Source organism: Numida meleagris, chromosome 1 (assembly GCF_002078875.1).
Source record: "Numida meleagris isolate 19003 breed g44 Domestic line chromosome 1, NumMel1.0, whole genome shotgun sequence".
NCBI lineage: Eukaryota > Metazoa > Chordata > Aves > Galliformes > Numididae > Numida > Numida meleagris.
In genome coordinates this window covers 138848145-138920233 of record NC_034409.1, presented here as the reverse complement: position 1 = coordinate 138920233, position 72089 = coordinate 138848145, and the positions used below count along the sequence as shown (strand labels likewise).

The window sequence follows — 72089 nt, the reverse complement described above, 5'->3', positions numbered from 1 at the left end:
TGCCTTTTGAAAAGTAAATATTCCATATAATAAGTACCATAATCCAAACTACTTTTCCAGAGCACAACGTGAGAAAGGATCAAAGGACAAAAAAGCATGTTGTAGTCACTCAATATTAAGTTTTCTGTGCTGTACCAAATTCCACAGAGATTAGTCTGGTTTTTAAATATAAGATGCAATGTCCTTCAACCATTGTTTCACATAAAGTATTTACCAATATTTTTTTTTTTATACTTGACAGAAATTTGTACTACGGATTGAGTTAAGACTTAGATATTGGCCTTTAGAAGTTTTAGATTCATCAGAGCAAATCACTACAAATTCTCATCATTTAGATATCTGTACAAAACTATGATGGGAGTATATAAATATAATAAATAAAGATATGTATTCATAAAGGCATATATATATTTAATCAGAGATTAACTGTATGAGATCAGAAAAGAAGAAGAAAAAAAAAGAGAAAAATAATTTCCAGTACCAAAAATCACTCTGCATTTATACGGAAAGGCTATTTTAAGGCCTTAAGTGTTTTGTTTTGTTTTTAAAGCTAACTTCATTCCTAAAAGCCTCTGCTCTCTGGAGACCCTTTGAGGTCTCTGAAGACCACAGTTTATCCAGGGCACTCTCTCTGCTCACTCTCCGTAGAAGCATGAGAAGGTTGGTCTCATAAGACAAAAGCAATTTCTTAACAGTACTTCCACAGTAAATCACTCTGCAATTACAAAATGCCTCAATTAAAGTTCATAGTAATTGAATTTAAGTAATTCATGAGGAGTTTTCCCTATCAATGTAGAATATTGAGATTCTGGAAGCCACTTTTTAAAAGAGTGTTTTTCTTAAGGAAAGTTAGGTTTGAATTTCAATAACTTGTCCCATGCTGAAACTTTAACATCAGAGATCCAAACTTATTATCATAAGCAAACTGCACTGTGGTAAAGATCTCAGGCAAAAATTACAGCATTGTATGAGTTAAACCTGCTCTTCAGAGAGTATAGAAAATTTTTCAAGATGCTGATCATATTTTCTACTGCCATCTCTAATTTCTTCTTGCTGAAGGAGTGAATCTCTTGATTACACAGGAAAAGCAAGCAAGCAATTTTGTAATTGTTGCACATGAAACTATACAGAAAAATAAGAAATATCCTCTTTCAGATCGAGGATTACAAGGAATACAAGGATTACAAGTTTCCTCTATAGTAGGCAACCCATTTGAACTCTATATAATTTTGTTAAGATATCATCTTTTCTAAAAAAATAAATTATTAAAAAACCCTCTTCTTATCCAACATTACACCCTACATTACTGTCTGTGGCCACATTAATGATCTAGGACATGAAATGGTGAAGTTTGTCTCTATGGTAGTACTACGAACTCTTTTTATCATTTTATTTTCCTGGACTTCTAGAGGAAAAAAGATATTATTCATTCAGATGAACACTAGAGTGGCACTACACATATTCAAAATACAAAACATTTTCTGCTCAGAGGGATTTGCATCCCTAAAGTACTCCTCTGAAGGGTCCTACTTAGTTTTGATTTTCTCTTAAATAAAATATCATCAGGTGGTACAGTCAGGTTTGCAATGGAACAATAAAGCATTCCATGTTCCATGACTGGCTCCTTATTTAAACACTTTATTATTCTGACCATAGAGGAGTAACTATGAATTCAAACACACATGCAGCAGCACAAGCAGCAAACTTTCTCTGCTCATATTTCTCTGCAAGTGTTCTGTTTCCAATCACTAAATGGTACTCCAGGGTTGGACGTTGCTGTGTTAGGTATAACGTGGATTTCAGCTGGAGATGAATTGATCTGCACTGATTTCTTCTCCAACAGTGCCAGCCTCACATAAAATTAGTTCACAGGAGAAACATTTTACTTAGAATCCTGGATACTTTTTTTGGCTTATAAACAAATTAAGATCTATACTGCTTTGAGAGTATATTTTTTTATGCTATCAGTTCAATTCCTTTTGCTTTCCTTGGCATCAATCTTTGTCTTGCATAAATAAGCTTCAGAACTGAGAACTATCTGAAATTTAAAGAATTGTGAGATATTTAGAAAGAGAATCAAAATATCAGGAGCCTGCCTGGTACTGAATTCTATATTACAGAGATTAATACTGTGCAGCAGAGCAAGCAACTCAACACAGAAGACAGAGAAATGTCCCACCATTCAGTCAGGCTTCTGAGAGAAGCTAACACATTGAGAAGACTGTATGAGGAACAACATCCTGTCTCTTGCAAGGAAGGCATACCATCCCATCTCTGACATTGTTTCAAAATCCCAAGAGAAAGCAAAGTACAAGGGACTTCTCCTGGGACATCCAAATAAGGGTTGGTATGCCAGGCTCAACACATACAATCTGCACTAAACTAGGCATTGTACTTCAGAGATGCAAAGCATCCTTGTTCCTTCCCTTTTAAACTTTATTTATTCTCCAGGATAATTTTTTTTTACCTATTTTAGAAACCATTAAGTAGGCTTCCAAAAAAAATTCTCTCATATTTTTCAACTGATAATAGATTTTACAAATCTACTGTTTTCCACACCCTGTGACTTAAATAGTTGCTTTAGCGCATCTCATCTCTAGCAGTATTTCTGGTAATTGTACTTCATATTTCATGGAAGACCAAGCAGAATTATTTTTGTAACAGATTGACAAGTGCACAATCTATCTCAGCTGTCCTTTTACACAAAATGCTCTGGAGCATGTATTTGCAGTACATACTCTATAAGTTTCAAAATCATACACCTGTAGCTGAAAATAAATAAGTTTTTACTGTGTTATTTACCTGACAATTCCAATAATTGTATTATATTCATTTATACTGAGTTCCCATTAAAAAAAAACAAACTCAATCTTTTATCCCAGAGGACCAAGACCAAAGCATCTTTCTTTATCTGAGCATACTGACAAACAGTTTTAGTGATGGCTCATTATATGGAAGAATTCCCATGATTTTCCTTTTTGAATGAGATTTCAAATAAATGTATCGGTATCTTGTCTTGTGTATGTCTATTGACAGTTTGCTCTTTTACTTACTCTCAGGCTATTTCAGAAACGATGCCTTTATTTTGTAATATGTTTTTTTATTAAGAGATTCTTATTTGTTAGAACTCCCCGATTGCTTGCAGTCAAGCTAGGTATACCTTCTTGGCCGTGGTTCACCGTTCTACAATCTTCGTTGCCACGGCTCTGTTTCAGAAAAACAATGTGTTTGAGACTTCCCTCATACACTGACCTACCTCTGGTCTCTGTTATGTTAACTTCTCTCCCAGAAGAGAAAAAATTCTACTGCACAGATTTTTTATCTTTTATTTCTATAGCCTAGGCTTACACTGACCAGGTTTCCAAAGTTCCTTATTCTTTCCTATAGTCTGAACTCTTTTCCTGTATTGTAAAACATCACCATAGTTAATAGTTGTGACATCAAATTTTCTCACAATGCATTTTGGTGAGACAGGCCAGTTGCAAAGCATAACTGAAAAGACAGTCTGAAAAAGCAGGATCTCCTTAAGAAAGGATTTACCATGCAGATAAGTATGCTTTGCTTTTCTAGTGACCTGTGCAAAAACCCTGCTAGCAATCAAGCTTAGTGAGAGACTTTGAATCAACCAGCTTTACCAAAATTGTTTGCAATTCTAAGTAGTGAAAAATGTTCCCTACTCATATTGTTGTTTAGCTATTTGGGGCAACTGTACGTGCAAAGTATATATACTCACCACAGTGACTAACAGGTATGAATACTTGGTTCCTTTTGAATGAACTTTTGATCTGCTTTCTTTACCTCTGTCTTCAGATGATTGGAGTTCTCTACTAATGTGATAGACTTGAGCCCTTTTAGTTCTCTTCTGGAGTATAACAAGAATTTCCTTATCTTTAGTAAATTACTTCAATTCCCTTTCATGTCTTTTCTTGAGACTGAAATCTTAACATCTTTTTAAATCTGTCACATATAACTTCTGAATCAACATGCTATTTTGTAATCATACTGTTTCAAACAGTTCATTTTCCTGATTGCTATTTACTCATAGTTAATTCACGCACTAAGTCAGTTTAGCTCACAACCAAACCAAGGTACCAAGTACCTTCTCCTACCTTACAGTTAAAGAGTTCAGGCTTAAAATAAGCAGATTTATTTGTTTGTTTACTGTTCTGTTGGTACGATTTTTGTCACTTAATTTTTGTTGAAAATATCTTTTTTTTTTAAGTGTATGCCCCAATTCTTCTAGCTTCACAGCCAGCTTTCTATCTGAGATGACACAGAGTAATTTTGATCCAGAAGTATTTAATAACCTGAAGACCCTGTAGTCTGCATGCAGAAAATTAATGACTTTTATCATTCTAGTTGTGCTACAGAGATTCATTCAGCTTCTTAGATTATGCACTTATTTCCCTTTCTTCTTTATCATTGAGGCTTTTAATATACAGGTTTATTTCTCAGTTCACCCATGTTCTGGCCAGTTGGCACTGTGTAGCGGCTCTGTACTCTGTACATCACTGAATGGCTCACATCAGTCAACCTGGAGCTATTTATTCCCCTCACTTCTTATAAGGTATATTAAGGGCTAGTTTAGACATGCACTGTTTCTTAAACACTGAACTATAGTGAAAATACAAATATGAAATTTGTATAACATTCTTTTTGTAAACAGTTTGATTTTAGAAATGGAGGAATTATTTCAGCAGATCTCAAAAGCCACTGACGTAATCAAGTCTGATTTGTCTGCTGCTACTATTATCCATATAAAATTCTCCTCTGATACTTCAATAGAAATACGGGGGAGATTCATATAGGATTCATTTCAGAATTTTTAAATTAATAAATATCTGCTTCTTACTGAACAAGGAAAATTCACAGTTATCAATTCCATGCTTAGGACAACACATACATAAGAAAACCTCCATACATCACCTATTCTTTTTCCATGTTTTGTTTTAATCCATCAGACAGCTAAACACCACATAGCAATTAGCTCACTGCCTATCCCAACCCAGTGGGATGGGGGAGACAATCGTAAAAATACTGTAAAACTCGTGGGTTGAAATAAAGGAAAGAATAAGTAAAACAAGTGATGCACTGTGCAATTGCTCTCTACTAGCTGGCCAATGCCCAGCCAGTTCCTGAGCAGTAGCAACACTGCACTCCAACCAAATGCCCCAGTTTTACTGTTGTATGTGACACCATATGTTATGGAATATCCTTTTGGCCAAGCTGGGCCAAAACACAGTACCATATCAGCCACTATGAAGAAAAACAACTCTATCCCTGTCATTTTCTATTTTCATTCTGAATTTGTCAGCAATACTAGAGCCAAATATATTCTCCCAAATTGCTTTAATTTTGGGTTATCTAAACATTAAGAAAAGTTTTACAAGAGCAGAATAACAGAATCACGGAATGGATAAGGCTAGAAGGAACCTCTCAAGATCATCTAGTCCAACCCCACTGCTCAAGCAAGGTGTGATCTCACTAGTGCTAGCAACACTATTCCTCATGCAGTCCAGGAGGCTACTGGCGAGCTTTGTGACAAGGGCACGTATCTGGCTCACATTCAAATTGGTGAATTTTACAGCCTTTTGAGGTCCCTCTGCATGGCAGCACAACTCCCAAGCAGCCACCACTCCCAGTTCTGTATCATCTGCAAACATAAGGAAAGTGTCAGTCTAACAAAAGAGTAGGTTGGGCTAAAAGGAGTTGGAGAAAATAAAGTGCTTTGGCAATAAGGCAGAGGAGACCTGGCCTTGAATCATGGTAGCTGCCTGGCACAGAATGGGGGGCTGTGTTTTATATCTTTTGTTGCTTTGAGCTTTTCCAGGGCAAAGGAAAAGAATACTCTGGGACGAAATAGCTCTCTTCATATTTTCACCAGTCTATGCGTCCTCACATTCTTAAGGATGTGAATGTTCTCCTTCAAATATATTCAGGGTCCTCTATGAATCTAATTCTTTCTACGACACTTTATTCAGCTGCTTTCATTAAAGACTCCATTAATAATCCTTCCAAAAAAATCAGATCTCTACATCATTCTCTGTTGATTTTCTTCCTGTTGAGCGTGCTGTCTTTCTTGGAATCCATCAAAAACTAAAATTGAAACATCTTCCTGCCAGGTGCAACAGCATGTGTGCATCATAATAGGTTAATGATTTCTTTATAGCTAGCTGAGCAACAGGTCAGTTGTTAACAGATTCTGTGTTGTTTTTTTTTTCTCATAGACAGAGGATAATTTGACATACAGATAGAGATAAGAATAGCATGTGTGATTTGCTTCCCAGTTCATTTGTTTCTAAAATGTCTGCATTATTGTCTATATTTAGTATTTTTCTATTCATTATTTTTGCCACAGGATGTTTTGCATTGATGATAAATACATGATAAGGATACTACCCAAAGCCTTAGGTTAAGCAAAACAGAAGCAGCTCAGCATCTTCTTATTATTCTGAATGGCAATGAAATGAATATCTAGTAATAGCAGACAAGGTCACCGCAGGAGATTTTTGCATTGGGCATTTGTGTGAAAGAAACATTATTTAGAGAGTAGCATTACTGAGAGAGTTGCTTGACATGCCTGTAGCTGGGCATCAGAAACATAAGGAATGCAGAGGGTCTGTCTGACTTCGTAGCCCATGCAGAGAACAACTCCTTTAAACATGTTTTGTAGCATCTGGCATATATTGAAGCAAATTCTTTGCTAAGGAAATAGAGTAATATTCTATTGATAGCACTCAGCAGTTTTCTTAAAGAAAGAATTTGACCTATAGTGTTTTCTAACATTGCCTTTAGGCTGACATTTTTGGTCCCTGTTAGGAGATATGAATGCTAGGGCTCTCTGCATCTCCAAAGCCTGTGGGACAGCTTTGATAAAAAATCTTACTTTAAATGTTAGAAAAGTTAAATTTCTCCATATTTTAAAATGTAATTTCCTATGTGAATATGTCGCATCTTTGCACAGTTTTAGAAAACAAAATGACTGAAGAATAATAATGACAAGTGGGATCCAAAATAACAGGCCATATCATAATTGCTTTTTTTTTAGATTTTTTAATCCTACCACTATAAAGAAACGTTTCTTACATGTTTTAGACACCAAACATTCATAAGTTTGGCTATCTTAGCTACCACATTCTTTCCTCATCTTAAATGATGTGAGAAGGTACACATTTGAAACCTAGGAAGGAGTAACTGATTTGCTTTATTGACAGAACCTCCAAAAACAAGCTTTCCTTTTGTAGGAAATGCAGTTCTTTCAACCAGTTTACTGACATCAGTGAAGTCATCTGACTGATCAGAGTTTGGAAGAGAGGCAGATATCAAACAAACCAATTGTTTTGTTGATTTTGTTCCTCTTTTAGAAAGGAAATATCAGTCTCTTCCAGAATATGATGCAACGGAGACAGAGCTTTCATTGCAACACTATTCTTGCCCACTGGTAAAAGTGTCTGACCAACTACTACAGTATTTTAATCACAGAGTCCTTATCATGTTTCTTAGCAGTAAAAGTCTGCCAGAAGCACACACAGTGAATGAAAATCAAACCTGTAGAAAGAGCTAAGTTCAAGCTTACACAGCATTCAAATTCCATTTAGGAAAAAAGATCATACAAAAAGCATTTGAATTTATGTGTAGGTGGACTAGTTTACTGCACACACTGCTCCACAGCATTCAGTTTCTCTTTCTTCTGCACTCCTGAAAAACATTGCAACAGAGCATTTCTTTCATCCCAGATTTATTGGGAGCTAACAAATCTCTTGAGTCTTTTACTCACAGCAAGACTCTCCAAGGTACTGGTATCTTCCTCCTTCTGGTATTAGCCTCCTTCTATCTGTACTTCCTACTAAATTTTACCTAAGACACTTCCTTAGGGCCAGTCACTCATCTTCCTCCCACAGAATGGTGAGGCTTGCTTCTTATTTTGCATCTTTTCCTCATAAGTCATGAAAGCTCCCAATGTTCCTGTAGGCAGATGAGATACTTTCTGTCCACAAAAAGTTAACAGTAGTAACAGTGCAGAAATGGTGTCTTAGCAAGTTGTCACACCATCTTTATTGCCTTCCTCTGCTTAAAGTAGAGTAAGGGATTCTGAAACCTGTCCCTTGGAATTGAATGTATAGATTCATTCTCACTTCATCACAGTGGCTGTTAAATGTTGTCAGGTAATTTGCAGTGATTAATTGGGAAATGACTGTAGACTCAGAACACTGAGGTTAAAGAATTTGACGATGACATATTAAAGTAAAGCTAAGTAATTATGCCCACAAACGCAACATTTAATATGAAAAGCATGTTTGAAAGCTTTGAATTCACACAGCTACAAGAAAGAGATGCCTGCTCTTACCTGCCACTTTCCAGTTTGTCTTCATCCTAGACTTTACACTGTATGATTACAAGTCTCAATATCTTCACTCCACAGAAACAAACTTGATCCATTTGTATTCTTTATTTCAAATTGCTTTTCCCTGGTAATTTATTCCATATGCTTGTTAGTAAGTATGTGAAGCACAGAAGTCCATATTGTGTTCCCCTCTATAAAGCATGTAACTCCAGAAAGAGCTGAAAATAGTGAATTACACAACCAAATTCCCCTGTGAAAAAGTAGCATGCCAAGATGATGCATGCTAGACAATGCAGTTAAGCTCTCCAAAGTGGTACAGTAAGTAATGGTTTCAAATAAAGAGTGTCATTTTCTTTTCCCTTTAGGATCAGGCTATTTTTCAGATCTCATGGACTCTTCTTAATAACTATAATAAAAAGAATCCAATATGCTAGGGTTCAAATGTATTATGTATAGATCATGTCATGTTTTTATAGCTGGATTTGATTGCCTGTTTATGCTTCTCTGCAGTCTGCATTCAAAGTTCAGGCACTGTTTCGCTTTGAGTGTTTCCTATAGGAAAGGGCATCACAAGCAGTGCAGCTGTAATCTTCACAGTGTTAGCATCTGTTTTAGGGGGCAGCCAAATTCCTCACGCAGCCTGTCAGCACAACCGGTTTTCTGCCCCCACAGTTTCCCTTTCTTTCCATTGTGAGTTACTGGAGGTATTTAATCTTTTTTTTTCTATTCTTATTTTTTGCAAGAATGTCCTTCAACCTGTAACTAATCATAAGGTTTTTCAGACTTCAGAAAGTTTATTTATGTCAAGCCTATGGAAAACTGAAACAAAACCAGTTGTAATAAAATGCATGTTAGAAACAGAAGATAAAGTTAAAGATGATATTTTAACAAGAAGACCTTTTATAGGGCTTAAGGAAAAGCATTACAAAGAAAGTGCAGGGAATAAGAAAAGAGAGAATAAGATCTGGAGAATGATGTTGTGAAAGCTAAACAAGAAAAGGGACGTGGAGAAGCTAATAAACAATAGCAAAGGGAAGAGGGAAAAGGAGTATGCACAAAAGGAAAAGAGAAAAAGCAGGAAAGAACACAGGAAAGAAACCAGTAGCAATTCCCCCCAAAAAGATAGGTAAGATATGGTGAGAAAAGGGTAAATGAAATGGTCATTCTAATGGCAATTCACTTCATACTTTTGGTCCCATAAGGTGCTTTAGGGGCAGAGATGTGCTGCTCCATCCGCAGTCAGGAAGGCAGCGGGTGCAGGCTGGGGGCTGAGCCATGGTGATTGGCCCTTGCCTCCCACATAGGCTGGGGACCAAGGAGCCCCCAATCCACCCATCCCTCTCCATGCTGACCATCATGCATGAACTGATGAATACAGATGTTACTGTTGTGAGGGTCTGTGAAGACAGCCACTTTGGTAGGTTTTCTGCAGAATTTGTCACCCAGCATGGTTAGAGGATTTTGGTGTGTCTCCCCATTGCTCCAGCCTATCTAATCACTGCAAAGCAAGGAGAGAAGAAATGTGACTCCTGTGGCAATATATCCCTGGAGAAAAGCCAGAGCCCTGTACCACTTATGTATTAATTTAATATGTACGGGGTCTTTAGGTCTAGTGTTGACCTTCCTATGTTTAGATTAATTTTGCCTACACCAAATATATAAGCAAATCTTTGTATCTCACTTAATTCTGCAGTAGGAAAACTGAACCCAAAGTTTAAACCTTGTGAATGAGTGGGCAGATGGACTAGCTTATTATATAGCGGTCACTCTAAAACTCCATTATTTTCTGAGGTCTAATATTTCACTAACATTTCTGATTTTGGGGGGAAGCATTTGGAAGAGGTACTTCTCTATTAGAAAATCTCATTTATTTCAACAGATGGAAGCAGTTATTTCCTTAGTAAGACAATAAAAACTTAATTTTTGCTTTAACAACATAAGCACTGCATATAAAGCTTTTTCACTACTCTATTAGTGAAGGTAAACATCTTGCAGGAGAAAAGTGAGAACTTACTAGACTAATCATTTTCCCTCCAGAGAAAAAGGTGCTCCATTTGCACTGTAGTATTCACATCTTTCTGATTTTAAAAAAAATTAACGATGCATACAACAGTATCAGCATCATTGCTACATACTCCAATTATGCTAGAATTCTATCAGTATCAAACCAACTGCCTTTTGTGTGAACAGGAACAGAAACAAAATTTTAAAAAAATCAAATTTTCATATTGAAAATGTTATAAAAGACCATTTCACACCAAATTAAGACATTACTTGCACAAATTTAGATATTTTTTGCAAGCCATACAATGATTGGATTTTATTAGATGGTGATTTTAACATTATGCAAGGAGGGAGCATTCTTATGCTAACAGACTAGTCTAAGCCATTCACAAAAGAAAGCTCCTTGAATAGTGAAAAGTTTCATTACTAATGGATTGAAGAGGAGGAAAATACACAGTTTAAACCGAGTTTTGCTTTTCTAAAGTTTTATGAGGTTCTATCTTGATTTTACCTTCTTCTAAAGTAATGTTTTCTTTAGACTACAAGATACTAAATGTCAGTTTATGCAACAAGGCAACTCATAAGTATGACTATCGAGTATAAATATTTGGAGAAATAATAATGACTTGAGTCATGAGACAGCATGAAACCAACTTTTATTGTGAAAGGGTCTCATTTTAACATGATGGTTGTTTTTGACATGCATTTGTGATTCATATTTTGCCCTTATGGAAAGGAAGGATTTTTATATCAACAGGACTATAAATAATTGTACAGACTTAGAACAGTGAAACAGAACTCTACAGAAAGTACTTTGATATAAAACCTGGGTTCAGCGCAAGAACACAACACAACGTTCTGTTTGTTATATTAGTAGTATTTTTTACTAGGACTTGAATATAGAAGTTCCAATATATGAGATAAATAAAAATTGAAACAGTGAAGTTTTTTTTATTATTATTTACAGTTAACAAAATAATAATGCTACCAAGAAAACTGTAGAAAAATATGGAAAGGATAAGTTAAATGAAGGTTCATCCTAATAACAGTTTATCCCTTAGTCCAACAAAAGACCACTGCATCATTTCCTTCCCACATAAGGTCTAATCTGAGGGTTTAAATGAGTTGTTTGTGGTTCTTAGACACAGCGTTGTGCTTCTGTACACAGTAAATTTCAAGCCTTGCTGATAATTGGGGAACTAAAGGATTCCTGATGCAGGGCCAGATCAACTTTATATTCCTGGTTCATGGAAGAATTCCAAATGACTCAAACAAGCCCTGGATCAGATCCATATTAAGAATCCTTAATATGGTCAGGCCACAGCCTTGCTCCATTGACTTCACTTCAATCACTCGTGACTCACAGAGCTGCAAATTAAAAAAAAATGAGTAACTTTCAACTGCAAATAACTGAAATAAAAATAAGACTAAAGAATATATTATGTAGTATAACTTTATCCTTATATTATCTTCATTTTCCATCAGAAATAAATGTGATTGCTCAGCTGTAGCAAAGTCAATGATACATGTTAACTATCAACTTGGCTCATCCAGAATGACTTCATAATAAAGTCATCAAATTAAATTCTGGGCCCAATACTCTCCCAATTGAAATGAGTGACAAGAGTCTATCTGAAACCAACTACATGTTGCAGGTTGACAACATACGTCTTTCACAAAAGAAATACCTTACAAAGCATCAGAGTTACGGGTGCCTAATCTTTTACAGTACATTTTTAAAATGTTGAAAGTTGGAAAGGGGATGAAGTAACAATAACAATTGCTCTACAGATGACACAAACAATTTCTTGTTTAACTGATTTTCAGACAAAAACAAGCTGAAAGGTGTAGTAAGACACATCAGAAAAAATGAAATAAAATAAAACAATGAAGGATAAAAATATGGCATCAACATACCATATATAATACACATTGCACATTTATACAGTCAAGTCCAGCTCACTTTCCTGATGCAAGAAGTCCCATGGAAGTTAATAGCATTAATCACGCAAAGATGAGAGCAATTTCATGCTGCACATATACAGGTATAAAAGCTTAGAACTGATTTGACATTTATCCCTGGCAAGCCGGAAGGGGAAGGAAGGATATTTCTTATCAGACGAGGGCAAGGCACTAATTCCTGAAGAGAAAACCTAAGAAATCCACCAGGAATTGAATTTTTATTTGGGCCTATTAACACCAGAGTTGCTGTAATTCATAACCATCATAGCAGAAAGCATACAATCATGGAATTGTAGGGACCTCCGGAGATCATCTAGTCCAACACCCCCTGCTAAAACAGGTTCCCTACGGTATGTCACACAGAAAAGCATCCAGGTGGGTTTTGAATATTTCTGGAGGAGGAGAATCCACAATCTCTCTGGGCAGCCTGTTCCAGTGCTATGTCACCCTCAAGGTCCTTCTTCATAGAGCTCCCTTCCAGCAGGTCAGCCCATAACCTGTACTGATGCATGTATAGTTATTCCTCCCCAGGTTTAGGCCTCTATATTTGCCCTTGCTGAATCTCATAAGGTTCCTCTCAGCCCAACCGTCCAGCCTGTCCAGGTCTCGTTGAATGGCAGCACAGCCTTCTGCCGTGTCAGCCACTCCGCCCAGCTTCATATCATCAGCAAACTTGCAGAGGGTGGACTCTATCCCTTCATCCAGGTCACTGATGAAAATGTTGATCAAGATCAGATCCAGCACTCATCCCTGGGGAACACTGCTAGTTACAGGCCTCCAGCTGGACCCTGTGCCTCTGATCATAACACTCTAAACTCTGCCATTCAAACAGTTCTCAATCCACATCACTGTCCAATCAATCCCACACTTCCTAAGCTTACCTATGAGGATGTTATGGGAGATGTCAAAAGCCTTCCTGAAGTCAAGGTACACAACATCCACTGCTCTCCCCCCATCTACTCAGCTGGTCATGACCTCATAGAAGGCTACCAGGTTGGTTAAGCAAATTATTTTCCTTTCATGAGTCCACGCTGATTACGCCTGAAAACCTCCTTTCCTTCCACTTGCTTGGAGATGACAGAATAAGCTGCTCCAGCACAAAATTGTTTAAAGAGACAATAATTGAATTGTTTGCCCATTTTTTATTTCATTTCGACTGAAAAGAGTATTTATAATCTTTTTTAATATATAGAAGGTAACACATGAAATTATTGGTTTATTTATTCATATGTGTGTTTATGCATACACACTCATCAGGATATTTAAATCATCTTAAATAAGTACGTAAATGAATAAGCTCAAAGTGAAGCATCTAGAGCACAGATTCTCCAACTGCAGTATGTGTATTTTGTAGATTTGTGAACCTTGGATGCACAGTTATACTACAGCTGCTCTGAAAGTAACGCCTCCTCTTTTATTAGGTTGGTCCACAATGTCAGGGGCAGATGTAGGCAGCATGGCAGTAGAGGTTGAACCTTCCCACCAATATTCCATTACGTATTGTTGCCGTGCGATTAATAGCAGCAGAGGGGCAGTCTCACAAGACGGTGTCTGGAATGGAAGTGAGTATGAAGCAAAGATATGGAATTTAATTCCTCCATATTCACTGATGCTTGCTGAACATTTATGGAGACATATGTACGGATGTTAGTACAATGAGACAATGGGTGGTGCATTTCAGGAGTGGCAACAGAAATGTGAAAGACAAGAAATGTTCCAGATGGTCACACCACAAAATGAAGAGCATCTCCATCAGCTCATCCGCATGGATTTGCTAATTGTGGTGACTATGTTGAGAAAAATAGCATTCTGTAGCTGAGAATTTGCTCTATCAACTAGTATTATTGTGCTCTTTGTATCTGTTGTAGTTTCCATGGAAATAAAAAGGAGCAAAATACATATGTCTTCTGCTCCTGTATAACTGAAAGCCACTGCTGCTGCTGCTGCTACCATTTCTACATTATGACATCTGGAAATTCCTGACTTAAATTACAAACTGCGCTGAATTCAAGCCAGCCTAGAAATTTCCCTTAAGCAGTACTGTGAACATGGCATTTGCATGTTTACAGTAGGACAAGAAAATGAAATACACTTAAAAAAAATAAAAATTAAAAGGAAACAAAAACAACAACAACAAAAAAAAAAGATGAAAACCTGAAGGGTTTGGGCTTGGGGTTTGGGTTTGGTTTTTTGGAGGGGAGGCATGGCTGGATTGAAGATGAAACCTTGGCTCTGTTCAGCTAACAACAAAATTCATAGTGTATTAAAGATGCCAGAACACAACCATATAAGGAGTGTTCCTGTTTGTACACAGACAGTGTTCAAAAGAAAGTCAAAGTAACCAAATGCCAAATAGACTTAGAATAGAAGCTACTTTAAAGATATTTTTGCTCACTGTTTGGGAACTGCAGTACAGTCAGCTGGAAAGAGGAAAGAACAAATAGGCCATCCATGGACAAAATGAACCTAGAACTAAACTATTTTATTCTAGATGAGAAGCATAACTTACTCTGTATTTTCCATTAGTAACCCTTGCCTCTTTGATCTTTCAAAAAAAAAGAAAACCAGGCAGCATACACTGGTAAGACAAATATTGTTTGACTGTTATAAACAAAGCTTATTGCCAAGACAACTTTCCATTGTAGTAAAGATTCTCTTTTCATCACTACTTTTGGAAATGTTAGGTAAATATTTAAAATCAGTACTGAACTATGCACCCACTGTTTCTTTTCTAAGCAATACGGAACAAAAGAGTACTACAGATTAAGCTTCCAAACCCCGAGATATGGACACTGAGGAAAATGACGGTAACTTGATGGAATAATGGCATCAGCACTGTATACTTACCTTCTTGATTCAGTCATTGAGAATTTCTACGTAGTCATTCGTACTACTGCCCCGAGCTCACATCCAGTGGGGAGAATGCCACCTCCAGTCTCAGAAATTTTTGGCAACAAAACCTTGCATTTTTTTTAAAGAAAGTCCTGATTTATTGTCACATCCTGAGTTTCAGACTTAGCTACCTGGATTGGGATGAGAACTGGCTCATAAGTTTCTGCTTTACAAAAAAGCAATAGATGAAAGTAGAGCGTTGCTGAACATACAAATATGCCCAGAGCGGATTTTGATTATCCTTTCTAAGGAATTCTTTTTCCTGGAAAATGAGCATTCTTTTGAAGTCATGCTGAACTTGCAAAAAAAAAAAAAAATGCTACAAGCTGGAAAGCTGGGAAGCCAACAGCAGCACAACCACCCAACTAATTAAATGTTGTAATTTTTCTACAACAAAAGTCTAATATACAAGGGCTGCTCTGAAAGTAATGTATCACAGTTCAGACCAGTTTCCATGACAAGGGGGCGAAGGGATCCATAGATCCACACACTGGGGAGGAGAATGGGGTGGAAAAGGAAAAAGGCAGGGAGACAGGCCTGGATGAGGAAAACAGCGGCAATGAGTCAAAGGAAAAAAACTCAGTTTACTAAATGTAGTAGTGGAATGTGAGATAAGACAATATAATACAGTATAATTGAAATTGAAGCTAATAAGTCAAATAAAATGAGAAAGAGAGAGAGTTTCTGAAACCAAAGTCCTTACTCTGAATGCTGTAGGCAAAGCAGCCAGGGAGCAAAAAGAGAGCAAGTCTCATGACTCCCAGTCCATTTTATCTTTCCCTCCAAACAGAAAACGGAAACAGAAAAATGAAGTCTTCTGGGAGTTCTTCTGAGACCGGGAGACCAGAAACTCATGAAAAATATCAACAATCCACGGAACTGCAGTCTTAACTCTTTAAATCCCAGTGCGCTGCATGAGGTTATGATATGGAATATTGATGAAAAACCATGAAACCATGACATAATGTCTCCTATTTTATTAGACCAGCCCACAACATCAGAGGTGGATGTTAGCGGTATGGCAGTAGAGGTTGAACCTTCCCACCAATATTCTGTTACGTGTTGTTGCCGTGCGACAGTTGACAGCAGAGAGGCAGACTGACAGACTGGCATCTGACACTGAAGTGCATATGAAGCAAATTGATGTAATTAAATTCCTCTAAGAAGAAAAAATTACACTCATGGACATTCCTTGATGCTTGCTGAACATTTATGGCAACCAATGAACAGTGGTTCATTTCAGCAGTTGCAAGCGATGTGAAAGACAAGCCATGTTCCAGATGGCCATGTACAGCAGTCACATCACAAAATGAAAAATATCTCAATCAGTTCATCCACAGAAACTGGCAGATTATGACAATGGAACTGTGTACAGAGCTGAATAACATCTCTAATCTGTTGGAAATTATGCTGGTAATATTGGAATATTGCAAAGTTTGTGTTGGGTGGATTCCACAAATGCTCACACAGGAACAGAAATAACAAGTTTGTCAAAACCTGTTGAACCAGGACAAAGCTGAAGGTGACCGTTTCCTGGATCACATGATTACTCATGCCACCATTATGAGTTGGAGTCAGAACGGCAACCCGTGGAGTGGCAACATGTGAATTCTCTATCAAAGAAAATGTTGAAGATGCAGCCCACCATACATAAAGAGATGTGCACTGTTTTTGAGATAGAAAAGTCTTGAACTTCCAGAGCCAGAGAAGATAACCTTTCTCCTGAAACATGATAATGCCAAGCCTCATGCCAGTTGGAAGATCATGGAGCACATTGCTAATCTTGGCTGGACTGTCCTCTCTCATTCACCGTACACTCTGGATTTGGCACCTTTTGATTTCCATCTGTTCAGGCCAATGAAAGATGACTCCAAGGGCAATACTCTCCTAGAAATAATGCCATCATAGCAGCTGTGAAACAATGGGTCATTTTGCTGATGCAGACTTTTATGACCATGCAGGCTCTTGTTCATCACTGGTGAAAATACATAGCTAATGGTGGTGATTAAGGTGAAAAGTAATGTTTTGTAGCTAAGAATTTGCTCTACCAAATAGTATTATCATGCTATTTGTATCTGTTGTAGTTTCCATGGAAATAAATAGGAGGCATTACTTTTGGTGCAAGCTACATAGACTTGATGGGAAGGTGTAAGTACACAACTAGGAACAAGAAGTTTATTGGCTATTATGGCTATGTTTAATTAAGAAAGCATATGCTGACCACCAACCATTCCATGGGGGAAGCTTCATGGGAATTTTTTTTTTCTCAAATACACCCATTACAATTTCTGCTGTCCTAATTATTATGATTTAGTAGAAATCTGTCAAACTGTTCAGCAAAACACAAAACATAGATGGAACATACACTCTGCCTTAAAAACTCTGAGATGTAAATGAGACAAGTAATGCAGTCCAGACACATAATGTACTAGATCACCACGAAAAGGCATTGAGGTCAAAAATTACAGTGGCTTTTGTTTGTTTATAAAACAGCTTACATGGAGCTGATTAGCACCAAAAGACTGTTACCTGCTCACTTATATGATATGTACTTCTCATACACAATACACTAAGAAGGTATGAAATGCTTCAAATATATGTATGGTAAGAAAAAAATATTTCATTCTTTTTAACTGTATGATCACCATAGGGATCCATTTCCCAAATTTAAGCCTTCACACCTACACTGTTTTTAAACTAGATTTTACAAATATAGCAAGCACAAACTTTAGCAGGGAAAATGAAAATACAGCAAGTGTACACTATGCACACACACACACACACACACACACTAATTATTGGGGTTTTTTTGTCTTTTTTTTCTCCCATGACTATTTCTTGTATTGATTTTTTTTAGCCAGTTTCAGCTCAAAGTAAATATCTACACATTTTTTATCAGTTCTGCATACGTTACACAGTATGAAAATATGCTTTTAGTAGATACATCGAATATCTAACTAACAGCTGAAATCAAGCCCATGGGATCTGCAGACATGCAATTTCAGTTAACACAAACACAGCAAAAAATGGTGGGATAAGCATGTGTAATTGTAACAGCAAAGCTCAAGGACGCTAACCTCCCTTACATGATAACGCAAGTTTGAGATTTGCTTTGATCCATAAGAGATGAGTTGTAAAAAGCACTTCTGTTCCTTTGCTTAGGAATGAAGGATTCCTTTTGCTGCATTATGCATAACATCATTACAGACAAGGTACAAGTCAAGAGCAAGTGGTTCAGATATCTTACCAGCATACTAAAATAGCAGTGGGACTATAAAATGATTTAGATACTATATTACACAGCTCTTCTTTAAATACCACTTATGCCATCACATTTGCCAGGAATCTTTCTTTTTTAAGTGTTCTAAATGTAAAGTTTCTGGTATCTGTTCCCTGAAGGCAACTTCAACTAGAAGAGGCAGGTTGGTACAGCAGATGACTATCGATTCCTTACAAACTACGTCTGATGTACTTTGTAGTGATAGAAAGCCCCTTATCAGCTTGGATTCCAACCTAAAGGCGACTGCTGTCCAGATCTTACAATGAAAGATAACGCAGTGTAATTAAAGCTCATGACCTACAGATAGAGAGTGTCAAACGTTGCTAGCTGTAGTCAAGGCTGGAAATTTTGGCTATGAATTTATTGTGAAGCTATTTCTAATCTACAAAAGGAGAGATCTGCTTAGGTCTTTCTGTTACGTATTTACAGACTCACTGTCTTTCTCTCCCTTTTTCTTTTCCTTTCTAACTTACACTGGCAAGCATCATTTAAAACACCTTATTAACACAGTATATATATAACAGTTGTGCTTTTTGTGTCCATTTGCAAACTTTCCCAAATTTATTTTAGACGTTTGAATAATGACGGTTCAAAAAATCAGTAAAGATTTTTACTCAATTTCAGCAATAAAATTTTAATTTCACATTCCACTCAGCCTGCCAAAGCCACACACAATTTTTTTTATGTATAAATGAAGTGGATGAAGAAGCAAATTAATCTGTGTTTCAGAATTTTCTCAAACTTTGGGACACAGCTGCAGGTGTATGTGTGGTAACATCTCAATTCAGATCAGGAGGCATTTTTGAAGCAAATCTCCCAGTAGTTCCCATCTCCTGCACTTTAGTTCACATCATGTTTGGAATGTGCAAAATGAATTCCTTTCAGACAAAGATAAACCTGGAGATGAAGTCTCAGAGGGCAACTAATGCACTTTGATTGCTATTGGACACAGGAGCAGGCTACAGTTAGACAACAGTAAAATGCTCTGAAATGCATATAAAGCATGTGAATGTCAGTGTGGATGTGATCCTTAGCACCAGATGCTTTCTTCTACACATATGTCCTTATTGGGCCTTTTCCTAATATAGACATTCCCTAAACTGTCAAAACATTTCCTGGCACACTTTTGGACCATTCCATCTAGCACTCTTTCAAAAAATTTCCCAAATGAGCTTGGGAGTTCAAATACTCCTGGGATGATTTCCAAAAGGCGCTTTTTCATGCAGCCACCTAATTTTGGAGAATGTGGGAATTTATTAGAAAAAACACAGTCTATTCCCTGCTCCAGAAGCCAGAGCCTGGAAAAATTTTCAGGCACTTTTAGTACATGGATATAGTGGTCCTACACATACAAGGCAGCTGGTGATCCCCTGTGAGAGAACAAAGAGTGAAGAGACTTTCCTCTGTATGTTCTTTCTCAGCTCTTCCAGGCAAGGGTGAAGGCAGCTGCTGAAATAAACAAACAAAAAAAATTGTCTAGAATCCGTAGGCCACATGGACAATATGACCACCTGAATCAAGCATAGAGAGGAAAAGAGCCAAGCTGACAGAGTGAGAAAAGCAGAAAGTTAGTGGAGGGAAAAAAAAAAAAGCCTAATAACAATGCAGGAGAGAAAAATAAGTACCATCTGTTAAGGACAAAAACAGGACCATTTAAGGGAGGCAGACATGGGTACCATACAAGAAGAAGACTGGAACTGTCTTGAAAAGTAAACTAGGATTGATTTAGAAAGTATTTAAAAAGAGTAAGTCCTACAATCAGTCCTACAAGTAGTTAAGTGTGATAAAGGCTGAGGTGGAATGAGACAGAAAGAACTGAGAATACATAGTGGTACGGGAAGGAAGACCAGGACTTCAGTGAGTGAAAGTGCTAAAAGAACAGATAGTCTGAAGTGCAAATAATGTAACAGAAAGGCAGCTGAGAAACTATAGGATAGCACAGTAGAAATCATAGGTATAGCACCTTGTGTTATAGTCAGCTCTTTTTCCTGTTACTGTTAAACTATTTTATGTCTGCACAAAGGCTAACAACCTTATAACTGTTAGTTATTCTATTGTTTGCTGTGACAGAGGTCAGTTCAATCCATCCAAATATTTTGACTTTACAAAATGGCGCGTGATAGCGTACAGACAAAAACACAACTAAGATGGCATATTCAAGACCTTGTGGATTTTCAAATCAGACTTCAGCCATGCCTTCAAATTCCTGTACGGACTTATCATAAAGTCTATGTGTTAGAAACAATACAAGGTTTTCAGCAAATATCAATTTAATCTTAATGGTTCTTCCACTACAATCATAAAATTGAAAGCTTCCAATTTGCATAGGACTTCTCTGAAAGGTCAGAGTTACATGGCTCTGTTTTATATCCACTGAAAACCTCCCAAGCTGGCACAGCTCATCTATACTATACCTATTCATCTATACCTATGCTTCAAGACTGTCTCCACATTGCCAACATCTGCTTCTGTTATGACTCTGCTGTTACCATTATGTACCACATCCATACCACTCTGTCCTTTGCAATGCCCCAATTAGCACTTCCTCAGCCTTCAGCTCAAACATGCATGTCTGGCCTATCTTAGCTTTGTCTCACAGCCTCACATCACCCACAACAGCCTCCTGCCATCCACTCTATTATCAGCAAATGCTCTCTCTGTATCTGGGCTGAGGTACATAGAATCATCGAATAGTATAATCATTTGAGTTGGAAGGGACCTTTAAAAAAGGTCATCTGGTCCAACTCCCCTGCAGTGAATAGAGGCATCTACAGCTAGATCAGGTTGCTTGCCTGAATGTCTCCAAGGATGGGGCATCCACCACCTCTCTGGGCAAACTGTTCCAGTGCTTAACCATCCTTATCATAATTTTCTTTTCATATATGCAATCTAAACCTCCCATCTTTCAGTTTAAAATCTTTTCCTCCTGTCCTATCACAACAGACTCTGCTAAAAGGTCTGTCCTCTTCTTTCTCATAGCCCCTCCTTTAGATATCGAAAAGCCACTCTCAGTTCTTCCTGGAGCCTTCTCTTCTCCAGGCTGAACAACCCCAACCCTCTCAGCCTGTCTTCATAGGGCAGGTGTTCCATCCCTTGGATCACTTTTGTGGCTCTCCTCAGGATGCACTCCAACAGGTCCATGACTCTCCCATACTGAGGACTCCACATTCAGACACAGTACTCCAGGTGAGGTCTCACCAGCACAGAGTAGAGGGACAGGATCACTTCCATCGCCCTGCTGGCCAGGATTCTTTTGATACAGCCCAGGATACGGTTGGTTTCCTGGTTTTCCATTGCTGGCTCATGTCCAGCTAGCCATCCACCAGTACCCCAAGTCCTTTTTGGCAGAGCTATGCTCTATCCTAACATCCTCCAGCTAGTATTCATAGTGGGGATTGCCATAACCCAGGCACACTTGGGCCCACTGCTCATGGGCATCAGGCATGTTGGCTGCATCAGCAAATATGCTGAGGGTGCACTCAACCCCACAGCTGATGTCACTGATGAAGATATTAATGAGCATCAGTCCCAGTACAGACCCCTGAGGGACATCACTCATCACTGACCTCCACCCAGACCATTGATCACTACTCTCTGAGTATGGTCTTGCAACCAGTTCCTCATCCATGGAATAGTCCAGCCATCATATCAACATATTTCAATTAGGAGAGAAGGATGTTTGGGGGGTCATGTCAAAGGCCTTACTGAAGTCCAGATAAATGACACCAGTGGCTATTCCCTTGTCCACTGATGCAGTTGCACCATAATAGAAGGTCAGTAGGTTGGTCAGGCAGGATGGTGAAGCCATTCCGGTTATCCCATATCACTTCCCTCTCTTCCACATGCCTTAGCACAGCTTCCAGGAGGATCTGTTTCATGATCTTCCTCAGCACAGAGGTGTGGCTAACATGTCAGTTGTTCCCTGGATCATTCTTTCTATCATTCTTAAAAATATGTGCAACGTTGCCTTTTTCCAGTCACCAGGGACTTCACCTGACCACTATGACTTTTCAAATACTATCAAGAGTATCTTGGTGACTACATCAGCCAACTCCCTCAGGATTCTGGGATGCATGTCACTGGGACCTATAGACTTATGCATGTACAGGTTCCTCATGTGGTGGTGAGCCTGATACTCACTTACAGTGGAAGGGATGTTGCTCCCTCAGTCTCCACCTTCTGATCCATCTGCTCAAGGGTGTGTGAAGAGCATTTACCAGTGAAGACTGAGGACGTAGTCTTGATAGCGGGGAAAGGCTTTTCTGGTTTTAGTTTTGTTTGTTCCTCTCATGTAAACTGGCTGTTATCATCCATAGATGGGCATTCCACATCCAGAGACTCTTGTATCTGCTGTACAGAGGCACTTGGAGGGGGTGGAATAGGCAAGGAGGGATTTCATTTGTAGCCCCAAGTGTGGACTTGCCTTCATCCATTCCTTTCTTTTGAATTCTTGCTTTCAGCCTGGCAGTGAAAGGATACAAGCAGTCTAAGATCTTGTGCTTTCTATTGCGGTTGATACCATCTGAGACAGAGCAGAGTACTCTTCCTCTGATCTTTCTCTTTTTTTGGACCCCCTGACACTTTTTAACCTACCTATTTCATAGTGGAGCCTCGCCACCTGAGCAAATCATCCACCTGCTTGCACCTCATGCAGCTGTTCTGCTGCTGCCATAAGATGCTAGTGAAAGGCTCTGGCACTCTCTGCAGCCAGAAGCCTGGACAACAGCATGTTTGCCTGGGAGTTCAGTCTGTCTTTGAGGTTACACAGTATATCTGCTTATTTTGACAAATATTGGAGATGAACAGAAACAAGAATGGGGTAGAGCTGGAGCATATACGATAAATCATGAGTCTGTGAGACTGTTGTTTAGTTTTGTAGCTTTAAATATTTGGCAGGGTTCTTGGAGTACAGCATGAGTTTTGGTATGCTGTCTGAATTACATAAAGTTTGGCAGATTGACTTAGGGGGACACTTTCAGCAGCACCTGAGGGACCTGGGAGCACACGTTCCACTGACTTAATTAACAAAACACATTAAGAAAATCATAAAGGGGTTCCTTTTCAAACATTTAAACCCAGGTTGGAACATTGTTGGTTTTCATTTCATTATATAGCTGACATTTGCTCATCCTGACAAAAATAATGACAACACTTAGCTATCTGCTAGCTGTTTTTATAACTCTCTTAAATATGTTCAAGTCCCATATTTTTCCTTTATCTGTACTACCAGTGTTATAAAAAATAGCTTGTCATAGAGACAGCTTATTTTTTTGGCACAAAATACTTGATTTAATAGTAGTAGTAATTTAATAATTAGTATTTTATTTTCTGTATGTCCTGACTGCTTCTTGATCTTTGTGTTTTGACACTGTTGAAAGGAAACCCTCGTACTGAGACTTTGGGGACCTATATATATATACAGTGAGAAGAATTTGTCCCATAAGCAGGTCTTTTCTATTCAGTGCCTCATCTTTCATGAAGGAATTCATTAACTTTCAAAAAAGAATTGGAAAACAAACTGGCTTCTCCAGAGAAGTAAACAATACAATTACAAGAACTCTATTTCAAGCTAGACATAAAAAGCAATTACCTAGAACAAAAAAAGTTACACTCAGATGACAGGAAACAATAGCTTCCATATTGTATGTAAATTCAGTACAGTTCAGGACACGAAGCTGAAATCTAATATGAAAGTTGTCATACCTGATTTCAAGGTCAGCATTATCTATTTAGACTACATAAATAGTGAAACAAAATTACTTAAAACTATGAAAATCAATTTTATGGAGTAATAAAATGGGAGACGATGAAAACCCGTCTTCAAACATGTTGGATGGATACCTATGGTGAAGCACAGGTCTCCTTGGTATCCTCCTATAGTCATGAGACATGGAGAGGTTTCTTCAGAAGGTGTAAGTCCAACCAAAGCTATGTCCTGCTGCAGAAATTGGGAGCATTTCTTACTTCCTAGAAGGCCCAGATCTGTCTATCTTGGGCAAAAGTAATGGTGCATAATGATCTCACTTTCCTGCCTCTCGTTTTCCTGTGGGAAGGTTGCTGCAGTACCTGGGCGAGGAGAGAACATGCTTCACTCTAGCCAGACCTTGGACAGCCCCAGGACTATCTTCCAGCACACTGTTGTTGGGTGGTCTTGACAAAGCATGAAGTTCTTTAATAGGGGCTCAGCCTCACTGCTGGCAGTGCAGAGCAGGCCTCATGGAGACCCCCATTCAGCTCTCTGCTGAGAGCAGCAGAGACGTGAATTAATGTGAGAGCTGAAAGGTTAGCAATGCTAGAACAGTGTGGCACACAGCTCCTCTGCCTTCTTCCACATCCCCTGGTCAGGCCTGAAGCAAGCATGGAAAGGAGAACCAAAATCAAGAGGAGAAGAACTGTCAACAGACAGCACTGACACTGGGCCTGCTGCACATTTACAGCTACACACACACCAGTGTTTTGTTTGCTGTTTTAGCCAAGCTTAGATAGGACATAAGATCATTCTGGACATGCTGTTTCCATTCCACAGCTCTGAGGACGCACCATGATCTGAGTTTCCCTACAGAATTGTGCTACGGGATATTAGGGAGGAACTTCAGCACACAGTACAGTGCAGAGCACATGCAGCTATATTATATCTCCTTTAGAGATAAAGAGGTAAACTTCTGTTTCTCAAAGAGTAAACACATCACTCAGGAGAAACTTCCTTAAAAACACCTCAAGATTATTCTCCATCCAGACTGCAGGATTCCAAGAGGGATGAAAAGAATACTTAGCTGCATCTAGACCTGTCTGAAACTCAGCAGTTTCCATCCCTAGATTTGTAGGAAATATTCCTTGGTTTCAGTTTCTAGGGAGTTTTATCTCATGAAACTCAGTTCCAGGCTCAAAGCAACAAAATAACACCAAGTGTAAGACAGTAAGAAAAGAAGCTGAACTTAAGCACGTCAGATACATAAAACCATAGATCATTTGAGATTCACAAAATTATCCATAGGTTTACTTGAAAGGCTCACAACTTTAGTTAATCTTCTGGTAAACCTGACCGAGCTTTCAGAATGTGTGGGTGCAGGCTTTATAATGCAAGTTTTCATAGCTCAAGTCATCACCTGCACTCTGTACTCTATACATGCATTACAAAACAAGTTCTATGCTCTTTTATACCAAGATAAATCAGATACAGTCCCCTGGAGTTGAGTTACATCTCTGAAAAAAGACCCTGCTCAGAGCATTTAAATGTCTTCTTTAAAGAGTATCTTGAACTTGCAAAGAAATTCAAGCTTACATTATAGATCGTAATTCTCAGGAGTAGAGTAGAGTGTGCATTTGGACTGGCTTTTTAATATAAATATGCCAACTGTAGGAAAAGGAAATAGAAAGTTTGAAAACTAAAACCAGCATCATAGATTCAATTTGGCTGCAAACACTGTTAGATTTAAAATAAACTTTCTAAAAACATGATGATTTCAGTTAAGTCCTTACTTTAACTTTCATATATTTTTTCTAGAGAAAACGATTTCATTTTCAAGCTGAAAATGCTTTTGCAGCCGCTTTTATGCTTGCAGCTTTGTGTAATCTGGAGTTCCTCTTACTGAAGATGGATGTTCTCCTGAGAATGGTCTCTCTGTTCTACACAACATTCACTTGACATTTGCTGAGGGCAAGAAATAAGGGAAAGGACATAATATGGTTAAAAGTCAAAAGCTATAAATACTTTCAACCTTCGAAATATTCAGCATCTTAATGTCTCTACATATAAAGCTCAAGTAAAAAACACTTCAGATTCATTTTTCATGTTGTTTCTAGTTTGTGCTCAAAAGTAATGTGGTATTCAGAGTTTAATTCAGTTATCACTTAATGCATTCATGAATAGAAATCAACACCGAAAAGTGAAATCAGATTAATGCCCACACAGTAGTGTTATAATTCTTGGAGCATCTAAAATGCTTTTTCACTTTGCTTCAAAATACTGTCATAAATCTTTTATTTTTCTCCCAAAATGAGTTAGTTGCTACCCACTCACCAACACCCAGATCTATAAACATAGTTAAACATCCAGCTCTTAATTAGGCTTATAATTCCTGCTAAAATCAAAAGAATGTAAGCAACTGTATTTGTTTGGTACTTTCATATGTAAAGCCTCAGTTACTGCACAGATAAGAGAAGTAATGTGCATGAAGTTGCTAGAGTCAGGCATGGGTGAAGAATCAAGGCGAAGTGTTAGGAAGTCATGGGGCACTGAAGTATTGGCTTACATTATCACTGTGTACATTAGAATAACACTCACACACACATGCAATATACAAAAAGTGAATAGTGATCAACATCATCTACATAACCTAGCTCTCAATTACCTATTTATTCTGGATACAGTGAAAGAATCATAGGGAAAATGGTTAATGACAGATGCTTTAAGGCATAGCTGACTACACAGTGCAAAACAATCAGGGAAATTCTCTTGGGCCTTAAGAGAAGAAAAAAATAGAATTCTTCTAAATTAGGTAAAGGTGCAAGTCATCCAGAAGGTGGGTGTGAAGAGGGAGAGGCTCATGCTTAAATCTCTGCCTAAGAACCCAGCTGTCTAGTGCCAGCATGCTGCAAACGTATTTAGGTGCCTACCACCCTTTTGAAGAAATTCAGTTTACTGTTTAATCATATCTTAGGTAATTTGGGGGGTCATGAGTAGCTTTCAAATTCAGCTCATATTCTCTCTGTTCTCCTGAAAGAAAAAAAATCTCCTTTTCTCCCATACGTTGTCAAAATTAATTCATGAATTCTGGTACGATACTATGAAAAATGATAGTCATTATTTCAGGGGTAAATAGAAGCATTATATTCTTTGTGGTGTTAAGTAAGTTGTGTAACTTTGTTGGATTTATGCCAGAGCTAAGCTCCAGTGGTATATGAAGGAGCCCTGTTAGTTCTTGTAATGATAAATCAGCCTAAATGAAGGAAGCATTCCTGTTTCTGGCAGGTACATTCCAACACTGGCTACAACAAAATGGATTCAGCTACCTCTGTGCAGCCTCACCTCTGATAGTATCTGAAAAAATACTTTTTTTGTCAGCTACTGTACATGTCTTTTCTCTCAAGGATTCTTGGGATGTCTGGTCGTGAAGTGACAGTCCATAGCTATTTAATCCCTCCATTTTCCTGTTTAAGATTATACATGCCATTTTAAATACCAGTGATAAAATCTTTCTGTTAAGCTGTGGCTGTTAAAGAGTTGAGCGAACGCCACAGTTTGTCTGGAGTCTTTGGCAGCAACACTGCACTTGGAAAGAGTTTTTAAACAGATATTTTGGACATCATTTTTATTATGAAGAGGAAAAAGGCAAGTGTCTCTCACTGAAAGCTGTGCTAAAAGAAAAGTAAATTAGGATGGAGAAGGGGAAAGGAAATACTCATCCAAAGGATAGCTGAGAAGTGTAGATACAGAAAGTTGAATCCCGGAACAGCTGTTCTAGCAAGCAGAAAATTCCTGTTTTTTTTCTGATTGTAACTCAGTTCCAGTTGCTCTTACGTGTGGAGAGCCCTACTTGAGCTGGTCTGTCGGTGTTGTAATTTCAATAGCATATGTCTGTGCTCACAGCAGGTCAAATTGACATAATGTTAAAACACCGGTCACTCATCTGTACTGACTCCCAGCGCTACTGACACTTGCTGAGCTGACCTGGTGCTTGCATACCAGCAACTGACATATAAGTCTCCAATATAAAAGGCTTCTGTATGGAAAGAAAAGAAGAAGAAAAAAAGGTAATTAGTTACCACAGCAGAGCAGTAGGAGGAATAGAATTCATTGTTTCTATGAGACCACAAAAGTGCCTGTAAGGCTTTTTGTTTGTTTGTTTTTAATGTATCTATATTGAAGCAATTTTTTCTCAGTCTGGGTATGTGCAGCCTAAACCATTTTCTCCATATAATAATTCCACTCTGCTGAGAGGCAGAATCACCTGGGGAGGGCTAAAGAACTGTAGAAAAACTAAGTCATTTTCTATGTCCGTAGAAGCATGAGAGTGCCCCCTTTTCATCAGACTTTATTTGTTTGTTTGCTTTTAATTTCGAAGGCTTTTTAGTAGATTTGGTCAGAAAAGTTAAAAGAGCAAAGTTTTTGATAATTGCAATATTTTGCAATCAAATTTATGACATTTATAAATATAGATGAATGGATTAAAATTCCTAGACAATGGAATATTGTTATTGGCCAACATCCTAGGCTGCATACCTGGTATGCTGAGGTATAATCAAGCTTAGGGTAGGGTTTTATGTGTGAAAGAAATGCTTGACTGGATTTAAATGGTTTTGATTGGAGCCGATATGATGCATAGTTGGACATAATGTTCATAATTGCCTATTTTTCTTGGCAAACAACAAGGTGCTTGATGACTGCTTTCTGAAATGTTCACATCTATTTCTTTGCAAAATGTACCATAATTTAATGGTAATTCTAAACAAGTTTGTGTTGTAGTCCACTGGCATTGAGAGAATACATTTCTTATTGACTTAATTTCCTCATTATATCAGAATTGCAGTATCTCCTTTGTCAAGGTTGAATCTCAGTCAGGTTTTAATGACAGTTCCCACAGACACCTTTGTGCTTTCTCCTCTTTCTCTCTTCTTTTTCCTACATACATCCTTATAAACGTAACAAAAATTCAGTCAAACTTGTAAGCAATCTCATATGCGTTCCTCAGATAGACTAATTTTATCCCTTTTTGTTAGTATTTGACACAATCCAGAAGTGTTCTGGGATAGGTATCACAGAATAACGATTCTAGTCACCTTGATACAGACATGCACAGGTACTTTTTTACTCCTCAAGGAACAGCTCTGCCTCAGAAAGGTATATGTACACTGCCTTCCTTGCATCTTTCTAGGCTTAACTCATCAACATTTTCCAGACTGGAATAAACAGGAAGGACAGCCCCAGACCTTCTCAAACAGAGCTTGATAAGCATTGCCATGACTGTCTAGATAGACTGATAGGCCCTTTCTAAATTCTGGGGCATCCAGCCTGTTCTGTTTCAATTTGGTTTTCTTGCAGAATGGTCTGAGATTTTTATTGTTTATCCACTGTTGCCTCCTGGGCTTTACCTTAGCATGTCCTGATAATGCGACAAAAAACTGGCACCTGTGAGGTTGTGCAATGACTGTAGACATTACAAGCTCAGGTGCTTTCTCCCTCTCTCACTCCTCTCCGCTGGCATCTTTCAGCACTGTTTATTCCATCCCTTTTTTAGGTGCCCACTCTTCCACCTTCATCAGATCTTTAACACGTCCCAGCCTACTTTCTAAATTCCTTTCACCAGCTTCTTCTCTCAGAACTGAAACAGCTCAGCAATTGACCCAGCCAAATCAGTATAATTCACATATTTTTCCCTGGCTTTGGACAATTTGCAGGAGTTTCCAAATTAGATAAACATTTCATATTCTTATATAGAATTCTGTGAGGCTTGTGTACATAGTCATCTCAGTTGAACTTTGTTATAGAGACCTAATTGACATATAGTGTAGAAAGTTTTAAACACAGAAAGGAAGGATCTTTCTCCAAAGTGGCTTGAAGATGCCACTCAAGATTTGATGGGATTTGAGCACTGAAAAAACAGATGTTACACAACATTCATTTCTCATAACTGGTAGGCAGACATTCAGCTCCCTTCCCTATCATCATAACTTAGAATCTGCTAATTCTGGGCCAGTGCATCAGAGGGAAATTGCAATTTTTTCATGTTTGATACAAGAGAAAAGCTATGTGGGGAGCTGATGTGTGAGGTGCCCCTTGAGGTGAAGTAAAGACCATGCCCATCTGACAAACCAAATATCCCAAAGTCTGTGCTCTAATGGAGGGGAAGAAAGCAGACCCTGAATGTAGAGCATAAAAAGACTCAGCTTGAGAGGATAGGGGCAGAAACATTAGGCTCCTGGAAAGATGGTGACAAGAAATGAGTGTTTATCCTGGACCATTTTTCACTCATGAAGAGCCCTGAGGAGTGGCTGGCTGGGATGTGTGAGCCAGAGACTGAGTGTCCCTCTGTATTTCCCCACAAACAAAATCATTTCCACAGAGCCTGGAAGGAGGAGATGCCAAAAGGGAATCCTGACTTGTCTTTTTCATCTGCACAATATTCCTCTTTTCTTTCATTATAATCAGGCCATCTGTAGGGCCAGGACAGAGACGTCCCTCTTGCACAGGGGGGAAATGCTTCTGCACAGTGGTGTCTCAGACACCATCCACAGCACTCAGAGCAGGCTTCTAGCTTTGACAGACTTCGCTGCATTTGTGTTAGTTCCTCTAGGAGAGCTGGAAAAGAAAATGAAGGCTCCTTCAAGCCATTTCATAATGTCATGTCTAATCGCACATCCAGAGAAACTTCATAAGGTGTACTTACTTATGGTAAAGCTGAAATTCAGAGCATCATCTAATATTCAGTAAATTTACCATTTAAAAGACATGGGCTTCACAGTCTTTTCACTGCAGCCTGGGATTTGGGTGATCTAATACAGCTCTGCTCCAGAAGGGCCTACAAGCAATAAACAGACATTCCCCTGCTCATTTGTCAGATTTTTAGCGTGTGATGAATTAAAGCACTGAGAAAATATGCCAGAATCTGCTAGTTCTCTGTATGTGTTGGAATGCTCAGCATTTTCTGATGATTTTAAACCTACTTTTTTACAGAGGAGAAAGAGGCCTTGCAGATACATGTGTTTCAGTTTGGTGAAGTCGGCTGCAAATCGGATGGCTCAAAGCTAAATAAGAATGCCTATATGAGTTTAGCACTGATTCAAGTGAATTAATCTTATGAAAAGGTATAGGTTTGCATAAAGATGTTGTTTCACCTTTTCTGTTCCGACAGCTGTGCTCTGTTCTACTTTATGTGAAAAAAGCAAAGGAGGAGAAGGGGAGAAATGTCTTTCAGATAATCTTATTGGAAAGAAAGAAAACAAATATGTGCCCTGCCTACTCCAGCTGCTCTCCACCCCAGGAGTAACAGTTTGAAGTAAGCTTATGTATAAACAATAAACAAGATATTCTTGGAGCGTTTGCTTTGAGCTAGGACTCTGTGTAAGGTATGGGGTTTGGATGTGCTGTCAAAGCAGTTATGTTTTAAAATTAGGCTTTGCATTTCAAGTTCATTAAGATAGCCTTAAGCAAAAGCATTTTATTCAACCTCTCTTGTAAGTATGGTATGAAGTGTGAATTTGATGATTAAAAATAACTTGAGTGAGGAATGTCTAAAAATGGAGGAATTAACCACAGTAATATTTATGCAGCCTAGAGATGGATTTCAAGACACCTCTTTAACTCCTTTCTTCCTGCAGTAATCTCTCTCTCCTGTTTGCATACTCTGCTCAAGAGCTTAAAACTAATGCTTCAAAATGGGAAAAGGATAAAATGTGAGCTCTAAGGCTGGCATACATCTCTGGAGGATCTTTTGGCAATTTGTCATGCCATTTTTTTCTGCATGGAGAAGATAAATCTACCATCTTGTACAGAATTTGAGAAATGGATTTGAGAAGATTTTATTTTCTCCTCCTTTTCCCAAGTCAGATTAAAATCAATCACTTGGACAAGATGCAAATTACTAATATTGGGTCAAGCTTGTCAGAAATACTATCCTTGCAGTACATATGGGTGAGAAAATAGTAAATTGTACTCTTCTTCAGAGCAATTGGTATAATTAGGTGAGTTTTTCATGAATAGTTATGAACAAGTATCATCTGCATGCAATTCAACAGAAACCCTAGGAAAAAAAAAAAAAAGAACCTAAGTCTTAAACCAACAAAAGCAGAACAAATACCTCAGCAAATATCTTGGAACATTAATAACTTGACAGCATCTACTCATTCACAACAAAGCCAAAGGAAGTTCAATGTTTTCTGCTGCTGCACTAAATAAAAGTTGATGGTAAGTCTCAATACATAAGAACAAATGACTGCCCTTTAGAAACTACTGTGGTACTGAAATGTTTAAAAAAAAAAAAGTTATTTTCAAAGCACATTGCATAGTGCTTTCTTTTAAGGGAACACGATCCCTGGTGCCTTTAATAAAAAGCGAGGTAACAATTCCTCTTTAATTCCATATGATTTCAGCCTAGAAATGACAGCTCTACTTCATTCATCTGCCATTACTTCTAACCACAAACACATTAAGTTATGTAAAAGGGGCAAATCAAGTTGACAAATCATTTTAAAACATTTCTGGAAGGTGAGAGAAAATAAATGCAGTGAGAAATGCTCACCTTTGAAGTATTTGCCTCTTCTTTTTATATCTTAATTTTAAAGGCTGTACTCCAATACTGATTTTCATGAAATGATACTCACTACTTGGGTGACCTTATTGTAAACAGCATAGCTACCAATATAAGAACAACTGTTCCAAATGGCAGAATCAAGCTCCATCATTTCCAGAGTTGTCTTTAATATCTCTTTCAGACAATTAAGTAATTTCAGATAACAGGCACTTTGGTATGTTGCCTGTGTTATTTGCTCTCTTAATTAAAGAGCAGAATATATTGGCATTCTAGAGTCAAAGAAACACTTCTTAAATGAATCATTCTATTCAATAAAATGTCCCCTTGTGAACACTGTTTTCCTTGATAAGTGCATGAACAAATAAAAGAATGGAAAAGAGTAATTGTTTGGTTGAGATGTAAGGGCACACAAAGTGGTTAAAACTAAATAACCTGGTCAGCAGCCCAACTAATCTACTGCAGTTTGTTTTCACAGCTTTGCTCTGAACATCAGTGCTGATGGCTTGACACTCCCTGCAGAGCCTGGGAGCGAATGGTAAGTCAAGATACCAGCCACACAATGCTTCACCTGTGATGCCAGAGATTTGGAGGAGGGAGAATAACAGTTTGTAAATACACTCATCAACTTTGCTGGCTTTTTCTTTTTCTTTCTTACTTTTTTTTCCCCACAAACTTCCTGTCAAAGCTGTGAAGTACATTGTGAGATCATTTAATGAAGTGAGTTGAAACACATCTTTTTCTTTTTTTTTATTTCCAATTTTCAATCAAATGTGAATTTTTCTTTTTCTTTTTTTTTTTTTATTTCAAGCCTGTAATGATAATGTGAGAGATGAATGGAATTCAGTTCCACTTAAGGAGACTACACACTGTCGAAGATCCCTAAAGGGTCTGTGTTACCCCTTACAAAACCTTATGCAACTCTGCCACACCAGCCAGCATCTGTCTGATAGAGGCAGCAAGATCCAGGAAAGCCAGCATGATCACAAATCAGCTTCAGCAAGGCTGAGCTCCCATTCTGAGCCACATGATATATGTATGAATGAACTCTGCAGAACCAAACCACAGAGCTGATCCTTCCTTTGTCCTTTCTTTGCTGCTTGAGGAGTTAAAAGCAGCCAAATTGTCTGAGTGAGATTTCACAACCTATTCAAAGCAAAAGATTATTTGATAAGACCTTCCTACCTAATTATGCTTTGAGGCTCGACTCTGCTTGGTGCTGTTTCTTGCTAAGGTCCATCGTCTTCCACTGAAAACACTGCTGCATACACAACTAGGACCCTTCACTGCTAGTGAGGTCAAATGGGAAAGCAGCAGTCCTGTCCTCAGCACATGTACAGCTGGTTTAGACAGCTTCCTGCTCAGCATCTGAGCAGTTATGAGTTATACAGACAGGTACAACTGCACACATTCTTGTCTATAATATCCTAAGAACAGCTATAAAAGGGCAATCAAATAATGCAATTATTGCATGATCATAATTCAGCAGTGACCAACAGCAGGTAACTAGAGAACAAGTCTATAATATAGTAACAGGTACCTTATTTATTTTCTCACCCTCCATGAACTGGCAACACAAAGCCTTCTTGAGCCAGTTAGTTGAGTGCAATGGAGAATTTTTCCGTTGTATCTAAACACTTTTTTGAATGCAGGCAAACTTTCAGTATCTCCAGCAGTTTAAGACACAGACTCCCGCAGCTTGTCTGCCATGGAGGCAGTCTCTCCCACTGATTATTTTGAACTCAGTTTTATCTGATTTCCTTCAATTCTTATCTTGGGAAAAAATAGCAAATACTTGCTTTCAAAATTTGTTTTTCTAGCCCACACATCTTTTTCAGAAGCCATTCATATCTGACTTTATTTTTCAGTTTGAAGAGTCCTCCTAATTGATTTTGTTTCGTGTTGAACATATTCCACATCTTTGGCCACCGCCATCATCCTTCCCTGTACCATTTTCAGCTTTACTGTATTTTTTCTGACTTCCCATTCAACTCACCCATTCACTCAGTTGTGTGAAGTTCTTCTAAAAGGACACTATTTTTCTTACCATGTTTAATAACTTATGACACTTGGCAAAGTGTATTTCTGTTAGTGACTTTATGGCCAGATAATTTATGGCTATGTTGAAAAGTACACACTTTCACGTGTAGACCCCTAAGGGTATTCCCTTGATACATCCTCCCAGTGATTTTAACTCCCTACACTTTACTTTTCTCTTTTCAAATTGGAGTATGGGTATTCACTTCATGTCTCCAAATCATACAAGATGTTATTTTAGATGCCAGAGAAGCGATCACTACAATGACCAGCTGTACAGCATCTAATGCTACTGTTGGATCTTAACCAAATGACAACTGAAAATTCTAAGAGACATCTGATCATCTGAGTAATAAGCATTGCTGTGGTTGCTTATGTATTTTTGTTGCCATACTTTTAAATCTGTAACACATACAGTGAATAAAAAAACAACATTTTTATCGATAAACACAAGTTGATGTACCATAACAATGGTCTATTCATGACTCTAGCACAGATTTGTGATGTGTAGCAAATGCTGCTGATAACTCTCTTGGCTTCAGGTCCCAATCATCTTCTCAAAATTTGTGATCCTTTTTAAATTTGAAGTCTTCAAGGCACAAGATGTGTTTGATTATGGGTATCTATGACAAACCATACAGTGATTCTTGAGCTGGTGGCAATTCTTGGATGGAGCTTCAAGTTACTATTACAATAGCAAACATAAATAATTATATATATCAGAAATGTAGGTCTGTGGATGCCTTAACATTTTTTATTACACACTTTCATGATACTTTCTGTTACCAAAATGGAGCTTGATATCTCTCACAGATGTAGATCTAAACAGACAATATTTATTGGTTGTTTTTGTGGCATTTTTCTGGTTGGGTTTTTGGGTGTTTTTTTTTGTTGTTGTTGTTGGTTTGATTTTTGGGGAGAAGGAGGGCTGGGAGGAATCAGTTCAGTTAGAAAAGAGTCCTGTGGGAAATGTGTATTTATGAACCCTTCTTATTTCCCTTGGGAAATCCTTTAGCTCAAGAACTAAGTCAGAATGATTAGTAAGGAGAATAAAGATACTACTACAGTTTCCTAATTCTTTTAAAATGCAAAGGAGCGTTTTCCCCTACATAGCCATGCCCTTGCACCAATCCAATCCCTCCAGATCTGTCTCAGTTCACGTATCTGGATGCAAAATGAAGAACTGGACAAAATAAAGCAGAGAAAGAAATTGCTTTAGATGTCCATTCACTCACCAAAAATATCTGGATCCACTTAGTTATTTAATGACAGTGAAGTAAGACCTTTATCAAAGAAAGTATCCAACAATTTGAGACCCAAACTTAATGCTATTGATTAGACTTTATAAAAGACTCACCTATACTACTGATAAGCATAGATTTACTCTTTTGAAATCATTCCCTGATCATTCCACAGGAGAGAAATTCTCCTTCATTATCTGTGACTCAATGGTTCCAATTTGAAAAGCTACAAAAGGAAAAGGGTAGTAAAAACAAACCAGAGATGTTTCTCATTAGATTTTGGAAATAAGCACTTCAGCATTATAAAAAATAGGGGGATTTTTGACAACGTGATCACATCTCATTCAATCAGATTCAGATCCATATTTTTAAATACAGTAAATGCACAACATTCATTTTTTTAGCACAAAATAGACTCTAGTTCTATGAAGCTGGAAATGACAACACTAATAAAGACTTTTGTTTTATTGGTCGGTAGAAGTTGAGCATTCACATTTTTCTATCATGAGAATTTCTATACGACCTCCATAATTTCCTAATACACTGCAGTGAATTATCTGGTTCCCAGATAAGTTTCGTGACAGTTTAATAAGAGAGAAGAAGAAGCCATTTCTTTCTACAGTATTTCAGGAATAAGTCCGCTCTTGCAATGCCTAGAGCAGGGGTGTAAAAAAGAATAATCTGTGTAAAAGGAGATCAGACACCCAGTGCTCATCCTGAAAATATTCCCTTTGTATTGAAGGCATGTAAATGCTGATTTAATGAACTCTGGGCAAAGGTGTTAGTTTGAATGAAGTGTTACAGCACAGAGGCTGCAAATAGTATGCCATTAGCTGCACTTTCATTAGAGAAGCTGTTTGAAAAGTAAATAAAAGACTTTATTCTAATGTGAGAGATTCAACATATGCGATCAAAAAGATATGAATTTGACCCTACATACCGAAAGTGAGACTTCAGTGACAGGAATATTCACTACTTCAAGATTTCTGGTGAGTCCTGCCTCCATCTTGTACGGAAGTAATTACAAAATTCAAATATTTGTAAATGACATACACCAAACTGTAGTCTTCAGTGTAATTTTTAGAGAAAATGAAATATCTCAATACTAAAGTGCTCCTAGCCTGCTGTTCAGAGAAAATGGGTTAAGAAGTTCCTACAGTGTCAGATGATTCCTGCTTTGTTGAACAATATTGAAATCAGCTTGATTTCCCATTGATGTTTTGTTTTTCTAATTCTGCTTAAAAGAGTTAGTGCTGACTATGCAAATGCTGTGCTTATGGCTACAAGGAATGAATTTCCTGAATTGTAAAAATACTGTCTTCACACAGAGATCAGTTTGTTTTGATTTTCTTTGTTATTTTGTGAGGCTTTATTTTCTGAATTTTGACTAGAAAATGAGGTTATGGATAAGAGATACTGGGGTCTCATGAGTGTAATTCTGGCAGCCAGTAACTGAGCTTAAATAACCAGGCATTGAAATGTATATGGTTCAGCCATGACACTGTCACTATTCAGACAATTTAAATGCTGTTTGAATCTACTTTGCTGTTTTCATCATGTCTTGTGGAAGAAATTAGGGAACAAAGAGCCTTCCCATTTCAAACTCTTCTGGTTTAATATAGCTTTCCAGCAAAATAAGCTTCTGGTTTCAAAGAAGTTGTGGGGAGCAAGGAGGAAAGCTGATAAAATTGGACCTTAGCCATGTTTTGCTTTTCTGAGACAGGAAGAGTGATAGTGACACAGGACTGACCTAGGATTTCTCTGTAGAGTATCTCATCACAAATCTCCTATCAATTTTGAAAATAAAAGTTCTCAACACATAAGAAAAACTGTTTTAGTATCAAGGAAACAAGATATATAAGCTAACTGAAGCAAATACACACACACACATACACACACACACACACACCCTTTTTTGAGATTCAGACTTTGCCTCATACATAACTGAGAAATGTTTTTAGCTGTCTGAATCTTTAAAGAGGCAGTGAAAGAGAGAAGTTCCCCTTCCAGCTCTAAAAGTTAATGTAGTGTAAGGACAATTTCTATCTGACAAAGGAAAAATCATTGGTTTCATACTTAAAATTACAACATTAAATGGCACTTAACTGAGTACACTAGCCTAAGATCAGTCTCTAAGTGTCAACCACTGTATAGATTGTTGCAGAAAAGCAATGTTTCAGTCTTTCAATTAAGTGTGCTGTATAATTTTACGGCTTTGGTCTGCATGCATCGTTCATGCTCAACTGTGTTAAACAACGACAGGAGCAGCCTGAGATGAAGGAGAGACTGCAGGGAGGATCCAGTCTGACAATGAGGCCGACATAGAAGAGTCTTAAAGACTGACAGACACTCATGAATTTTAATTATCCTTTCCCATGTGCTCCTTGTTGCAACCTCCTCTCATCTCCACACCTCTCCATTTCTCCGCCCTAATGTTCGTAGCATGCCTCTTCCCCCTCTGCTCTCCACATCCTGAAATGCCCTTGCCTTTCTCTCCATGCTTTTACTTTGTCCTGTTTGACTGATCTCCACCTACTCAAACCCTATCAAACAAAAATAAAAATGTTTGGAACTTGCAGGGTGTTTCCTGACAGGCTATTGCTCATTCCTCTCCTGTGACTCAACCCTTCACAGCCTGACTGTGCTCCTGTGTGGTAAGCCCTTCATTTGCATGTATACACCCTCACCCTACATTGCTATTCCATTGTATATTCAGCTGGTAACCTCTTCAAGGTGAAGGTTGCTTGCTTCCCTCTGTATGCAATCAGATATTTCCATGTGTTGGTGTTCATTTAATATCAATATAACTTGCATGCTTTTTCAGAATTGTTGAGCATAGTTAGCCATAGTAGAACATTGTGAACTTTCCAGTATTTTTAGCAAACCTTCTTAGCTGCAAGTACATACCTCTAATGAACAACAGAAGATTGGAACATTCTCATGCCATTTGTACAGTACTACATCTGAAAAACAACTGTATCAAAATTATAGCGGATGTTTCCTAACATCACTCACTTCCATGCGTTCCAACCAGTAATAAATCTGGAAATATGCCAGAATAAAGAAAGAAAAAGGAAAAAAGAACCCCCTATTTGTGGGTGGCCATAGGCAGGATTTAGAAAAGTAACAGAATAGTCTGGCTCTTTGTCTCCTATTTCAGATATTTTTCATCAGTTCAGCTTGTCTCTAGTATATTCATGATGCTAAGAAGTGAGAAGGAAGTAGGAGGATGGAAAGAGAGAGAAAAAGAAATACAGAAATGAGAGAAAGAAAGAGAAAGAAAGAAAGGGAAAGGAAAAGGAAAGAAAGAAGGAAAGAGGGAGGGAAGGAACAGTCTCTATAAAATATACTGGGGACAGTCACAGTGATAGTGCAGGTTTGTGGGCTGTTACCGAACTCCGGCAAACCCGCTCGTATTACCCTTGCACGCTGAGAGCCAAAACCTGGTCCCAACCAATCACTGCACATACGCATCAATATGATGAGCAGCAAAATGGTGTTTATTGGTAAAAGTTACAGAACTATATAGTATTTCTTATCTTTTACTAGACTGTTCCAGAAGCTCTCGCGGGCTACTGGCCAATCATATTGAATATCGCACTTTGTCCACTCACTTCCGAAAAACCCATATACGGGGAGGTCATACACTTTGTTATCAAAACAAAGAGGTGCCACCTCCCCTTCTTACGACACGAGTTCAAGTAAGTAGGTCAACCAATAAGAAAATGCCATGGGGAAGGGCCTTCCGCATTACATCCCGAACGCTCCGTTTTTCGCCTAATACAACAGTGGGCAAGACTGCTGATACCCTAGGAACACTAACATACATACCAGATTCACTCAGATACCACTGAGCATTAGGTGCAATAAATACACTGCCAAGTATAATGACTTTTTTTCTTCCAGATATGGAAGGAAAAGTCTTTCAGAGCACATTATTGCACTCTAAAGTGGTCTCCTTTATGATAGTCATTACCTAAATATTTCACACAAGAGATTTATTCTAATATGAAGCTCTGAAACTTCCATAAAATTAATTAAATTTTACTTAAGGTTTTTGAATCTGATTAATTAAAAATATGCTTGAATTGCAACAATTTTGTGCTCTCTAATTATTCGACTACAGGCTTTTAATTCTTTCATTTTATTGCTCCCTCTGTATTATGTGTACATATTGTACCAATATGAATAAAGAAAAAAATACCAACTATAGCAGATCAAACTATTAGCAAAATTTCACATATGCAATCTCATATGAAAACATTTCAGATGCTACATACAATATTTTAAGATCCTCCCAGGTGACAGTCACTACATTATGTAATGTTCTAATCTTACTGGTGCTTCTTTCTTTCCTCCTTTCAGGTTCTGTGAACTTTCTCACATGTTGAAAGCTAACTTCACACACACGGGCTTTCAGAATCAGGTGCTGAGGTTTAATTGCACGAAAAAAATGCATATGAGCTAGGCACCCACCTATGGTCTATTCTAGGCACCTAACTTCACAGTCATGTACAGTGCAGCACTGGAGCTTATGAATACGATCAGAGTTTCAGATCTCCTAGTTCAAAAGGCTGAGAACTTGCCTCCCTAAACTCTCAGTTGAAAAAAAAAGTAGTCACAGGATTTAATCTAAGCATCGTGTACATAGGAAGCATATCCAAAGGGGAATATAACAAATTAGCTTGATTCTCCTCTGACATGTTTATTAGGTGGAAGTATGTTCTGTAATTAATAGCAAACAGCAGTTATTAAAAGCCACATGTTGAGGGGGAAAAGAATCCCAATCATCTTCCATCGTCTTAATAAAAAATTTTGACCTTGATTTTTTGTACCAGACCCTTTATTATCTGTGAATTTTTGTACAATGGCATTCTTGAAACATCCAACTAGAAGTACTCTCTATGAATATTGCACAAAGTTCTAACCTATTTTTTTTAAAAATACTAATGTGGCCTTGTACCCTACACTGCATAGAAATGCTGTAAATTATCACATAATCCAAAAGCAAGGACTGTAATTTTATTTTGAGTTTGTTTTTTTTAAAAGGAAACAGACAATATAAATCCTGGACTTTATTGGGTCAGAGAGACTAAATTCTTTACTGGAATACAGACTGTCTGTAATAGCAATTTCTGTCAAAATAATTTCTAGAAAAGGCATTTCCTAGCTTGGATTTAATTGCCAGAGGTGGAAACTGTAAATTTAAAGGTGAAGATAAAAACCACTCAAAAAGAGAAGCAGAAATCTCACTGAGGAGAAACAAAACAAAACAGTGACAAGAACAAAAAGCCTCAAAATAAAAACAACCCAAGAACAAAACCAGATCACTCTGGGAGCATGCAATTAACACTTAAAAGCACTGTTTTTTCTACAGTTATTTGTTTAGGGAAATAACAGTAAGGCACTGTGTTTTTCAGGGAAGAGCAAACAGCCGCAACTAATGGTTCCCATGGAGGACTCCTGTAGGCTGTAAAAGTCTGTGAATAGCTGAGTTCTTGTCCATATGTGCAATTTTGTTCAATTAATCCTTATAATTATGAGAAGAGATGATCCCCTAAGAATTACCTATACATTCAAGGCACGGGATAATTGAAAGATTAAGACCAAGATTGACATTATGACAGTGACAAAGAAGGATGAAAAGGCTACTTCAGCTAGGTAGTCATTTGCACACTGCTCAGAATAGCTTTTCATGAGAAGACTATCGCAAGAGAAAGCCGTGTAATAGTCCGCGCTCCTGACACCGGTGAACTGTGAGATACTGTGACTTAGCAGTAAAATGCTTGTTGTTCAGCAGTGAAAAGACAAGCTGAATGGCTGTTCTAAATGATGAACAGATCATATCAGTCAACCATGCTGCCACTGCTACCGAGTTTGGGGAAATAATTTGGATGGAGTTAAAAGAGCTGTGTTTGAAGGAGCTGTGACAATGAAAGCAATTAAACTTGGCGCGACTTTTATTACAATCTGCGCAGAGGTAAACAAAAATTGCTACTTCTGACATAGAAAGTCCTAAGCTGCAAAGCACTGGAAATAAGGGAACTACGTAAAATATCCCTCTAAGATCAGTAGGTAAGATAAGTCGCTGGTTTGATCTAGCTCACTCTTTCTTATAAAGCACATCTTTTAACAATGATGAGACGGAAGCAGGAAGCAGCACTAGTCACTGAAAACTTGTGCCCAGCAAAACTGATTTTTTACTTACCGCATCCAACTGTGCATGTCAAACTCTAAATGTATTTCATTTGGGAAAGCACTGGAGCTGTTATGCTCTGTCTGAGCCAAATTTTGCCCTTGGCTTCAGGCACACAGCTCCCATTGACTCCAGTGGAAGTTATTCAGAAGAAGATAGATTGTGTAAATTAGGCATGCTCTTGAGATAGTGAAGAAAAGGAGATTCACTACTGAACCACAGAGTGGGAGTTCACCAAGGGCCAGCGAAGTCAAACTCCAGTCACTCCTTCTCAAATCATCACAGCAATGGCTTGCCAGATCCATAAAATAGTTTATATATGCTGCTTGAAAAATAAAAGGATTTTATCAGCCTTTTAGACAGAACTTCCTTTCATTCACGACCTCAGAATCAGCCCATCCTCAGAGGATGTATTGGCGCTGTACTATAATTGGTGAAAGGAGCTGATTTTTTTCCTCAGAACTACATTCCCCTAGATCTGTCTGAGATCCCTTCCTTACCTACACTGCTATAACCCACATCATCCTGCCACCAGCTACCTCCCTGCTTTTTTTCCCTGTTCAGACACAGGTTATTACCTTTGACTGTGCTTGTTGTTTGACTATTTTTGATTGCTTTCACTACAAGAATCACAGGATTTATCTCTAATTTGTTCATGGGTTTAGAGTGTTATATTTTGTAATGCAAAGTTTAACGGATGCTTTAGCTTGGAACACTTAGTTTAACCTCAGTTAAAACATGAAGCCTCTAAACATTACAGATGTAAACCCAACTTACTGCAGTTCATCCACATCTATCTTCTTAAGAAAAAAGAAATATCATCTTTTCTGAAAAATTCCAAAAGTTCTGGAATCTGTACTAAGCCTGTATAGAAAGGAATACCAGAAACTGATCAATAACACCAATTCCGGTTTATTTTTTTTTACATATTTTTAGTATCTAGTTTAAAAATTATGGTTGGGTCCTACATACAAATATACTTACCAAAAAAAAAAAAAAAAAAAGCAAGTCAGATTCTGCTTTGCTGAATACGTTTATAAATGTTATCTCACCAGAAGAACATAATGCGCAAGTACTTGCACAAAAGAAAACAAAAGAACATATATATATCAAACTATACTAATGTAAACCCAGAATGGCTTATCAAAAAGATAAAACACAATAAAACATAGGTTAGTGGGATGGAATAATTGAATGGCTAAATGACTGACGTATTTAAGTTTTGTATGGTATTGGATAGAACTGTATTTTTCCCAGTTTTTTATAACAGCATCAGTTCGCTTTGGGGTTCCTGCCTCCAACCTAAAGCAGAGCCTCTGCCATTTTCAAGCAGGAGACTGGGAGAGAGTGAAAGATCAATGTTCTGTTGTCTCACAGTGACTGTTCTGGTCTCCAGAAGAACTTCAGTCTGTTTCTTGCTGCTGTCTAGAAGCACTGGATTTATCTCTTCAACTCACATACACTCAGTGACTTCATAACATTGGTCCCTGGCCTGTTACAGAAAAGGCTTTAAATATATAATCCTAGACAACATAAAACTTTCAGTAAGCAGACTGGAGGGAATCAACCTTCTTTTGTTTTTTTCTCTGTTTGAGAAAAGCAGCCCTTAGTGAAGTATTCCAGGATCCAGTCATTTGCTTTATCTAAGACAACCGTTGAAATAACTGGAAACATATTTATGCTCTGTAAAGTCATTTCCTGCCCTGCTAGTGAAGTGTGGATACACCATCCTTTTAACCACTTCTCTTTGGATTGCTATTAACAAGATATTTTAAAATATTTTACCTTTAATTATAAATTTCCTGTGAATTGTCTGTTGCTTTCATCTGTGCACAGAGAATCTGCTACTGATTAGTTTTTTAAGTGACTCCAGAGATGTTTTTGTCACTGGATTTGTGAATGAAACTGCTGAAAGGCAGATCTGTGTGACACTGATATTAGTCCTTTGTTCAAATGAAATGAAGACACAGTCACTTTTTTATGTCCTTCATTCTGAAAATCCGCTACCTAAAATCAGATATCTCAAAAACAAATTTAATGACATCTTACAAAGCCTCCCTATCAACACTGAAGGTTGAAAGGAGACAAGAGTTGCCTGCCAGCCCTGTTTGATGAAGTATTTTCTTGAATTATCAGCTATCAAGGATATCCTCAGTATTCCAAACCCTCCCAACTGGCTTGTCACCTTTTGAAATCTCTCAATCCATCTCTCCAAAAACTAAACAAAAAAAAAATCCTCCCTTGATCTTTGCAAATAAGCAAGGTAGGTTGGTGTAAGGATTTTAGCTCTTCTAGATTCCATAAAAAAAACAGCAAGTATATTAAACACACAGAGCTCAGCAGAAGGAGTGAGAGATTTCTGTAATCCAAGCCATTAAACCCCCCTACCCTTCTCACATTACATTCCACATATATGACAAAAAGTGGATCTGAGAAATCATTTCCGATTCTCTTTCCTCTTTCCAATTCTCTTTGAGCATAAGCTGTTTAGGACTTTAAAAATGAATGGTAAATATATTCAAAAAATGTTTTATTTCACTTGTTTGATCTATATAAAGTATAAATGACAGAATAATAAGGTCTGTTTTTACCTATTTCTGAAATGTACACAAACTCAGTTCTAAGTTAACAGAAGTGCATGAGGTATTTTTACATCATGAATCTTCTCAGACAACAAATTTTCTTTGCAGATTCTTCAAAAAATATGTTACATACAGCAAGCATGCTGAGGAAGGGTAAATTCTTCAGCTGGTATAAATCAACCAAGTTCTGTGGATCTGAGTACAAGATACCAGATAATAGATCACAGCTACCATTTGTCAGATGACAGTTATACCAGACCCTAAGGGTCTGACTAGTTAGATAGAGCAATTAACCCCAACATGATAAAGTTTCTTTTATCAATTTTATAAACAATGGAAAAGAACAGTCTTGTAAAGCCTAATACAGATGAATAATAGGATCAGAGAGTAAATACATCTAATAAAAAAGATATCTTTATTAGAGATCTTCAGTCCTAAAATAAGGTAATGAGCTAAAAAATATCCCCCCCTTTTTGAATGTTACTGTTCTTGTTATTTTTTTCAGAATATCTATTTAGTGTTTTTCTTCAAAATGTACTTCTTTCCTTTTGGATATGGCCAGACCTTTTCTGCTGCTAAGTACCAGAACCCTGTTGAAGTTCACCTGATTGATTGTGGCTTGATTCCCCACTGCTGACTACAGTGGGAGCAGATCTCTAATGGGGTAGGGTAATAGAGTTCCAGGGAGGAAATGTTAGTGGCAGCCCGGTTAATAAAGAGAATTTACACTAAAGTTTTTGAGGAAATGCTCTTGTGTTTTGTTTGCTTGTTTGTTTTTTATATCAGTAAAGGGCAACATTCAGAAAGCCAATCTGTACAGCAGTGTGAACACCAGCCTGATTGTAGAAATTTACTTCTCTCCAGCCTTTTCCATCTCAGTTACTGATTTCTTTTTCCTGCTTCCATTGTGCATACTATATGATTTGTAAGATTCAGTTACATTGAAGTCAAACCCTGAGAAATGCCATTCAGTTGAAATAACTGGATTTTGTAGCCAGTCAGTACTCTCTGTCTCGGAGAAACTTGGTCTCTCTGAAAGAAACTTCTTAGACCTCCTCTCATGGTAGGTGTATTTGAATTGTTAATATCCATCACAGAACTTGACAGAATTTCTGTAAGACTCTTTCAGATATGAAAGAAATATACAGCCCAAGTTCGTTTTTTACCAGTTTATATAACTTTGAGAAGAGATTATTAATTTTTCAATCAAGTAAGAATAACTGTGATGGAAATACATTGATCAGTTTAGTGAATAATTGTAAAATAAGAATCACTGAAGAAACAAGTGTTATTGATTTAGTTAAGCAACATTTGAAGTATTTTATGCTTTGACTTAGAATTAAACTGCGTCCCATAAAAAAAATGTGACCTACCAAAAAGCCTATAAGGAGACTTAAATACCTAGAGACATCTGTCTGTACACAGATAGATAACTATGTATTATAGTCCAATATAGCATATATCTTAGCCTAACAAAGGAAATAGAACACATTGCATAAAAACTATCAATAGAGCATACTCAGTACATGTTTTTGTTTTTCTATGATTCATAGGAGAAATAAGCACATATGCCTACCATTTTATTTACAACATATACTGGAGAATAGCCAAAATGAGCCAGCTTGCTACTTCAAGTGGGAGGAAGTCTGGGACCAGTGAGGCCCAGACAATTAGCAGGTCCAGTTCATCTGTGACTAGTTAACACGTAATAGAAACCACCTGGCTTCTGTTAAAAGGCAGGACAGAACCAGAAAAGATGCTCTTGAAAAGCAGTGAAAAAAAAAGTTGCTGGTTGAGGGGATTAAACCTAGCAGCTAATGTTCCTGTGAAAGAGCTGGAGAAGTTGAAAAGAGTGCGTATAAGCAGGTGGTGTGTTTTTTAGGGCATATGTTTTGAATACCTCCCCAGGCAGCAATGTTAGCTATATTAGCCATCACATCTCCTAAGGATGTTATAATTTAGGTGTCCCTAGCTTGCTGTGTCAAAAATGCTTTCATAGAGCAGAACCTTTCACCTTCTTTTAGAGCAAGAGCTGCTATTTGAAGGAAAGAATTAAAATAAATAAATTCCAGCAATTCAGGAACCACGGTACGCATTAGGTTTTATGGCACTACCATCAAATTTTAAAAGACCAAGTATCTGCACAGGCTTGTATGCAGTGCCAACAAATTCCCTTGCCAGCTGACATGTCCAGCATGCTGCCAGAACATTGGCACCTTCCTTTCCTGTGAGTCACTCCTCCAGGTCACCATGAGCTCCACACTTTCTAAGATGCTGGAGCTGCTTACAACTTTTTTGCCAGAGCAGCAGGACATGGAATTCTTCCATGGAATCCCTTAGTTCCTTTTCATTTTATGCTCTCTTCCCTGCCTCCTGGAGATTTCCACTATTTCTAGCACTCATCTTTGTTCTGAACTCAATCTTTACTGCGGAAGATGGGTACTTTCCAGCTGAAGTGCTAACTGCACATGCGCTAGGGATGTTAATACCTAGGGCTTGTTGGCTTGGGGTTGCCTGGCCATAGAAGCTACTTTTCTACCGTCTGCTGCTTTCTAGTCCAGCTTCCTTAGAAGACTCATATTATTATCACCACAGGACTCCTAGTTAGCATGAATCAAGTTGTGTGCTACAGTCAGCAAATATCATGCTAACTTTTCGTCCTGTTCCAGGAAAAATTAGGCCCCTGTGGCCTCAGGGCTCTATATAGCTAAATTTGGCAACAGTGTCCAAACTGCCCTTTCTGTTTATCTCTTGTTCTCATTAAAGATATCCAAAACTATTATCTGATTACATTAACTTCTGTAATATTAAAGATAAAGGAAGAGTCTATAAAATGACTGACTGATTACTCATTTACGGTATGGGTCTGTACACACTTACCTGTGGCAGCAGGTAAGGCATTTCCACCACCTACACTGCATGACAATTCTAAGTTTGGTTGCAGTCTCAGAGGAGGCAGGTGGAAAAAGGAAGGTGAGAAAACACTTTTAAAAAATATTTCTAGAGGAACTATTGATGTTTTACAGGTGCTCAAAGAAGAGAAGAACCCTCAAAGATCATCCTTCTTTATTAAATTTCAGCTGCAATCTCTATAAGGAAAACTGACATTGCTTTCACCTGCAGGCAAGGCTGCTGTGAGCCTTCACACAGGTACCTTTTTGATGTGGTAGGCTGAAATCCAAATAGCTTCAGTGAAAAGAGAGAGATGTGATGAAAACTTGGGTGGGAAGAGGAGTTGACTCCACTACACATTTTCAGAGTCCCTGAGGAAGATCATGGATAGGATTTTTCCTTGTGTTCTTTCACTCAGGCTTAAGTCTCCCCTTAATCTGAGCAGACAGGGTAAGATTACAAAAATAAGATTTAATCCAATATCAAATCAGGTTAGTCTAGTGTTTCTGATGCAGTAGAGGTAAGAGGATGCATGAACTTAAGGGAATGGCTTACCAGTAATACGAGTTACGAGTGTTTCCCGAATTTCAAGTAGGATATAACAATACTAATGAAATGACTGAGACATTTCACACGTATTCTAGTCTAATGTCTTTGTTTGCTCCTTTTGCGAAAACAAGCATTTTCATCTGAGCTGTATGTATGTAAATCCATTTATCTTTTAAGTGTTTGGTTCCATATACACTGGAGTGTTGAAGAAAAAAATATTAATGAAACTGAATGATGGACCCTCCAGTCCAATGCCAACAAATATGTAGTATCATATTTTCTTACATTAATTCCACCAAAACAACACATGAATGTTTCCATATGGTTTCCGAATAAACCTCCTATATCCTGTATACCATAAATTGTTCCCTCCGGAGATATATGTTAAAGGAGGTTAGTCGTCAATTCTGGCTCTATGGGAGCGCCAGGTCTGATTTCCCGCTTGGTTGCATAGGTCTTTGTGCTCAGGCAACTCCACTGAAGTTAGCATCTCCCAGAAACATAAGTCATGGGATTGGTATGAGAATAAAGGATCGAATCTGCCATCTTTCACCACTGACCTTTAGCCGTATCCAGATTTTTCTCTCTCTGATGTGTTCAAATTACAAGAATTAGGTAAGCATGCTCTGGTAATGGCCAGACGTCTTGTAGATGGTGCATCTTGCACAATGGCATGGGATCCCAAGGCTGCAGCTCAAATTCCCTCATAGTCTGTATCTGCACTGGGCCAGTTGAATGCACACCCCTACTTCTGGCTGTAATTTCAGGCTTTTCTTATATATTCTGTGGGAATATTTGTGAAGTTTGTTTATGAATGATGAATATTCCACTAGAGTTTGTTAATGCTTTAGCACAGAACTGATGCGTGTGAACAATAAACTCTTACAATTCTGGCTTGTGTACCATAAAACATTGTCTCACATCCAGTCTCCCCACAGACATCAATTTCTGCTTTAAAGAGTCTAACTACAACTCCCTGAGTATAGTATAAAAGGCATAACCCTTATAAATGCAGTGAATTCTCAGGCCCACAGAATGACTAGAGTAACTGAGTAAAGTGTCAGCTCTTTGCAGGCACACTATTTGTTAAAACTCATTATAGCAATGGATCACTTTGAAGACATTCCTATAACTCAGGGGAAAGTTTTGCAATAGAACTAAAACTCCCTTTGTGGCTCTAATGTGTAAGAGATAAGATTCAGAAACCTTACATGTAATCTGATTATTTTTTCTCAACCAAACATGAGCATCTGTGTAGGTCTGCATGCAGGATTAATATGTTTTCCTGACTTTCAAAATTTTTTTCTGGAATCACCAGAAATACTTCAGGAAGGGGAAACTAATTTGGCTTGATTTCAGACTGGAGGGGTTTTTTCCTCCCAGAAGAACAAGATTTAAAATACGTGCTGAGGAAATGGTTCTTTGCAAATCTGAACATGAACACAAACTGTGGCTTTGTATTTCCTGATCAGGATGGAAACAGAAACATGGACTCTTCAGATCTAAACCCTAAAATTAACTCAGAGAGCACTATTCAAAAACACTTCCTTAAGTCAGCAGGGGAGGACAGCAGTGAAAGACTTGATGAGAGTTTGGTGAATAAAGAGGAAATAAGGGAGGGACATAAGGAAATGACAGCGAACCCTCAGCCCCTTAGAAACTCTTTTTGAATTCTCCTTCATATGCATACATTGGAGTTATTAGCATGACCAATTTGCAAAGAAGGATTTAGCTAGCTGAAATGTCGACATGCCTTTTGCACAACACTTCAGACTCCCTAGGTTCATGCATTGGAGAAAGAGCCATAAGAATGTTCAGGTTTTGGTGTGAAGAATTATTGGAGAGGAAATAGTGATAACAGTACTACCTCAGTCTGCTCTTCAAAAGACACCTGCCACTACAGGATTCTATTTGAGACACTGTTAGACTTATTTCAACACAGACAAGAGGATCTCTCTTTTTGCAAATTATTTATTAATATTTTTATTACTTAAACTGTCCGGAGTTAAACCTACTGTGAATTAATTGTAAGGTCAAAGGGCAAGTTGTTTCTATTGATGAAGAGACTGGATTATTACACTGAGAAACGGCAAGCACATCCTGTTATTGCTACTACCAGTAATAACATTACACGGAAAGAACTAGACAGACTAGCTGCTTGGTTCTCAAAAGATTTTATTTTTAGCCTAATGACCAAAATGTCTGTGTTTTCACAGGAAACCAGAATGATTGATACAAGAGGGTGGAAATAAAATTCTTCATCTAATTTTCAGTTCCACATTAAAGACTTGATCCCCTGAGTGTCAGAGAAATGTTTAGTGAACCCTAGAAAGATGACTTTATTTTTACCAGCTCCCACCCCCAGCCCCCTAACGCTCTGGTCATGAAAGCTCCTGCATACAAATCAATTCCTCGTGCAAGTTTAGAGCATTTTCAGAACCACTCTTAGCTGTGCCAGTGAATAATGATGCTACAGGAGAACAGCTCTCATAGCCAGAATAGCCTGTCCTTCCCCCAAGGCATTTCAAGTTGGCCCTGTGGGAATGGAGGCAAAAAGCGGATTGATGTCTTGCTGTTCCCCCGTGGAGTTTTTTCCTGTTGCTGTAAATTACTTTAAGCTCTCTTTGCTACAGCACTGTAGAAGGTACTTATTTGGGGTTAAGAACATGGATCAAAATGTAATTGTTCTGGACCAAATCATCAATACTCACTTTCCATGGACCTCAGTAAGGCTTCCAGATATATCAGGGCCAGCTTCCAAGTACTAACAGTTCTAACTTCTCAATTATTTTTGCCCCAGACAGACTAACATCTGAAAACATGTTGTACTAAGAACAACGGTTAAAATTCTGCCTGCGCTGGCATCAACCATAGTATTGCTATTAACATAGTACCAGGAAAGCTTGTATTTCACTGAGTGCAGTTAAAATAAAATATCTCATTTTGTTTATTGAAATTAACATTAAGTTTCAGTTCTGAATGTTCAGAGAATGTTCATTGTTGTTAATTAAGTTGCTTATTAGCATTTCAGAAGTGCCCTAAGGTTTCCGGTTAGGAGCAGTGCCAATTTCTCTATGTCATATGAAGTGGAAAGAGTTGTTTTGAAAGAGTTTACATACTTGCATCTACACCCCCAGCCTCCTTAAGATCATAAATCAGAGTGCAGGATCAAGACTGCACTCTGGGAGGAGTTGCTCATTTCAAGCATATTTCTAGTGAATGAACTGGAATGTCCTGGTTTGTAGACACAGAACTGATTGCAGGGGATTTCTGAATTCCTTTAGCAACGTCCTACATAACTTGATGGTTACTTAATTTAAAGCTGACCTACAGTTTTCAATTAAGCTAGAAATTGTTACTATTTTAATATTTTTAAGTGCAAAATAGTGCAACTTGCTCATTAGTTACAGTTGTGACTGTTTCTTTTGCATCTTCACTTAGAAGGGGAATGCAATTCACACTGAGTGAAAAGCCTCCATTTGCTCTACAGGAGTCACTTTATTACAGAAGTACTAATAACAAGCGAGGAGATATTTAGCTCAGCCTGAAATACTTCATCTGACTAGAATTTTGGGTGTGCAAAAGGGACAGATACAGATCCTTAGTGAAGCTGGCAGAAGTGCAGAGGAAGTATACAGAGTATGGGACCTGGGGAAAAGCAGCTTAGTATCTTTTTCCTTGGGTAGTGGTTTTACAGTGACTACCCACAGCCTTGTCCTTTTGGTAGCTGAAATAGATTAAACATGTATATATATGAACTTTTACAGAAAAGATGGGAGAAATCTTCACTGAGGCAGTTGTTTTTTTGCTCTGCAGTTCTTGGAGTTCACATGAGGCAGGCATAAATGATGAGGATGACACATGTTCCACTATGCTGGGACAGACTATCTTAAGATGTCATGGCAAATCTCCCGAAACTCCCAAATGACCAGATTACTGGGCTTCTTTCCAGCCCTTACCAAATGCCAGCTGAAGCAGGGTTGCTTCCCAGAAGGACTGCTGACTACATTGGATTTGGCCCTTCTGTTTGTTCATCAGTGATCCAGAAAGACCTATGAAAGGAAGGAGACAAAACTGTAAGAGATTTGTTCTTTAATAACAACTTGGAGCTTGCTGAAGTCCTTGGGCAACCTCATTCACACTAAAGAAGGGGAGATTTTAAGCCTTTCTTCAGAGCTCAAGAAGGGACGGCCAACAAGCTTTTTCTTCCTGTCCGAAGACTTAAAGGATGGAAACAAAATGGCCAGCTCTCCAGTCTTGATCCCATTTTAACATAGAGGGATGGGATCATCCAGTCTTAGGAATCTTCTAGGTGTTTTTGAGAAAGTAGATTAAATAAATGAAGCTAGAAGAGCATTGCAATTCTATGTACTATTTTCTTTAGCAATGGAATGACTATTTGTGGTTAGCTTATAAATCTCAAATTCTCTCATTTCATTTAAAATATTGAAAATACAGGGACACGGTAATAACATATATATGTACTTCAGATACTGGAATGTATAATGTTTAATATTTAATGATTATTAAGTAAAACCATTTGAAAAGCATTTTGTGGAACTAAAGACAAGACTGACCAAAGTATGCAGGTACATTATTGCCGCAGAGAACCTGAAAACAGCCAAACAAAGATGGAATTCTGAGATACGTGGAAGCACTGCCACTTATTTAAAGCCATTATTGTTCTTATAAACTCTGACTATTTTTAAAAAGAACAAAGGAAGAAGATAAGAGGACATAAGCAAAGGGAAATAAGATCAGATTATTTGCTTTCTTATAGCCATATTTCTTTGCTTTGACATAAGAAGGGTCCTTCCAAATTGTGTCATTTGATGTTTCACAGTGATGTTTCAAGACAACTGAATGACCAGATCATGGGCTGTGAAAGAGAGATGTGAGGGACTTTGGGCACAACATCACCAGGTGCCAGCAGTACAACATCCTGCAAAGGACATGGAACTTCAATCAGATAGCTCTTGGGGTATTTTCCACTGTTTCTCTGAGTTATGTGGTGTCTATCTTGCAGACAATTCTCAGTTACCAGAATATTTTTGTAGATAGCTTGTAAAGTCAGGAGAATTTTCCACCTCAGTCTCTGATTTTTTACCTTGCTAAGACAGGTCATTGCATCCTAAGAAGTACTTCCATGGGATATGTGGGTTTTTCCCTGATTTAAACACAGAACAAATACTGATCAAATATAGGTGTCAATGCCAAAAATATCAAAAGTTCTAATTCCAGAGACAGACCACAGTTCTATCTTTAATGAGGCCTATTTCTTGTATTCTTATATCTAACACAAAGGTCTTGTTTTACCAGGGACTTAAAACAGTGCCTGTATACATTGTTATGCCAATATCATCTCCTGGAATTCAACTGTTTTACACTTGACTTTTTTCTAGGCCCAGGGAACTGCATGGAGATGTCATTGGAACAGAAGCAACAACAAGGTATGAAGAGGGGGCACAATCAAGGGAAATCAAAAAGTAGAGTAATGAAAGATGAGCTGCACAGGGCCTTGAAAACACATCTGCAGAGATGTGAGAAGCCACATGAGAAGATAAAGTGAACAATGTGGGGTAAAAAGATAATAGTTATTAAAGAAGGTGAGATAAAAAAGTGGATAATTTTGAAAATTATTTAAATATCCTAAGGGCAAGGCTGGAGGAAGGGGGGAGAGAAACCCCTAGGAAAAAAAAAAAAAAAGAAGTAGAAAAAAAAGAAAAGAGGAGGAGGAGGTAAATAGCAGCTGTGGAAAGGTTTGAGGGTACTGATGATTAGGCAGACGAAGCCTGCTTTTTCATTTTGTGCCAGTCTCTATAAATCCTCCCTATTACCCTCAACCCAGAGGTGTGGAAGTTTGAGTATAAATTCAGAAGTTTGCATACTTTTCCAGATCTTACCTAAATCATATATACCTCCTTTTATATATATAGCATAACTTAGCCAGAAATAACTTAAGAACTCATTTTTTCTCATGCTACTTAGTGCAGCTGGCTGGATTATTCATCCTCAATAATACTCACAGCAAATACAGGCTTTTTTTTTCTGTTTGAGAAACATTTACGAATAGGCTTTGAGACTGATCTCCAAAATGTGAAATGCCTCTTGATCCTCTTGATTCTTCTGAACACTTCTTTTTAATGTGGTACTGTCTGAAATTAGCATTTTGCACAAGTTAGGTGAGTAGACTCTAACTGTTCTCAGCATCATCAAATGTGAGTCACTTCTGACTATGAGCAAGCATGGAGAAATACGTAGATACAGTCGCTGCCTTTCAGCTGCTCTCTTCCTCTTTTCTTTCACTGTCCGTACAGTAAATACTGCTACAGTGTAAATGACACCTGCCTGAGTCTGCAGAAAGCCTGAAGCAATGGTTCTGAGATGGCACTCTTCAAGAGGAGTTCACTCAGTTGTTTTTAACACCAACAATAAGTTTCTTTCTACACTGTTCAAAGCATGTTTTGGGAGGAAAGGAAGTATCTGAACATGCGGATCCACACAGACTTCTCTGAGTGCTTGTTCAGTGTGGTATGCTTTTAATAACACATGGAAGGGGTGAAGAGTGCACTTGTTCTCCTTTTCTTGAAGGGAGGGTTCAGCTTTCAAAGGTTTGGGAAATGCCAACTTGGAGGTTCAGATCCTGTGCAGTTTAACTGTTCACTGCCTGCTATTTGGAGCATGTTATTGGTTAGCTAAGTCACGGGATATTCCTCCAGTTCGCTAATTGAGTTAGTGTATCCTTTTAAACAGAGGAATAATGAATGCTCTTGTTTGTTAAGGAATAGCCTCGTTCGCATGCAAATATGGGTATTCACACAAATCAGCCATTCCTCCAACCTCCTCAGCAACAAAAACCTTTCTGTCTGAAACCGCAGGAGCAGCAGATAACAAGGGGCCTTGATATGGATAGATCAAACAGCCATTTCAAATTCCTGCGAATGCTCATGAATGCTGTTGTGCAATATTCAACCAGTACTGGCTTCTTCTGCATTATGGAAAATAAAGGAAAAAGTTAAAATACCATGCAATGAAATGAAACATATGAAACAGTCGTTCTATCCAAAGCAATTCATGTATTCCAGTGTAGTACTTTCCAGGTTGTTGCCTTATTTTTGAAAGATGAATTATTACAAAAAAAAAAAAAAAAAAAAAAGTGCTGGGAAAACACCTTAGGGTTCTCTTTGTGCAAACTGAATGTAGCTCAAGCCCAAACAACAGCTCCAGTGTCAGGCAATACATAATTTCAGATGCCTGAAAATTTGAGGTGTACAGTGTCTAGGCAGATGAGAAATAAGACTTACCATTTGAAGATTTACCAGAAATTCTTCAGTGATTCTCCAAGACTACTCAAAGAATAAGTTATGTCCTCATCTGGCTACAAATAGATGTTTAGTCATAAAGTATTATACAAAAGTAAGTGGAAAGAAAAGAGCCTTGTGAAGAGTGACAGCTCCAAGGGTAACTTGGCTCCCTTTCCTCACTCTGTTTTTATAGCTGTAGGAATACCTTATTACTTTTTCTCAAGCTGTCATCAGAGCAACAGAACCCGCTGTTATTTGGGTTTCTCTTCCCTTTAGATGGAAAGAAAGGGATGTAATAAAGGCAGGTCATGAGCAATAGGTTGTAATCTATCCACAAAATGGCCCCACCTTGCCATTTGTTCCTTTATATTGTGTTAGAACAGACTCCCAGTAAACATGTCTGCTTCACATTGATCATCACTGATACTAGCATCCCTAATAGTGGCTCCATCTTGACAGAAAAATGGTAAGCACCATTGTGCTCTGAAGTTTTTGTCTCTTTCTACAGCTACTGCAAAACAGTGCTATTAATTTATCTGATGAAAGACATGATGGTGAATGTTATGTATAACCCAGATGTTTCCCCACTGATTTCTTAAATAGGAGAACATAATTGTGATGACCGGGAGCCCATTATTTCAAACTACTTGTAAGCAAAAGAAAAAGAAGACCTCAGCTTACACTTTTGCTCTGACAAGCTTCTTTGCTTCAGACGTCTGTCGTTCTGCTTGCTGTTTATAAACCTAACCGGTCAAATAATTCCTTCAGTTCTTCTCCATCTGTTTTCTCACAACAGTGTTAATGTTCACTTAAATAAGCATAGTAGCATTAACCTTTTGAACTCCTTGTCTCTCGACTCTGCTTAGATCAGATTTGTGGTCTAGAAAGTTGACTCTTCCCTCAACTTTGACAGATTTTCTTATTATCCCCTGTTGACCTGCAGAGAATTGCACTGGCTCAATTCCTGAGGCACCTATAAGTTTCAGATGGACTCAGCCTCACTATCTGATTGCCTGTCATGAGAAGCGTCAGTGTTTCAGTTTATTCCCTTCTTCTCAGTATATATAATGAATTCTCTTGCACTTCTGTGCTATTCTTTTCAGCAGGCCTTGCATATCACAGTTTCATCCTCAGTGCAAAGCGCATGTCAGAAAATCTGTGTCTCAGAAAAAACTGATAAGATGCCTAACAAGTGCATTTATATACACTTTGTATAGTTCTGATTTTAATGGTATTGTCCACAGTAAATTGCACGTTAGTTACATAAGCCATTATCTCTGTGATTCAATATTTCTACTTGTGTAAATACTGTTAGTTCTTATAACTATATAGAACGATACAGTTCTATATACCATAACTATGTAAATTAGGCTTAGACAGATGAAAATGTCATTGAACATGCATACTCTTCATACATGAAAACTGGGGGAAGAAATTATGACTCTACTTACAGCAAAGCTGAAGTGTTGTAAAGTACCATATAACACAGAGGCTCCTAAGTAGCTCTAAGCATAAATGTTAAAGAACTAGTTTGTATTAAAACCTATATATTGCGGTGTATCCCTAATTGCTGCCCAGGTATGTATTTTCAGTCCTCACAGCAAATATGACTTCTGTTAGCCACTCTTCATTGACAGAGGTTGATTTCTCCTCTCTCAGGGACAGCTGAGCTAGTTTGAATTACATTACATTGGCTGTGAAAGCTGTCACAAAGCAGCCAGCCTATAGAAAATTGAGATGAACTCTAAGGTCTAGAATATGGATGTCCAACCTTTTGGGTTGCCTGGGCCACCCTGAGTGAAGAGGAATTGGTTTGGGCCACATATAAAATATGTAATATAGTTAACTTACATAAATAACAAGACTTCCTTTTATGTATATATAGTTTTTATTAAAACATAAAAAAGAGGGAATAAAAACATAAAATTACTGGGATATTTGGACTTCTTTTTGTGAAACTAGTGAACATGTTAACATATTAACTTATTTAACTATTACATGAAGTAACATAAGCCCAAGTTTAGTAATTAAATAAGAAACTTAAGCATTTGCTTAATAACAAAATCCACATATCTCCATGGATGCACACACGTATGTAGATTGAAATATGATTATCGGTAATCACTACATTTTGCTTGCCAAGTGGCACGAGTACATGTAACATGTAAAACACACAGGTTTTGATTCAACTGAGTGTGTGTGGCAAGCACTAAAGGTGGAGTTGGCTCTGCACTGCATTCTCCCCTCCACAAAAGACTCCTGAAAAATAAATCTAAAAAATCACATAATAATAGTGAAATTTTAAGATTTTGTGAGGCTGCATTTCTAGCAGTCCAGGATCACATGCAGCCTGTAGACCACGAGTTGGACATGTATGCTCCAGACCAAGAAAAGATTTTTCACATAGGTTGAGTAGTACAGTTTGACCTGTGCTCAGGGTGAGCCAGAAATCCAGACTCTAAGGCATGAGCAAATATCTGAGGTATGACCTTGGGAGAGTGCTTTGAGATAAATATTATTGGAATAAATGACTGGAATATGGAACATAGAAGGTGCTGTCTACTTGATTTTGATTCTGTTTGGAAAACAGAATTGGTATCTGAGGACAATGGCCAAAATAAGGGCTAGCCCCAGATAGAGGAATCCAAAGAGTGCAATACAATGAGTAATCAGTGTACTTGCAGGAAAAAAAAATAGTTGGATTTAATGCAATTATCCCATTGTTTCTATGGGTATCCCAGCAGTTTCTGTGTTTTCTGTGTTCTAGAGTTCATGCACGAGATTTCTTGTAATCTCTGTGGCAAGATCCCCTCTGCCCTGATGTGGGCTTGTTCTTCTGAAAAAGAGTTGTGAGAACAATGTTACAGATAAGAAAGACCAGAATTTCAGACAGAAGTGAGATTGCTTAGGTGGGATCACTATAACTCAAGGATTCAGGAGGGAAAACACCAGCACGGAAAGACGGAAGACCCAAAAGGGCAAAGTCATGTGTGCAAGGAGTTGAGATGCAGATATCATAGCCAGGAGTCCCAGACTGAGCTGTCACTGTCATGGATGGAGTAGTCAGATGGTGGCAGCTCACCAGTGCTGCAGGACCTCTGAGAGAAGCATGAGTGCTGACCCTATTCCTTCCTTGCAGATGTCCCTCCAGATAGAAGCAGGTTTTCAGATACCTCATTTACTGGGGCGGTGAGCACACAAATGCTTAATACTTGTTGGTTCCTAGGTATCTTCTATGTGTGTTAGCTGTTAATAATTGTTTTACACAGTTTTATTTCTTATACCTTTCTAGCAGAATCTCTCTGCATTTGTCTTAAGATGGCTGAACAAGGCAAACCAAGACAGAGGCTGTAAGGAAGGAGTAGGGCCATGACTTCAGTGTTAATCTAGCATCTGCAAAACCTCTTGCAATAAGGCAGCAGGGCTGACACACTGCAGGAGCAACTGCTCCAACCAGCACTTACAGATTCATGGTATCTCACGTGGCCCAAGAAGATCTATTGTAGACCATACTGATTTAATACCATTTGCACAGACTAGCAGCACAAATGCCACAGTTTATCCTCTGGAGTGCAGAGTACAACTCTCCTATTATGCATAGCTGCTTAGATGCGAGTTGGAAAGCAATTCCTCAAGGAACAGCAAGACAGCTTGTAGACTGCCATATGACTCTCTGTTGGAGTTACTGACAGGCAAAATCAGACACCAGTTAACTGAGGCACTGATCCAAAGCCCCTCTAAACACCTCGGTGACTCTCTTGAAAATAAGATGTAGGAGCTTTTCAAAAGATTACCCTTAATCTGTCACAGCATGCAAAACAACTTAATACATTTATCTTTTTTTTCAGCTAGAGAACTCAAATCCTTCTGTGACAAATCAACTAGCAAGTCAAACTTCTAGTTAGCAAATGTCTGTCCTAAAATTGCAAAAGATGGGTCCATTTGTCACTGAATTATCCTGCACACACCAGGCCTCCTATCAATTGGAACTTCATTATTTAATCAAACAACTGCAGTACTGGGAGACCACTGCTCCATGTCTCTTTGAAATGTTGTTTTATATGGTATCACGTTTGATCTAATCACTTCTCAGGCACCAGTTGAGTCAGTCTCAATCACCAGTTCAGGTCAATAGACACAAGCTTGCTGGTTAACCTGAACCACTGTACCATGGATTACTTTTATCTATTGAGCACCTTCTCTTCTTAAGTTATGCTGAATGCCGATCTTCTCAGCAAAGCATATGAGCTGTCTTTTCCCCTTTTTGTAATGACTGTCAACTTGTACTTTAGCCAACTGAGCTCTCTGTCTAGCTTGTAAAAATCCTTGAGATGCACAGCAATAAAAATCTGTTTTGTCGTTCTTTTTACATCCCACTTCTCAGAAAGTATCAATATTTGCTTTTCAGCCATACCATTTGGGTATTAAGGTATTTCCTTCATCATCCTCAAAAGCCGATTATTCTAATACAGCTCAGGAAAAGTCTAGTATTTGCCTTCTTTCAAGTCAGAAATACACAGAGTTTTATTTTAAAAAATTCTGTTAGATCATACAGCATTAGATGTATTCAAACCAAAGTCACCTTAATACTAAAAACCAAATTGTCGGATATTAAATGCTCTGGCTAGTGAATGTTAAAGAACAGTAGCTACTTTTGAGTAAGTGCACCTTTCTCCGTGGCCAGATATAATTTTAAAGTGCTTATTACCCATCCGAGCGGGGAATTCTTAAATATCTTGTTGTATTATATCCATTCTATTACATCCATTCTTTCAGCAGTTTTCTTGTAAAATTAGATTTGTGCTAGGTTTCTCTCCTTTAACACTGTGAACTGAAAAACTATTGCCTCTCATGCCATATTTAACCTTCTACATGTATTAAATATAGGTTAGCATCTTTTCTTGGAGAACCTTATGTTTAGTAGAATATGGAAGAGTTTCATTTAAAAAACAGTAACAGAAACAAATCAACATAGTCTCTATGCTTTAAAATAGCAATGTGTTTTCAGTGTTCTTCCTCACAGGCACAATTCTGAAGCTTTTCCAGTGTGATTGAACTAATGGTACTATCATGATCAGTGTTTTTACAGTATAATGAAACCTTGCTGAACAAAATGGCTTTTTTTCAGCCACATAAATCATTATTTGCAACCTACTAAAATGTGACAGTATGAAACTTTTTCCAATCTAACAGATCACTGTGGATTTAAAAATTAAATTTCAACTTTAAGAACACAATCTCCAAGAGGGTGAGGATTCCATTCTTAAAACTTGTCTAAACTAGGAGACACACCACTTTGTTTCCTACCAAACAGAGAGACAAAGAGAGGGGGAGAAGAAGATGGGGAAGAGAGAGAAGAGAGGGTAAAGAAAAAAAAAGAAAAAAAGAAAGTCTTGAAGAAAAATAAAAGTTACATAATTTTGTCAGTTGGTTGGGCTACCCTGGGGTTCCTAAGCAGCAATACTGGCTAAATGCAGATGCACTGTGCTCCAGTCCATATGGACAAAAAAACCTATTATGAAGCCATGGCAATTATATGAAGCCGCTATCTTCAGGTGCACTGCAAATGTGATGGGAATGTAAGGCCTTCTTGGAGTACGCCAATGAAGTACAGCACTGATGCTACTTAGAGAGATAATAGCTGAGTACAGACATTAAAAAGATGAAGGAACTGCAGCACCTCTCCTATGAGGAAAAGCTAAGAAAGTTGGGAATGTTTGATCTGGAGAAGAAAGCAGTCAAGGTGTTCATTCAGGGTGACTGAGCGCTAGCACGGATTGCCCAGAGAAGCTGTGGAGTCTCCATCTTTGGAGATATTAAAAAAACATCCGTATGTGGTCCTGAACAATCAGCTGCAGGTAGCCTTTGGAGCAGGAGAGCTGGACTCTTCCAACCCCAGAGGTCCTTTCCAACCTCAAACATTCTGACTCTGTGTTGTTCCCCTGGGAGAGGACTGGTGCCAGGGACACACTGCTCCTGCTCCTCTTACAGCTGCAGCTTTTACAGCTTGGTTCAGTCTTTCCTGTTTTTTGGCAGTTGCTCCTGTTCCTTATGCAAGGTTTCTGTGCTTCAGTGCAAGAAGGGAGGGAGGAGGGTACTGGTGAGAGGAGTGGCATAGCAGGACCACCCAGGTGCTTTTTAAGGTCAGGAGTGAGGGGGAGAAGAGTATTTGCCCCAGGACCCAAAACAGCTCTTGGTGTGGGCTCTAATAACACTGCTGGAACAAATCAGATGTGCAAAACCTTAGTAAACAGCAGGGTTAATTTTCAATTTTCCTTTTTTTTACTTTTTTACTTAGTTTCTCATTTTTTCGTACTTTCTCCCCTTTATATTTCTTCCTTTCCTTCCTTTTTTCTTTGTTTTCTTTTTTTTCCTTTTTTTTTACTTTTTCTGGTTTTTTTCTCTCTCTCTCTCCCTCTTTTTCTTTTTTTCATTTACTCTCTCACACCCAAAAACACATCATTTCTTCAGAGAACACCACTCCATAATTTAATGGCAAAGCATCAAGGACTCTCAACAGCATCAAAACCAGTGCTATTGCTCCCTAAAGATAAGTTGCTATTTTTAAAGCATAGTTATGTGGAGAGATCATAGCAAAATATGCCAGAACATGCATTTATAATTTCAGTTTTTGTTGGCAGGAACTGTCTGAAAACTACCTTTCTAACCATTCACAGGCCATTATAAATATAAGAAAATTTGATGATGAGAATGATTGGAATAAACCACTTCTCTTTTTGCTTAAGGGAAGAGTACATGCATAGGCAGTTTCTTCAGAGTAACTTCAGTGTGAATTTACATCCTCACAGAAATATTCATGAAGTCTAATCCCTTGATATAGTGTCCATGGCAGATCCTAGAGGGAATATTACCCTAATGTACAAGTAGGTTCAAAAAATTTTCTCTTCATGGTCGTCATACACTATGGTGGTACGAGGTAGGCATTAACCTATACATAAAGGTATACCCATTTTGATGGACATTTGGACATAAGAAGTGCGGGTCCAAGACTAGTTTTTACAACAGCAATGCAGCTTATCAGAGGCATAAATCATTCTCAGAGTTAAAAGTAATTTTTTTTTTTAAAGAACCAAATCAGTGTTCAGAATCAAGAATAAGAATGAAAAATATGGAGTACAAGTAATACACTGGTCCGTACTGCTCCTGAAACAGCAGAGGTATTTGAATCTACTCCAGTTTAAAGGGCTGTTGTAAAGCGTACTTTGGAATATGTTCCATAATGCTTTTCCTTAATGCTGTGGTCAGAAACATCTATAAAAGCATTGCTCCAGCTGCCACTGTACTGTCTTTTTGTCTGGAAGACAAATAACACAATCCCAGAGCCAAGTAATAAAATATCTTGGTGTTGTCTCATATTGTCACTTTCTTCATTTATTGAATTTGAAGAGATTATTTCTAGTAAATCCTACTGAGATAGGGTAAGACCCATACGAACATATGTGCTGTTTTAAGTCCTATATACTACCATCTACAGTCTTTCTAGATACCTTATCCCAGCCTGTTTTGGTTCTTGTAGTCATCACTTTCCCTCAGAAATTGTGAAGAATATGTTTCACATCTTTCCAGCGGTGAGTGATTGTGATCACCATACTCTTTAGAACAACTTCTACGTATTAGGAGATGTAATCATGCCCCTTCTTAGTCTTTCTTTTTTTAGACTAAGCAAAACTAATTCCCATCATCACAGATATCTTTCTAATCTCTATTGCTTCCTGATACTCTTTTATGGACTCTCACCAGTTTTTCTTGAAGTGTGATACCTGCATGTGAAGACGGAGCATAGGCTTGATGAAATACTAATGGGTAGTAAATAATTACATCCCCTTTCATGTATACAATACTCCAATCAGTATATTCTGAACAGAATTTTCTTTATTCTTTTGCGGCAGCTGCACAATGGATGCTTCAAGATTTTGTATTTGATGAGTGCTTGATGTAGGATGCCACAGGGTCCTGCAGTCATCATTTTTCATAGAGCAGTGAGGCACGAGCTCATTTTCTATAAATGGGATGCAGATACTTGTGTGCGTGTGGGTCCTGCCTTAATGTGAATTTGTAGGTGCCTGGCATGCATACAAGAGCCCGAGAATTTTCTCCTGACTGCAGACATTAAAGTACAATAGATATGATCCTTCTTTTTCTGTGTCTTAATCACCAGCTGTTTAATCCTTTTTCATATTTGTTCTTTTTTTCTTTTATTTTTTTTCCTTCCTAGGCATAACACTTTGCAGTTATCAATATTGGTTTTACTTTGCAAGTTTCTTTTCACAGTTTATCGTGACCGTCTTGAACTTACTTCTATCCTCCAAAGCGTTTGCACCTTTCTCAGCTTATGTCGCTATCAAATTTCCTCTTAAATCCAGGTCCTTAACTAACCCATGAAACAGAGCCAAGTCCATGATGGACAAGTCATTATTGTTTACCTAGATAACACAAAGTATTTGCAGATATCAAAGTAGAAAATAATGATTAGCATGACATTTGAGGTCACTGAAGAAGAGTTAGTGATCATTGACCATAATTGTTTGGAAGAATTACGTTTGTAACAGTTAAAGAGTCAGCAGCCACCTAGAAAGGGAAAGCATGGGGAAAGAAGAAAGCCACTACAAGAAAGAGGAGCTTCAAACTCTGAGGGGAAAAAAAAATCAGCAACCTGAGCAGGACGAAAATATAGTGAAATAATATAAAGAAAGCAGCAGAGGGAATTAGAGAAAAGACATCCCTAACTGCTGTGCCTCATGTGTTTCGAGTTGTTTCTATGGTCACAGAATAAGAAGGTCAAATCAGATCAAATAAAGCAGGGCAGAACAGAACAGTACAATTAGGCCATAGTCAAAAAGTAATTACTTTTCCATCCAGTAGAGATTGCATGTTACTTCTTGGAATTGTACATTATTACCTAAATAATAGATAGTAGCCAGCAAAGCAACTGGGAATGAATTGGGAAAAAATCATCTAAAAAGCCACTTAGCTAAATACTATAACATTATAATTTATATTAAAGCTCAAATAAATTTGAATGTTGGACATTGGTGGGTCTTAACATATTTATGCTCACTCATAAAGAGACTAGAGGAATAAAGAATGCAACACTGCACTAAAACACAGTAGTACCGAAATAATTTAATTTTTAAACCACTAAAAGCTAAAATAGCATTCCTTTTGCTCTATACTCTTTGCATTTTAATTTTTTTATATTATAGTTATGATTATTACACATAACCTATCCTACTGATGGTGATGGTATATTAGCTAATTTTAACTCTCTCTAGAGTCTCTTATTTTTACTTCAGAATCCATATCCCAGACACGTATTCTTTATATTTTTTCCATAAGCCTTAACAACACATGCAATCTTCACATTTTTGTCATGTCTCTTTATAATAGCTTACTAAAAAAGCCAGCTGTCTTACAGTGCTGAAGCCAGTTCTTTGCTGAACTAAGTGGTATAGCTTTGTGGTTGTGAGTGGAGGTTCCTAATTTAACTTGCATGAAAATAAAACTCAGTGTTTGAAAAGTTCTACCTCGTCCTCACTGATTTTCTTCACCTTTAGTAATGTATGCATGGATATCCATCCATGCATATCATGGAATAATCTCTAGAATCCATCCACTAGCAATGGAAAAAGTCCAACGTAGTGTAAATCAGCCTTCCTGGTCAAGAACTGTCTTTCTACAGAAGCCTAAATTACCTACCCTGCATTGCCTGCAGTACACCAGTGCAGTACCAAATCTCAGGAAAGTTTATCATTCCCATCAAGAAAGTAAATCATTCCCATTTCAGGGAGGAAGGATGCCTTGATCATGCTGTCTGAGTTACTGCCACCCCATTTCAGCCACGTTTCAACACTTCACTATCACTCCCAACCAAAAGTAATTCCTTCAGCTCCATCTGTCATGGAATCAGGAGGGTTAAGGAAGCTGTAATTTATTTCTACCAAATGAATAGAAAATTAGGATCTCTCACTTTCTCTCTTTCTCGTGCATCCTTAAGAAAAAAATTATTTCACTGGAAATTATGATTTCATCAGCTGAACTGAAAATCAAGAAACAGACCACTTTAAATATTCACATCATCTTGATTAAAGCAGGTGTCTCCAAGCCCTATTATTGCAAAGTGATTGTCAGAATTTCCATTGTAAATCTCTTCCCTCCTTTTCAGTGGTTTTATACTTGAGCCTTGGCTATAAGAGCACATTCCAGACTGGAATTTAGGCTGGCTGATTATTAAAAAGAGGATAATTTTCCTTTATAAATGATATTAAAAGAATTTTAGAACTAATAAAATGTTGGCTTTTCAGAAAGAGGGAAAGACAGGGCATGTTTTTCTATATTGATCCAAAACTGTAGCCACAATCTGGCAAAGAAAAGCAGAGCTGAAAAATTGTCACATTTCCCCAGATGGTAAAGGAATACTCTGAGCAGGTAACCTGTTTTCCTCCTTTATTTCGATTCATTCCCTGTAACTCCTGGAATGGGAAAAAAAAAAATTACAAGGGACATAAAAGTATGCAGTTATTCTCTCTAATTACAAAAATCATGTGTCTCACTATCATCTTCCTAGTCTTTACTGTGTTTGTTTTCCTGAGATCATGCAAAGAGCAGATGTACTTTTATTTAGTTTTGGATGTGAAATAAACACTAGAGATTTTCACCTTATAAACTCTAGGTGGAACATAAAGGCATTAGCCATTTTTTTGTGTGTGTGTTCAGTATTTAAGCTATGTTCACACTAATAATTTCAATTGTCCCAAAGGATAATCCAAGAGACATACCTAGACATTGAGAACCAACTGTAAATGCTGTTTGAGTACTACTGTCACAATAACCTGTATCATGTTTTCGGACTATGCCAATTAGTACCCTCCCAAGGAAGTCTTAGGCATGACTCAGGAATTAGCACTGAGAGTGAGAGAGTTTAATAGTATTGGCATTAGCTGTTCCCTGTCAGCTGGCCAGAGAACAGTCCCAGACACGTTTGATTTACTACTACAGAAGATGCCAAATTGGTCAGAACCAGCTAGCATGCTGCATGGAAGCCATGTTGTGCTGAGAGATGCCAGTATTAGCAGAGCCTTTCTCAGTCTCAAGTATAAGAATACCCTCCCTAGTTGTTATATTTTGGAGTACTTAAACATAACTGTGAGTACAGTCTTCTTCGCTCTCCTTTCCATCTATATTAAGGTTATATACTCATTATCAGTATTGCAGGAGATTCTAGTGCAACTCTATTGAGAGAAAAATTCACATGCATTGATACTTTTACAGGAGTAGGGATGTAATTGCTCAAAGGAATTGGCCATAAGATGCAAACTGCTTTTTCCATGCACACTCTCTAACAACATTTCATAAGTATTTTATCCTCTTTTAGTAAAGATTTAATGTTACAGGTCCATAAAATGAAAACATGTGTTCTCTTTAATATGCATTCAGAGCAAAAATCGCTTTACTGACATAAAACCTAATAATTGGACCTTATGTGGTAAAACTCTGAAAAAAGGAAATGAAGTTTCCTGTGAGGTGGCACTAAAGATGTTTCACAATCCTGACACCAGCCACAAAAATGTCCAAGCCATCATCCTGCACTGGCTTGAGTAAACACTTCATTTTTTCTTTCATCTGCATGCAAAAACTGCTAGGACATATATCTATTTGTAACTGAAATGGGTTGTGTAATGATCTATTATTAATGAAATCCATTGTTCATTTGTTTATTTGAAAATCATTTTCAGGCACTGCTTTTCATTATTTTAATAGCATGTGATTAAATTACATTGGTAACATTGATTTAAGTGTACATCTCTGTTGAATCCCTTTTACTTGTCCAAAACCGCAGAGGAGGGAAGTGTACTTCTCTTTCCTAAAATCTCAAACTCCTACCAAAGACTTCCCATCCTGTCATACATTAGACAAACGAGACTTGGATTTTCTTATTTAATGCTGGGAACAATCTGCATGAAGCAAGGAAGGAATTTGTGTTTTAGTTCTGGATTCTCTGTACACCTTGGTTACATACCCTTCATTTTACATTATTAAGCTTTAACATTCCAACCTACAGTCCTACCAATACTGATGGGAAGCTTTTATCATTCTAAGGAGGTTGAGCCAAACACTGACTCAGAAACGGCTTTCAAAAGGAACAGAATGAAAGTGATGTCAAATTCAAGCCCACAATCAGCTCCAGAAGACTGCTTATTTTTTCATTCTCCCCTTTAAGATCTATAACAAGTGGTACTAAAAGTGCCTTAATGTTTAAAACACAGGTTTGTTTCAAACTACAGCTTTGAAGGTAGGGGGCTGCGGATTCTGTAATGTCATTGAATCCCTTTTATGAAACCACTGTGGAAATGTTGAGAGAGCAATAAGTCTCAGTAGGATTACATCCCGGTAAGAAGCAAAATAAAATGCTTGAAGTGATCCCACTGTGTGTTAATCACATGGTTAATTTGTTAAATTTGCATTTCATTTGTTTCTGCAGCTTGGCAGAAATTTTATTGATAAGGTTTCTTTTAATCGTTTTGTTTTGCTTTCACTGTTTTTTCCTTTGTCTTCCAAGAGATTCTGTGTTGATCAATCTGTTTTCTGTCCTGAACTCCATCATAATTAGTGACTGAGTACGTAGCTGAGTAAGAAGAGTTAATGATAGGGCATAGTCTTTTTGTAGTCTCTTGTTGTGTAATTGTTGCTTTTCTGGGTTCATAGGTTGCATGCAATTTGCTTTGGTTTTGATCTTATTTTCTTGTGAAATTGCTTTAAGATAAGCCTCTCTCAGTGATTTTTTTAAAGTCTTTCTTCTTTGTTTGATTAATTTTCATTAATTTTCATCCTCTTGATTTCCTTATTTCCTTTATAGAAAATGAACGAGGTGGGAGCTCTAACATGGGGACACTAGGAGAATCCGGCTCTCTTGCTCCCCCCAGCTGCTGAAGAAAAATAGCAACAGCAATGCCAAGCCCATAAAAGCTCCCACCATTTCTGGGCCCAGATACTTCGACAAATTAAAAACAATCACTTCTGATAGAAAATAAATACATAAATTCTGCATTGCGACCTAGATACCCAGCAATAAAAATTTTCTGCATTGCAAAAACGTTAGTCCCGTTGCAAATTCCAAGTAATACATCAATCCAAAGGAGAATCTAAAGCTAAACTGAGAATTTCTTACACAGCTTCCTACAACTCACTGCAGCCAAGTATTAGTATATCGTTGGCTAGATCACAGTGTCTAAAATGTAGGATGTTGTAAACCTTTTGGAGTAGCAGAAGAAGTGATACATGAAATAGCTGGGGTACAAATTGGCTAGAGTTTTAGACTTCATAGACAATATAATGAAATACTCTTCAAACCAAGCAGAAAACTAGTCCTTGCTTATGCATATGGATTCCTCGAGAAGTATGTATTTCTAAGTACCCTTTGCTTTACTTTAAAGGATCAGTACTACATTTTGCACTGACTAAAAACTGCAACTGCTTTTCAAAGACAGATCCAAAGAACAGAGTGCCATATAATGAGTTATCCCTCAGGTATGGATCAAAATCACACTGGTTTTGACTGGAGCAGGGTCTTGGGTCAAACATTCAGCAGAGGGTGGAAAAGGAAAACTGATTTGCAGTAGCAGACCTAGTGTCTCCAGGTCTCATGGAGACTTTTGATTTCTCTTTTTTTTCTCTCTGCAGTACAATCATACATCCCTAAAGTTTTTTTTTCAGATAGACTAAGAGGTGTCATTTACGTCCTCGATTCATTGTGACTGAAGGAATCTCTTTTGGGTAAGTACAGGGTTTTACCTTTCAGTTGTTTCAGCCTTCTCTTGCAATTAGCTTCACTACTTCACTCGCTGACATTCCTTCTGACACTCAAGTTTCACTAATGGATCAGCAAGTTCATTTTCCATAGGCTGAACTGTATTCCCACCCAAAAATATTTTACAACAAAGAAACCTTCAGAACTCAACACTCACTACTGAGTCTGGAAAGGTGAAAACTGTTAAACTGAAGTTTCCAGTCAAAGCCATGGTAGCTCTTACCCAAGGGTGTGGAAAATGGGGGAAACTATTTCCTTCAGAGGAAGGAGCAGAAGATGTTCATCTCTGTATGTATGGCATTCCTTTATTCTCTGGTATGACATTTGCCTTCAGGAGATGTTCTCTGCCAGGAGAAATCCTTCAAGGGGATTCTTCAAGAATGATCTGAAAGGAGACTTAAATACACAACAAAGGTCAGACAGTCCACTTGCAAGGGAATAGTGAACTGAGAAAAGTGCAGCAGCAAGTGCACTGATCCTGTCTTCTCTTTTATTTCTAGAAAGAAGGTAAATGGTTTGGGCTTTGCATTCTCCTTTACAGAATAATATCCACTGTGAACCAGCTGGCTTTTGCTTTCAAGGTAACCTGCAAGGACTTCTAAGGCCACAGTATCATTTCTGACTGACATACTTTCCAAAGCAAACATGGTTAGAAAATGAAAGTGTTCAGCAGGCAGAGCAGAGCATACAAGGCTTTTTCACTTTCTGAGAATGAAAAAAGCAACTTCTATTAGAAGTCTATGCAAAAACAACAGCAGGACACTACCTCAGTGTCTGCAATATAAGGTGATAAGTCACACAAAGCATATTTGACAATCTGGAGTAATTATCTTCTGGCTTCGGTGCTAACGTTGGTTTAAGATATCTTTTAAAGTCAGCTGATTAAAGTCAGACACAAGTTATAAAAGATGATTACTTGAAAATCTGGTGCCACATTTTACAACAGTCTTTGAAGAGTGGTTGCAGTGTACCTGGTGTTTCATCCCCTCTGAATACATCCATATTGGACCCAGGAGTAAAGTCCTCTTCAAGAAATGCATCGCTCATGTTCATAGAAAATCTGATTACAGAAAGGATATTTAAAAAAAAAATGTGAGGAAGATGTCACATTTTTGTCTCTATTAGAAAATGTCCTATAATCTCAACAGTGGATCCATTATTCTAATCATTCTGTAATGAGGGACTTGCTACACAGATATACTAGGAGGAAAAAAAAATTAGTCCAGTAGTGTCTGCTCTTTGTGAACTCGTATCTGTTCTACATAGAAGAAAATGCCCTAAAGAAAACTCCTAAAAAGTGGTTAATTAACATATAAACCACAAATGTCGGAGTATCATAAATATTCAAGTAGTGATGGATAGTGGGATAAACCCTGAGTGCATGCCGTAAGTTTTTTATCTCCATAGATATCTTGAGTTGGATATTTACAGTAAATTACAGCTGCACATGCTTTACTCCAGAGCCATATGTTTTATTATTCAACCAGATGTAAGCCATAAAACTGTTTTATCTATTTTGTGGTTCAGCCTAGTACTAATAAAATAAACTACAAATACCTGACTTAAAGCTTTGTTGGCATTTTTGCACTCCAGTGAAGTGCAGTGCCAATGCCTCATGCAGTGAAAGTGATCTAAGAAAATCATATGTTCTTCCCATTTCTTAAACTTTCACAAGGACCTTAAATATTTGAATGAACAGCTATTACTTGTTCTTTTATTGTTTTTCATCACATGGACTATCACGATCACTGATAGTTCATGTGTGTTTCCTGCAGATAGGAGAGGACATTGCAAGGGGCCTGTATTTTCTCTTAGCATATACATCACTGATATTCCTTAAACATTCCTTAAGGGAAGCATCAAATTACAAAAATAATCAGCTAACCTAGAAAGGATGTATTTAGTTATATAAAAGAAAGATAATATTGCAATTAACAGGACATTCCTCTCACTCCTCTCTTTTTTTATCTCTTATATTTAACCTTGGACTCAAGATTCAAAAAGTATTAATTCGGACTCAAGAATCAAACAGTATTAATTTGTCTTACTGATACTTGGGGAACAAGATTCTTTTAAGCACCTGTGAAAGCTGTCCTAAGTGCACTCACAAATGTTTTCCATTTATGTCAAATGCAGTGGAAGACGAATTCAGCTTTCTTATTATTGTTTTTGCCAAAAGGATTTCTAAGAGGTCATGAAATCCTATTTTTGGTGTGGAATGTGACCATAAGCAACACAGCATATCATGGGGGTATAGAAGACATAAAGAATTTAGTGAAAAGATCATAAAATACAGCCCGTTTTCTGAATGCTTTTAGTTATACTACTGGCCTTGGACTACTACGCTCAATCTCAGGGTTGTCATGGACATCTGCTAATAAGTCTCCTTCACCAAACAACATTAATTTGACCCTCAAAATGCATAACCCTAGCAAACTAATGAGGAACAGAATCCTGAATTTATCAAAGGGGACTCTCTTCCATTCCATCCACCTCTTGCATACTTTCAAAGAATTAATCTGTTTTAACAAGGGACCCTCTCCCTATTCTGTGGCCTCAATTCAATCCCTAAAACAGGGGATTAAATCCAACATTCTGCCAGTTGAAATTAAAGTGGTTTTACTTGTTGTTTTTCAAGCTACTCTGAGTGTTAATTGGGGTAAAATCTGCAGCTCCTGGATTACCATTCACATTTCGATTAACAGAGAAGGAAAACTTTGCCTGAAGTACCACAA

The 72089-nt window shown here is 37.8% G+C and overlaps 1 long non-coding RNA gene across 1 annotated transcript; it reads right to left on the bottom strand.

Moving 5' to 3' along the window:
- LOC110392883 lies at positions 29025-32984 on the bottom strand. Its single transcript, XR_002434675.1, has 3 exons — positions 32720-32984; positions 30869-31000; positions 29025-30780 (listed from the first exon to the last, which is right to left on the bottom strand). It is a non-coding gene; the product is annotated as an uncharacterized LOC110392883 (long non-coding RNA).